We start from the raw sequence: 72,089 nt of genomic DNA, 5'->3' as shown, positions 1-72,089 counted from the left end.
ACAGCATGGCAACTTTTTATGTAAAAAAAACACATGTCTAGGGGAAATTAAGTTAAATCTAGAAAAAGTCCTTGCAGTGTTCTCAAGTTTTTATTTGCAAAATTTGGTTCAGTAGATAAGTGATTAAAGGAATAATATTTGTATTTGCCTTTCCTGGAATATGCTCCATTGAGGTAGAAAGAGTGAGCAGCTGCTTAGTACCAGAAATCTCTTAAGGTTCCCATTCTCATTTAAAAGAAATCAAGCATCCTCAGTTCTCTGAGGAAAGCAAATATTATCTCTGTGAAGGTAAACTAGTTATTATCTACTATTGAAATTTCAACATGAATTTGATCATTTTGCTTTGCAGCACTATGAGAGAAGGGCCTTGAACAAACATACACAAAAGTGGTTAGGTTTTAAGGATAACCAAGGGCAAACTCTAATCTTAAAAGATGATTTTCTTCTCTGAGATAAAGGTGGAGAAGCCATGAGTTGGGAGAAAGGGACAGGTAGGGAAAATGGAGCACAACCACACCTCAAACCTCTGCCAACTGCCCAAATGCACATGCAGCTTGGCCTCAGTGCCTTTGCTTCACCCTCTTATGCTGTTTTCTAGATTATTTTATGTTTAATAGATAATGAGGCAATAATTTGCTGGCAACCTTCATCAGCTTTAATAATGATAGGCTATTTATTTATTCAAGAAACTCTTAAACAGTTTTTATGTAGCAAAAACTAAGGGGATAGAAATGAGTCATTATTCTCAGGTTGCTTAGAGCTCCTGGAAAAGAAACACTGTATTTCTGCCTTTGGCAGTAGCAGTGGCTATGGAATCTTGGAGTATTTCAAAAAACAATCCAGGAAGTGAAACTGAATTATTTTGGAACAGCAGATAAATTCTAACAATTTTTGATATATATTCTTCAGGGTACTAAGCAGCTAGAATTCATGGGGGAAAACTAAAATGGTCAACAATTAAGTGCATGCCTCTTTCTGCATTTTCAAGAAAATGATGACTGCAAGTAGGTAACACCAAAGAAAGGCAAACATTTCAGGCAATTTGCTTCTGAAAACATTGTGAGCTGCTGCTGTGGTCAGCAGCCATGTTAAAAACTAGTTTCCAAATATGTATAACTGACAAAAGATGCAATTTTAATTTCACTTGAAAGTTGTGCTTATTTTGACACTGCCAGAATCCCTATTGCCATGGAGTTGAGCGATTGAAAAAAACAGCTCATAAATGACATTTTGCTGAAATTTTTCTAAAGGGATTTTAATCCCCAGTGAATTTTCCTGCCAGGTGTTATACACATTTATTTTGAACAGATGTTCTGTGGCCTGCTCTTCTCAAATGTCACAGTTACTCTGGGCATCCTTTCCTAAATGCATTTTCTCTCTGGCCTGGGCCTCCCAGCTGGGAAGTGTTAGAGAATGGGTTCAAATCTATGTTTAGAAAGATTCTGAAGTCTTTTCACTTCAGCCTAGTGGATTTTCCAGATGATATCAATCACCTCTTTCCTTGCTCTTCGTAAAGTTAATTCTAGGTTCTTTCTGTCCTCTCTATTGTAGTGTAATGCATCATTTTCAGGATCATTGTAAGCATCAGGTGATTGAAAATATATGTATACACGCACACACACGCACAAATACATACATGCACTAATTTAGAGCTAACATATAATAACACTCAGTACTTTCAGGATTTTCGGATATTTCCTGGAATACAATTTGGGTTGTCTGGCAGTATTTTTTGAAGTGAAAGTCCCCTCTTTTCCAGGGATATTGGAAGGGACGTGTGGAGCAAGTTAGCTTGTTGATTACTGCTTCTCATTATGGAGAGAGTAATGTCTCCCCAGGACACATAAAGAGTTCAATAGATAAGGAATATCTTGGTATAGCTCAGTAAAATTCTGTTTCCAAGGGCTTGCCCAGTGTTATCATATTTTTTATCTCTTGTACTTGGGTGAGGGAAGTTTCCATTTCTGTAATTGTATTAAGGGAAACATTTCTTAAAAAAAAAAAAATACCTAGGGGTGCCTGGGTGGCTCAGTGGGATAAGCCTCTGCCTTCAGCTCAGATCCTGGGGTCCTGGGATCGAGCCCCACATTGGGCTCTCTGCTCAGCAGGGAACCTGCTTCCCCCTCTCTCTCTGCCTGCTGCCTGCTACTTGTGATCTCTCTCTCTGTGTCAAATAAATAAATAAAATCTTAAAAAAAAAAAAAGGAATACCTCACCAATTTGTCTCACTCATATCACATCTTTTTACCCTAGTCAGAATTTGTAAAACCTTTCTGCATTGCCTATCCTTCTCCAAAAACTTCCATTACTAGCTTTGCACTTAGTTATTCTCAAATGATCCTTGAGAACCAGGCTGGTTTCTTTTTTTAAGTTTTTATTTAAATTTCAGTTAATATACAGTATAACATTAATTTCAGGTGCACAATATAGAGATTCAACATTTCCTTATAACACCCAGTGCTCATCACAAGTGCCCTTCTTAATCTTCTTCACCTGTTTAATCCATCTTCCCACACACTTCCCTTCTGGTAACCCTCAGTTCTCTGTATTTAAGAGTCCATTTCTTGGTTTGCCCCTCTCTCTCTCTCGCTCTCTCTCTCACTTTTTTGTTACTTTGCTCATTTGTTTTTATTCCTAAATTCCACACATGAAGGAAATCATATGATATTTATATTTCTCTGACTTATTTCACTTATCATAATACTTTCTAGGTCCATCCATGTTTTTGCAAATGGCAAGATTTCATTCATTTTTATGGCTGGAGTAGTATTCCATTTCATATGTGTACACACACACACACATATAAATATACATACACACCACATCTTCCTTATACCTTCACCAGTAGATGGACATTTAGGTTGTGTCCATAATTTGGTTATTGTAGATAATACTACTATAAACATATCAATGTATCCCTTTGAATTAGTATTTTTTGTAGAAATCATGTTTTCTTTTGTTTTTGTTTTTGTTTTGGAGATAGAATTGGGGGAGGGGGCAGAGGGAAAGAGAGAATCTTAAGGAGGCTCCACATCCACATGGAGCCTAAGGAAGGGCCCCATCTTACAACCCCAAGATCATGATCTAAGATGGAATCAAGAGCCAGACAGTCAGCTGCCTGAGCCATCCAGGCACCCCAAGAATCAAGTTTTAAAAAGAATGATCAAAGGCCATTAAGTGAGTCATTACACAGGTTTTGATAAGTAGGCTCCTGAAACTTTACCAAAACTGATAATGCAGAATGATATTGGTAAAATACCAGTTAAGAAAGAGAGATTTTCATTTGGGATGACTTATGCATGTCATTATTACTATATTGCAAAATTCTGTGCTTCTATTTAGATATGATTAAAATTTGACATCTATGGTAAATAAGTAAAATTGTCTTGTAACTTAATCAAAAGCCATAGTTCTACAATTCAGAGAATACCAAACTCAATTTTACCTTTCCAGTGTTAAAATATGGAACAAAAATTTCAGTATTAGTAAAACTTCTATCACATTTGATATATCAATTCAGTAGCATTTTTGTTCAGTCAGTGTGGAATGAAGATTGTTCTATTTCTAGGAAACTTACTGTTTTATACGCCAGCCTAAATTGTGACGGAGGCAATAGTGTCAGTTGACTTCTGTCTTATGTGGAGGTAATTTAACTTCTAATAAAATGTCAGCTTGACTTGCAAAAACCAGTTCACCCTCAAAGGAGAAAGATTAATTCTTGGTGCCAATGGTTCTTGTTTAGCAGTATGGATAGTGAAATCTCAATCAAAAATATTTTAATCAGATGATTAAAATATTCTTTGTATTCAGTATTTTCGTATGTTGAACAAAAGCCATCTACTAGTTAGCTATGGATTAACTCCAGAAGTACAGTTGGTCTCTACAGATGCTACTTGTTAGGAGCAAGAGTTTTTGGAGTCAAATACTAACTCCTTCTTAACCATCTGACCTTTAGACAGTTCAGAGATCTCAATACCTACTACAGAGAACTGTGAAGACTAAATGAGGTTAGGTTTGTAAGGCACTTAGAATAGTACATAAAAAGGGTTCCTGGGTGGCTCAGTGAGTTAAAGCCTCTGCCTTCAGCTCAAGTCATGATCCCTCTGCCTACTTGTGATCTCTGTCAAATAAATAAAATCTTAAAAAAAAAAAAAAAGAATAGTACATAAAAACTCAGTGGGTGTCAGATATAATATTACGATGGAATTAATTTTAGGGCTCATTCATGTTTCTAGTTCTTACAAGTATAGACTGCTGATAAATGTTACCTGAAAAGAAAAAGATATGTGTGTGGTGGTGATGGAGTGAGAGGGCCAATTCTGCGAGCCCAGTGAACGCATAGGGTCTTAGAATAGTCCAGTGTTTTATAATATTTCTTTAGGTTTTTTTCCTTTAATCTGATGGCCAGGTAGCTTACCATGTTAGGAAACCTAATTTATTTCTTAAACTTACTTCAACTGAGCTAGCACCAGCAAATACAATGTTTTTCCTGAAGACTCCTTTATCCAAATTCATAGCCCTGAATAGTACTGGAATCTCCAGCAGTTGCCTTAATTTTAAGACCCACATAGGTACAGTATTCGTGTCACTCTAGGTGTCTGGTCACCCTTCTATGACCTTGAACTGTAAAAGGTTTAGAGCTCAGATCTCCCCCTTTCCTAATATCGCCCTACCAGTAGCTAAGCAGTTTTTTGGAAAGTTTATTGAATTATAAAGGTTAAGTTGAAACACTACTGGAAGCAGAGGAAATGAAACTGAAGAGAAACAGCGAGAACACTTAATTTATCGTATCACAGTCGATAAATTCTGCAAGAGGTCGGGTGGTTAAATTAACGTTTTCTTCTCTCTCTTGCCTGTGCAATAAAATAGAATTACATACTATATCTTTGTATAGGTTTTAGCACTTAATATATTAAAAAGACTCACTAACCTGTCTCTGGGCAAACAAAATGCATCTCCTCCAGGTTTGGATATCTCTAAGTACTGGAGAGCACAGGTGATCTGTTCTTGGAATCAGTTAAATAGCTCACTGATATGGCTGGTCTTTAAATGAAACCATCCCTTTAAGTGAGACTGCCCCATCATTTTTTTATCTAAAAGTTTCTCTCTAGGAAAATAAAAAAGTTTTCATTTTTATATAGAGAGAAAAGCCAACTGGATTTTATCAGCAAACTGAATAATAAAGATGCTGGAAATAAATAATGACCAGACTTCTATGAATTTTTAAAATTCCTATTTACATCAAAAAGCATCTAGTAGTTTGTCACTAAGCTGTCAAACTTAAAAAGGAAACTCTGCTATTATAAACAGGAATCTTTATATTTTACTAATGGGTAAATGAAAGTCAAATAATATTTTGTATTGGAAAGACTTTTTTTTTTTTTGCCTTTTGGAGGCCCAAACCCACACACTCCGTAAAGAGTGTCATTTTGGCACTTACGGAAAGTTGAAGGAAGTAAAGGATATTTTCTTCCTTTATGCAGGCGGGCAATTGCTGCCCTCTGGTCTTCTTTCTGTTACCTTTGCAGTTCCAGAGCATCATCTGAACATTGTACTAGTTAGGCAGAGTGATTTTTATTGTCCTTGAATAGACAACTCTTTCTCTATTCTGGAGTAGTTTTGTTGTGCACATGCCCCCAGTTCTTCCTTAGAAACAGCTGTGTTAAGCACTGACATAAAGGTGAGAGAATTGCTTTGAGCACTATAAAAATGTTAGAAGTGAGCAAATTTGTTTAAAGTGAGACTTGCAGGGGGTGCCTGGGTGGCTCAGTTAGTTGGGTGTCTGCCTTAGGCTCAGGTCATGACCTCACGGTCCTGGGATTGAGGCCCACGTTGGGTCCCCCCTCTGCTCAATGGAAAGTCTGCTTCTCCCTCGCCTTCCTCCCCTTCTCCCTGCTCCTGTTGTCTCTATCTCCCTTTCTCTTTCTCTCAAGTAAATAAAGTCTTTAAAAAAAAAAAAAGTAAGACTGGAAAAAAACATAGGGAGGATAAGCTTCTTGATATGGGTCTTGGCAACTGTTTTGTTTTGTTTTGTTTTGTTATTTAATTTGACATGAATAGCAAGAAAAAAAAAAAAAAAGAAAGCAAAAGCAATAGGACCAAATCAAATTCTAGAGCATTTGTACAGTGAAGAAATCCATCAACAACATGAAAAGACAGGCTATGGAATGAGACAAAATATTTGCAATAATATGCAAAGACCAATACAACACAATAGCAAAAAACCCTCAGACAATTAAAAGGACCTGAGTGAGTAGACCTTTATTTTTTTCTTCTTTTTTTCCAAAGAAGGCATACAGATTAATAATAGATAGATGAAAAGGAGTTGGGTATCACTAGTCACTAGGGAAATGCACATCAAAACCACAATATCGCCTCATACCTGTTAGGCTGTTGATTATCAGATAATCAATAATGCTAGTAGATAAACAAATGCTGGTGGTGGTGATGGGGAGGAAAGGGGACCATTTTATACTGTGGGAATGTAAAGAGGCATAATCACTGCAGAAAAACAGTATGGAGGTTCCTCAAAGTTAAAAATACAGCTACCATATAATCCAGGAATCCTACTTGTGCGTATATGTTTGCAGGAAATGAAATCACTATCTTGAATAGGTATCTACAATCCCATGTCCTTTGTGGTATTATTCACAATAGCCAAGATATAGAAACAGTCTAAGTGTCCACTGATGGATGAATGGATAAGGACAATGTGATACACACATATGCGCACACACACAGTGGGATATTATTTGGCCTTAATAAGAAGAAAATGATGCCATTTGGGACAACATGGAAGCTAGAGGGCATCATGCTAAGTGAAATAAGGCAGAGAAAGAGAAATACTGTCTGATTTCATCTATATGTAAAATCTAAAACAGCTGAACTCAAAAAAAGCAGAGGCAAGAATGTTGGTTTCCGGGAGCTGTAAAGTGAGGGAAATGAACAGATGTTGGTCAAAGGGTAAAAACATCCGGTTGTAAGAGAAGTACGTTCTGTGGTTCTAATGTGCAACATGGTGACTGATGCTGATAATACTGTAGTGTATCACTGAGATTTGAGAAGAGTGTAGAACTTAAGTGTTCTCATTCCCCAGAAAGTTCAATATGTGAGGTAGCAGATGTATTAACTAGTTCAGTAGTGAGAATCTCTTCACAACCTCTATGTAAATCAAATCATCATGTTGTACAGGTTAGGTCCATGAGGTGGAAGGGAGGTAGAAATGACTGCTAACCGTGCTCTGACTGATGGTTCGTTCAGGGCAAGGCTGTTGATACTGAAAAGGCATATTTACACATCAGAGCACTTCACTATGGTCTAAGTATAAGGTACTTCGGAGCTGTTGATGGTGGCAGGACATGAGGTTGGAAAACAAGTACGGTGAAGGTAAAGGGCTTTGAATATCAGGGGAAGCGGCATATAAATTTTTGTTATAAACAATATGGAGCCAAACCATTTTCTAAGTAGGACAGTCACTGAGTCAAGTTTAATTTTAGGTCTCTGGCTCAAGTGCTAACAAGGAAAGGGGAGTGGAACCGTGAAAAAGCAGTTGTAAACATCCAGGAAATAGACTCTAAGAGTTTGTTTTTTTGTTTTTTGTTTTTTTAATCTAAGCTAATATATTATTTTTTCCTAAAGTACTCTGTACTAATGGAAAACTCTCTTTTCTTTCTGACATCTTATAAACCTTAAGAATAAGTAAGTAGTACCTAGCTTCATATGTTTGTGATGAATTACCAATAATAGTCATAATTTTTCACAAAGAAAATGAGGAAGAAAAACCGAAAAGAGAAAGTGAAAGGGAAAAATTAAGAGAGGTAGAGAGGCAGAAAAGGAGTGAGGGGGGCACCTGGGTGGCTCAGTGGGTTAAAGCCTCTGCCTTGGGCTCAGGTCATGATCCCAGGGTCCTGGGATCGAGCCCTGCCTTGGGCTCTCTGCTCCGCAGGGAGCAGGCTTCCTCCTCTCTCTGTGCCTGCCTCTCTGGCCTACTCTCTCTCTGTGTCAAATAAAGAAAATCTTAAAAATAAATAAATAAATCGATAAATAAAAGGAGTGAGAAAATGGTTTAAGTGGGGCCTCTCTGTATGTAGTGGATGAGAGCTCCACAGCTCTGTCTGAAGTGGGGATGAAAAGCCTGGAGGCCGTTCTTAGTGATTTCATTCCCATTTTGCACAGCAGCCCTTGAGGTAGCCCTGGAACCCTGGCTCTGAGAAGCATCAGTAACAAACCTCCTTCATGTGGATGAATCGATGGTCAAGTTTCGACCGCGACTTTAGGTGCAGATGAAGCAGGATGTGACCAACTGAGAGAAGTTCACTGGCAGAGTGGCTCAGAAAGGTTCCTAGATAACGAGGAGGGCTCTCTGCTTCGTGATGTTTGTTTTAGGACTTTGCAGTTTTGCAGAGCTTGACTCTGGGTTTGTGCTCAGGTGAGAAGCAGTTACTGAATGTCCCTGGAGGGCAGAACAGTGGTCTAGCCTCAGCTTTTATTCTTACCATCTGTAAACAAGACATCTTGCACTTTACTCTTGCCAAAAAACATCCCCCTTAAAATATCTGATGTAAATATCAGTAAGACTGGTGAAGACCAGAGGCGCCTGGGTGCCTCAGTGGGTTAAGCCTCTGCCTTTGGCTCAGGTCATGATCCCAGAGTCCTGGGATGGAGCCCCACGCTGGGCTCTCTGCTCAGAACCTGTTTCCCCCTCCCCCTCTGTCTACTTCTCCTGTACTTGTGATCTCTCTTTCTGCCAAATAAATAAATAAATAAATAAAGAGAAAAAGACTAGTGAAGACCGGAGCAAATGAAATGATTAAAGCGCTGAACAATCTTTTATGCCTCTCTTCAGTATGTAGGCACCTGTCTAGGTGCATATTTTTTATAATTTAGTTAGTTTTATAATTTTAGTTAGATTTTTTTTGTTTGTTCGTTTGTTTTTTTTTTTTTTTAATTTTGTATTTTTTATAAACATATATTTTTATCCCCAGGGGTACAGGTCTGTGAATCACCAGGTTTACACACTTCACAGCACTCACCAAATCACATACCCTCCCCAATGTCCATAATCCCACCCCCTTCTCCCAAACCCCCTCCCCCCATGCAGTGGATTTTCTCTTAAAGCAAACAAATACCTTTGATGGTGAGCCAGAACAACAAACTACTGAGACATCATGAGAGTTTTGATTTTTGTCTTTGTTGTTTTTGATCTTTTATTTAACAAAATCACATGCTGGCATTCGATGTCAATTTAATTTTTAACGTTTATTCTTCAGGAGTTTTCTTCTCTTTTCCCCCTCTCGCTCTCTAAAATTTTGTTTCCTGAAATGTAAAGTGTCGTGGTGTCATGGTTTATTTCAATTTCCATATTCCACCGTGTATTTCTAGGAGACTCAAATGCTCGTTGTAGAAAGTTGAATAACATATGTCTTTGATGTACTGATAAAAGTACGTTTTCTCTGGTGCCTTAAATAACTCTACGGAAGGCTAAAATATCTCTGAAGCCTAAGCCCCTTCCTGATACCAACTTAGACATCTAGAAAGAAGCCTTTTTATCCGCCTGGAGCGTTTAGTTGGAGGTGACAGAAATTTAAATAAAAAATGGCTAGAGAGCTAGGAAGAGAGACAGGAAATAACTGTGTTGACTGACCTGAGAAGCGAAAAGCCCACAAGCAGACGTTCCTTCACATCCGCGGGAGGCCCAAGTGGTAGTGTTGGAACACAGTTTGTCTCCATCTTTAGCTCTGTTTTTCTCTGTTAGATTTATTCTTAATCTGTCTCTCCCTTTGGTGAAAAGATATCCAGGAACAGCTTCATATCTGTATACTACCAGTTCAGCATGCTTAGTGGAATGACAGTGTGGTCTTTGTAAAAGATCTGCAGATGGTCTTAGCATTTCTCTTCAGACCATATGGTATCACCTGCCCCTTTCTGAATTACTACCATGAGTAGTCCTCTCTTAGAGCTGGATGTCAGCTGAGCTGTAGCATGAAACTCTTAGAGTACTATTCTGGCAATTTTTTTCCAAGAAATTTAGGGTTTTCTTGTCAGAGGAAGGGAAGAGTTGGACAGCTAAAACTAGCACATGCCTTTTGTAGCTACCTGAAGAGTGCAGTGCCTCCCTCTTTCAGTTAGTTTTCCTTCCTCCAGACAACTGTTGTTCATGCCATGTCATTACCTTGTCATTGTCCGTGGAAGTAAAATGAATGGATATTAAGTATCTGTGCATGACTGAGTAGTGAATTTTCTCTATTATGATTAGCCAGTAGAGAAACTGGCACAGGGCCACCATTTGGATAGAACAAAAGCCCTTATGTTTCCTTAAATTCTGACTTTCATCAAGCCACGTGTGCCACCAAAAGTGACAAGATACAAGGGCTATCTGAGAGTCATATGTGGACACAGACTGAATGAACAAGATCTTGGAAATCTGATTTCTAGGTCACCCTGAGACACCATTCTCACTCCGATGTCTGAATGATTGCCACAGCTTTTGAACTACAGCATTGGAAAGTCTATTGGGAGACATTTTTATATGCTGTGTTTTATATGCTGTGTTGCTAATGATCAGTCACCTGTATAATTTGTTTCCTATTTTCTTTTCTGTAAAAGGAGCAACTTGTAATATCTTCTCTCTCCAGTCTACTCCACAACTGTGATTCTGATAGTTTTACTTTTGGGGAATGACTTAAGGGGGAATAGAGAAATGAGCTCAATCTAATTACAAATATTACTTTAACAGTTAGATTTATATCTAAGTATGAAACTTACTTACCTCAGTGGAAGCACAGAACATAAGAAATCATGCAGTAAAATGGATCTTTATAACAGAGAACAAAGGGAGGATAGTAAAGTAGGAGGACATAAAAATATAGTTGAAATAAGATCTTTAAGACATTTTTGCTCCCCTTCTTTCTCTTCCCATAAGTATTTTATTAATCAGTTCCTCATGTATTTATTTATAATATTTGGTGCTCTTGGATTAGCTTGCCCTAGTGATACTTGCTTTACAAAATAAAAATAGCTATTTTAAAAATATTATCTGAAAATTCCTGAAGAGACTGAATGTGAGCCAAAATTATGGTTAAAAAAAATGCAATTGTGAGAAACCTAAATAATGACCAGTTAGTATTAAGTAAAAATCTTCAGAATTTTATTCTCAGTCTATGAAACAGCAAATAACCATGATTAAATATATAAAATGTATTGATGGTTACTTCAAATGGTAGAAATAATATTCTTCTTGTATTTTACCCAAATTTTGACTCACTATGGGAAAATATACCCATAGTAAGATTATATTACTAAATTCCTGGATAGCTTATATTTTTTCACTTCTTTCTTTGGCAAAAGAAGTAAAAGTTGTTAGTAAATTTTTCAGGTGATTTCATCAACCTTAGCAAAAGCAATTTTTAAAACAAATGGCAAAGTTCTGCAGTTCAGAGATTCAAGATCTGAGAACACCTTAGGAAAATACTGCAGATTTCAGATTATTTCAAAAAGCACTCATATCCACTGAAAATAAAGATTTCAAAGGCACCCCCAAAATTGTGTTATGTACAATCTCCATGTTAGCTAAATCTTTAAAGTTTCTAGAAGGTAGCTATTTGTCAAAGTCACTCTCTCATATTGAAGTAGTTTCCCTGATTAAAATCTCAGAAAGCACAATTTACCTTTCTTTTGAGTTATTTTCTATATGCTTTGTGTATGGTATAATGTTGTCAGTCCAATGGGCATTTAGCACATTTTTAATGGTGGAAAGAAAGAATAAAGATAAATGAAATATTTTCCTGGTTATTTTTGTATACTCTTGTCGTTCCCAGTTACTTATTGGGATACCATCTACTTAAAATATGCTTTAGAAGGGCCATTTTCTCATTACAGTACAACGGTGAATACTGTGAATATGTTCCTAGAGCTATTTGAATTTTGCTATAGAAGCTCTCTTCTTATATAGCTCATAAGCCATTTTCATCCACTGGTATCAAAGTTGGCAACTTTTTTATATCCTCGATTTACTACTATTTAGTCAGTCAACAAATGATTAACCTTTATATATGCAGGAGGACATGGTGGCTATGGTACAGTGTCTAGTGAATAACCGAAGTTGTAGACAAGTAATTACTACTCTGAGAAATGGTTTTATGAGGTAAATGCAGGGAAGTGTGACGAACACCAGGTTATATCTGTTTAGTTACTGCCATTTTAATTTGCCTTGTGACTTCTCATCTACTTTGTCCTGATCTCTCTTGGGTTCTAACTTATATGTACATGTTATCCTGGACAAGTTCCTTTTCCAGGACCTACTCCTTTGCTGCCTCTCGGCAAATTAACTCATTTTATGTTAACTGTGTTAACATGTCTATTTAACATTTCCTATACTCAGGGGCTGCTTTTGAGAACTCTCTCACATTGCCACTTCTTGAGAGTAGGGCTCACCACAACCTGATAGCCAAGAAATACTTGCTTATTAAAAAAGCCAAGAAATACTTGTTTATTAAAAATATTTTTTCAGCTAATTTGGTACTACTCTAAAACAGAAAATACGGGTATTAAGGAGGGCACATATTGCATGGAGCACTGTGTGTGGTGCATAAACAATGAATCTTGGAACACTGGAAAAAATAAAATAAAAAAAAATACAGAAAAAGAAAAACAGAATGTGTTCTATAAGAGTTACTCTTCTAGGAGCTGCAGTCACTGCTATGTCTTTTGATAAGAAACTTGTTCTAGAATTTGATGATTTGTATTTATATTAAGTTAAATGTTTATTTTGCTTTAATTTGGTAAATTTGCCTGTGTTTAGATGTTTGTAACATCTTTAAACTATTAAATAATTTGGTAGAGTACTGTTAGTTTTTAAGGAGCAAGGGCTACTAAGAATTTTAGTAGGATGATATTGTCCACTCTATTTAGAGCCCTGTTTGTATGCCCCCTCTGTGGTAGCAAGTCTCCCAGGAACTGATTAAACCAGTTTTATAAAATAAGCAATACTATTCCACCATAGTATTTTACACACCATTTAACAACTGTGGTGCTGATATTTCTGACATTGCTACACCTATAGGTTATACTTCAGCAGCATGGTCTCAGTGTAGATGATGTGTTATTAAATATATATGTTTTTTACTTGTCAAATTGTGAAATAATCCATGGTGAAGAAGGAGAGATTAACAATAGGAAGGTGGTTTTGCATGTGAAGTGGCATGCATAGTCTTGTTAGAGTGTGAAGGAAGGACAGTAAAGCCTCCAGAGTAGGAAGGCTCTTCGAGACCCAAAAATTAAGTAAGCCACTCCATACCACTTACCCAGAATTTTATTCAGGGTAACTTACTAATGGGGGGCTTGGGTAGGCAAATGATCCCAGTATTATGCAGCTATATTCCATTAGGTCTGGACCTTAATCTACAACTTTTATAGAGCTAGGGATAGAGGTGAAGAGCAGTTATCTGAAGTGGTGCCTTCTGTGTGTCAGTTCAGGGAAGATGAGCACAAGCTTTCCCACATCTGAGTCAGGGCATACATCAGTCTCCGAGGGGCCTGGAACACACACAGTCTCAAGGGAGGTCATTGTGCAGGTTTGACCAAGATGGAGGGACAAAGATGGAATCAGTGTTGTTGGCACTCTACACATCTCCAACCTTAATCCTGTCCATTGGAGGTGCTCTGTAAGCCATGTGATGACCTATTATAATACGTCCACAGGAAAGCAGATGTTTTAACAAATGAATCTTGCTGTAATTTAAAATCTTTATATGATGAAGATGGGTGGGTGCCAGAATGCTGTAATCCATCTATACCAACTGCAAGATTCTGAGCTATTTCCAAGCTCTTATTCCTGATTTTCTGAGAGCAGGTAATGGGTCTCCAACATTGTGTATTTGAGTACAGCATGTCTCAAATCCAGTCTTCAATAGAGGACAATTTCATTTACAAAAGCAACACATTCACATAAATCAGTGGGTAGATTATGTAAATATTTAATAGGGTCACTGCCTCCAATTTTAGAGAAAAAAATGCTTACTGTATATTTGGATGATGAATAGTGATAAATTTTATTAAGCATGAAAACTGTTCAGAAATCTCCTGTATGTTACTAATTTGCTGATTAGTGGATAGGCCTATCTATACATCCCACACTGACTGAATTTGCCTTTACATTCCTAAATCGTCTTTGTATAAACCATGGAATTCATTTTAGTTCGGTTTCTGTCAAACGACATGGCACATTGTCTGATGCCCAGGCACAGTGGGAATTATGTACTTTACAAATAGACCAGGAAATCATTTAAACTCCACCTTTCTGAGATGCTGAGCTGAAGGCAATCTTCTTTATGTTTTCACTTCATTTTGTATCAATATTACTGAAAGTATAATTTGTGAGCATCTACTTAGGAGGTCCTTATTTATGTTTAATTAATTTATTGAAAGATTAATTATTGAGAGCCTATTATATATAAATACCAAGTTAGAGATAGGAAGACAAAGATGAAATACAAAATGTCCTGCCCCGGGGATATAAGATGAAAACAGGCATAATTACAATATATGTGCTAATTTTTAAAATGTATGGGGAAAGGGTACCTGGGGCGCTCAGTCAGTTTAGCAGCTCCTTTCAGCTCAGGTCATGATCCTGTAGTCCTGGGACCCAGCCCTGCATCTGGCTCCCTGCTCAGCGGGGAGTCTGCTTCTCCCTCTGCCTCTCCCCCACCTTGTGTGTGCACTCTCTCCCTCTCAAATAAATAAATAAAATATTTTTAAAACTGTATAGGGAAATATAAGAAGGGCCTTAGGAGGGAAGAAAAAAAATGACTCTTTGAGTCCCTACTTCCATGCCAGTCACTCATCTAGTTATTTCTTGCTTGTTTAAGATTTATTTATTTACTTCAGAGAGAGCCTGAGCACAAGGGGAAGAAGGAGAGAGAATTTCAAGCAGACTGCATACTGAGTGCAGAACTTAACAGGCAGCTCAACTTCAAGATGCTGAGATCATGACCTGAGCCAAAACCAAGAGTCTGACACTTAATCCTTAACTGAGCCACCTAGGCACCCCTCTTGTTATTTCTCATATGCACATGTATTTAAGTTTCCCTTAAACACTCTCAGTTAAGCAGGTATCACTCTCATTTTGGCCTTATATAATCCACAAATAAGAACATTTTCATTTTTTTCAAAAAGTTCTAACATTCTGCATAGATAACATGCATAGATAACATTCTCACATACTAGCTTGAATGGAGTGTCAGACAAAAATAATGAGTCCTGCAAAGGACAGTATTCTTGTCTGGGGACAAGTGTATGGTTTCTTAAACATTCTAGGAAATGAACTGGGACCAGCTGTACACCTTTGATAATTCTACACAGCAAGGGAGGTACACGGCTTCAGTAGGGAGGTTGGCTGTTTTACTCAGTATCAAACGACATACAAAGAAGTTTTCATACTGTTGGGTTGTTTGATTTATCTTCTGTTTATCTCATTTTCAAATAAATTCCCAGCTGGATAATGAGAATGAAGTTAATTTGTCTCATCTTATTAAGTCATCGATCTGTGCGATAAAACAAAACAAAAATCAACAAAACGAAAGCAGGGTGAGGGAAAATGTCTTACTTTGTCTTCTCTTTTTTGAGAACTCCTCATTTCCAAGGAGTTCATAGGACTCGTGATTGAGGGAAGAGAAAATTGTGGGAGAACGGGTTGGTTTCAAAGGTATTTCTGGAGCCACGTCCCAGTGACCTAAGTTGTGGTACATTTTCAACAAATGGGTTTTGGAACAGCAAAGTTTTTACTCTAAGAAAAAATCTTCCCATGCATCAGTGAACAGAAGTCAAGACCACAGTATGGAAGGACTAGTGCTCACCTAGTAGTTAACTTCCTGAAAATACTAAATTTTCAATTCTTTTAACTCATTTGAACATCATTGAAGATGATAAGACCACATCTTTTGGAGTGCAATTGAACCTTTCCTAGAAGGTCCTCAAATTTTGTAATCGTTTTGTTAGATCTTCCACAAATTATATCTCAGCAACAATTTGGTGGCTGCAGAGAATTTTACTGTTTTAACAACTGAAAAACTGAATGCATTTTTTTTCCTAGACTGCTTTTTGTGAAAATGTATAATCTATTTTCTGAGAAGAGAAATTTGGTTTTGTATTCTACTCTGTTCATTTGAGGAGCGAGCATATAGTCTGAACTAGGTTGGGTCTCAGCACTGTTGCTTCCAGTCTCTGTGACTTTGGACAAACACTGTACAGTCTCTCAACCTCCATTCCATCATCTGTCAAATGAGGATAAACCTAAGTAACCCACGAGGCAGTTTTGAGAGTTAATTAAGCTAGGGTATGAATGTATCTAGCACAGTACTAGACATGCAAGAAAATGCTCAATGTAAGTTTTCTTCCTCCTCCTCTTGTTTGGAAGAGGAATGTTAAAGGCATAGAGATCATTCCATGGGTCATAGTACTAGGAAAAAGAAAGAATACGGGGGAAATTTTTCTTCCTAAACTGAACTTGGAAGTAATAATGAGCATGTGCATACTAAGTTAGTCTGGAAAGGTGGTTTTAGTGTTTCTGTTTTTAGGGAGAAATCTGGTGAAAGTAGTTCATACCATGTAGCAACCCCTAAGATCAAAGGCCTCTCTAAGGGGCTCATCTTCCCAGATCGACTTTCACCACTATTCTTATCTGCTCCTGAATTTTTTTTTCTCCCAAACAGGACTGAGTTTCCTACTGTCCTTCAATCTGTTTGGAAAATTTTCCTCTGACTTATACAATTACAATACCCTTACAATTGTGATTAAGTTTATGTGTTCAGGGTCACTAAGCTTGAGTAGTAAGCATGAAGATAAATAACAAGAGGAGCTTACTGCAAAAATGAGTAACAGCTATCTCAAATGCAGAAATAACGTTACTTTGTATACATTTCCGTTTGAGCATGACTTTGTATCTTACTTTATTCTCCAGTGATTAGTAATTACAGCACCAGTTTATGCCATTGTCAGCTGGAAGCCGTTCTCAGGCTTATTTAGTTTGAAAGGTAATACTCCAGCTGCATGTTTATATATGATCTCTTAGTAAATTATATTTAAAAAAAAAAAAAGATAAATACTGATCAAAAACATCTGGTGATGCTTAAAAGGTCCTATCTAGTCAGCATCATTGGATATTTGGTGTGAAAGTGCTAATCAAAATGAATTTATGTGTATTCATCATTGTTTGTATAGGTGCTGTGTTTTAGTTCAGTCTAATTTAAAAGACTTTTTAAGCTTTAAACAATAAATTTCCTCTGAGATGACTTGCACTCTTTTCTGTCCACTGATTTTCAGGGTTTCAGTTCACTTCCTTGTAAATATAGTGGTTGAAATGTCAACATCCATTTAATAAATGAAGATATTTTGTGTCTATATACTTGTGTGTATGTACATGTGTACAGACACATATACATTATGATTTATATAAAATTTTTTCAGATTCTAAATATCAAGGAGAGTTAAAATGTCACCTATTAAAACTTTTAAGGTTTGCTAGTCTACTTTTACAACCTGTATTAATATCCTTCAGACCTTAAAAGTAGCACTGTTGATGAAAAGTATAGGTCCTAACATTTATAGCCACGTAATAAACACCTGAAACAATACCTTTCATGTAGTTTCAACAACTATTGTTATTTTATTTTTTTCTTTACCTTTGGGGTTTCACATGATGACCATATTAAAGCTGTATCTTTGTTTTATAAACCTGCTGTTAAAAGTCTCATATATGTTCGATATTCCTTATATAGGAATCTCATGGAACAGATTCATCTAAAAAGTGAGTACTAGAAAAAGTTGTTTTTATGTGTATTTATTTTGTTTTGCCTAAGGAATAAGCATACTTCCTATAAATAAATGAAAAGTCTGAGAAGCATTGGTTTTCCATTTTGCATTGGCCACCAGAAGACCCCAAATTAAATGTATGGTTCCGTATAATTAGCCTAGGGTTTCTAGTACAAGTGTTCCCTCTCTTGATTTCTTATTATCTTCACAAATCTTCCCCCACCCCAGATATCACATACTGTACTCCTATTCTTCCTTTCTTGTTTAATACTGAATATGGGTCTTTATTATTAGTGGTCTCTAAAAAAGAAATGCCGTAAATAATAAATTAAGGGCTGCATACAGCTTTTGTTATAAAGAATACCTTATGTTCTTTATCCGAAGCTAGTTCCCAGCACAGCATGGCCATGCTCCATTGCTTAAAGCTGTATTTCATTGTGTCTCTATAATACTTATTCCATTCACATGTTCACTTTAATAATTTTACTGAAATCCAACTGTACTTGAGACTCTGTGGATATGGTCATGATTTAGTTGTGTCCAGACATTCTCTTTATCAGGATAAGATTTTTGAGGTAAGTCTTTTAAAGTACAAATGAGGAGGAAATGTAAGCCTCCCACTCACCTGCCTTTTCTAATTCATAATGACAGAAAGTTAACCTGTATGTAAAGAGGTTTTTATAAAGCAACATTTTTAACATCCATATTATCTGAGGTAGGTCTAGACTTTGGCCCTGGGAGAACATTCAGAATTTAAAGAGTAAAATAAAGCACATTTATGGGAGAGTAAAAATAAAAATAAAAAAACAAAATTCAAGCTAATTTACTTCAGTGAGAATGATCGAGCTGCTGACTAACCTAAGCTCTCCTGACTAAAAATGGAATAAGTATGGGCAAGCAATTTCAGCTCTTAGTGCACAGGCACCTTATAAATCAACTGGGAAAATAGCATGGGCTTATATTTTAGGCCCTCAAGTAAAATGACTTTTAGCTAGCAAAGATCTGATAATAGGCCCAAGAAAGGCCTTACAAGTAAAGTTCTAAAATATATGAAGGTTATATTGCTCTATTATTTTATTCCTTTTCTGAAAACATAACTGGAATCTTTGTAAGGGAACCAATGTTTAAATGAGGTCAAATGAACATTTTTGGTATGGATAAATTATCAAAACTATTATTGAGAACTAATGTCTTTGTATCTGAAATAACAAGAAGTGTATCATTCAGCCATGTATTATTTGTTATGCCCATATTTAAAGATTTATTTATTTTTAGAGCATGTGTGCACGGGAGCTGGGAGAGGGGCAGAGGCCGAGTGAGAGTCTGGACTCCATCCAGCACAGAACCCATCATGGGGCTTGATCTCAAGACCCTGAGATCATGACCTGAGCTGAAACCAAGAGTCAGATGCTCAGCTGACTGAGCCACCCAAATGCCCCACCCATGTTTAAATAGCTACTTGTATGATTTTTGCTGTTGGTCCTCAAGCCAATATTTTGGGACCCACTGTAAGATTGTCTTAAGAGCCAGTCCATGGGTTCGAGGTGTTGCTGAAGTGGAACTCTAGCGCAGTGTGAAACCAAATTTACTACTTCATTGTAGACTGAGTGACAAGACTTTATGTATATGCTGGGGTTGCATTATCAAAGAGATAGAGAATAAGGTTAATGGAAGATATGACCTACTTTACAGTGATAATTATTATTTATCTTACTGCAATCATAAATAACATCAGCCGTATTTCCATCTCACTTTTATGCACCAGTAATTTCCCATATTGTAGAATCAGGTGTAGTCTTTATCTTACATACTCCACTCTGGTTCAATCCCACCACTCCTGAGCAGAATTCAGTCTTTCACATAGCAGCCACTAATTGGTCATTTCAAGGAATTCTAGGCTAATGTTGTGTGCTGACAGTGCTGTGAGGGTGAAAGTGTCTCATTACTGCTGAGTTGCCGTAGTCCAAATGATACAGAACCTGTAGAAGGCACAATTAGGATCTTATAATTTGCTTAGCACCCTGAAAATTCATTTTCTAAACACTGATTATATGACTTGGCTTTCAAAGATTAATTTTTTGCATACTTTGACAAAAATTATGGAGAAAATAGTACATTGATATTGAAATGTTTTTAATTTTCACTTAGGATTAATTATAGAATAAAATGAAAAGCAAAAAGGTCAATATGAGAAGAGGTAGGATACGTATGAAGAACATAGTAGGAAGAAGTTCCTCATTCAGAGAAACAGATGAATCCACAGACTACGTGGGTTGAACATTAGAATTTATATCCTTATAATTCCATATTCTATATATATTCTATGTAATATATACTATACTATGTAATTCTATATTCTATATTATATTACATAATTCTATATTCTCAGAATTCCAAGATCAGGTGTAAGCAGGGTTGGTTTTCTCTAAGGCCACTCTCCTTGGCTTGCAGATGGTCATCTTCTTTCAGTGTCTTCATGTGGTCCTTCCTTTGTGTATCTATGTCCTAATCTCTTCTTACAAAGACATTAGTCCTACTGAATTAGGGTCCATCTATATTAACTCATTTTACCTTAATCTCTTCGAAGGTTCTATCTCCAAATACATCACATTCTGAGGTACTAGTGGCTAGGATTTGAACATATGAATTTGGGGGGGAAACAAGTCAGTTCATCATATTCTCCTCTGGTTTTTTTGGTTGGCTTTCTTTGGATTTCCTATTACATAAATGATGTAAATTTTGGACTGATGCTCTAATATCCATAAATTCCATTATCCACCAATTTCTTTTAATTATATTTACTAAGAGACTTTTTAAAGTTTATCTTTGCTCCCTCATCTTTGTTTTTTTTCCCTCTATCATGTTTTCAATTTGCACATTCACTCACTCTCTTATTTTAAGACATAGGACCTTTTATGTTGATTGACATTGGTAATGGATTTTTTAATGATTATCTTGCCCCCTCTATGCTTCTTCAAAATTGCTGATTCTGTCTCCTTTTTAAATCTAGAGTTTTCCCATCTGATGCCTCTTGATCCCGTGACTCACAACTTATGTTTAAGAGTGAATCATGGAGGGACTTGTTACTAATGATGTTCTCTATAGGATCATCTGGCATGAGGGTTCATTTGAGAGAATCTTTACTTTCAGTGTTTTTGAGGCTTGGTCTCCTCAGCCAGTCCGAGTCATCAGAGGAATTTTGTTGTTGTTGTTTCCTTCCTAGAGAGTTTAACACAGTGTGCCAGAATTTTGGGTCATAGAGTTCCCCAAATTCTGGCACACTGTGTTAAACTCTCTAGGAAGTAGGCTAAGGTTTTCCTATTTGATATGTAGAATATCCCTGAACCTTGGTGATGGTAATTTTCATGTGTCAACTTGACTGGGCCATGGGGTCCCTAGATATTTGCTTACACAGTATTTTGGGTATGCCCATATGGGTATTTCTGGATGTGATTGGCATGTGAATTGATAGACTGAAGAAAGCAGAATACCCTCCCTAATGTGGATGGAAGTCATCCAATCCATCTAAGGCCTAAACAGAACAAAAAGTTGGAAAATTTGTGTTTGTTCTCTGGTTCTCTATGTGCCTGAATCAGGCTGAAATTCTACCTGACTACAAACCTTGAGACTTCTCTGCCTTCATAATTGCATGAGATAATCCTTTATAATAAAGCTCATATGTGCATACATATACACACACACCTTCTTGGTTCTGTTTCTCTGGAGAACCCAGACCAACACAAACCCCATGTTTTCATAAGGGTAGTATATGTCTTCAGTTCTGCCACTTGTGCCCCCGTATAGATTCCTTCTGATTCACTCTTGCCAAAGAGAAAAGGCCAAATCAGGGAAACAGCTATCCATGGTATCTGAAATTCTAATTATGTCCTATATAGAGCTTTTTACTGTTTTTCTTGTTTATATTCTTATATCTCTATCTTAACCACTGCTTGGTACTAAATCCTGCTACCATTCCCAAGCTTTTCTTGGGTTTTTAAGAATAAAGTGAGGTTTAAATCCCAAGTTCACTGGGGTGCCTGGGTGGCTCAGTGGGTTAAGCTGCTGCCTTCAGCTCAGGTCATGATCTCAGAGTCCTGGAATCGAGTCCCACATCAGGCTCTCCACTCAGTGGGGAGCCTGCTTCCCTCTCTCTCTCTCTCTCTCTCTCTGACTAGTTGTGATCTTTCTCTGTCAAATAAATAAATAAAATCTTAAAAAAAAAATCTCAAGTTCACCAATTGCATGTCTCAGTTTCAGCTTTAAGTATCTCCTTTTTTTTTTATTTTATTTATTTTATTTTATTTTTTTATTTTTTATAAACATATATTTTTATCCCCAGGGGTACAGGTCTGTGAATCACCAGGTTTACACACTTCACAGCACTCACCAAATCACATACCCTCCCCAATGTCCATAATCCCACCCCCTTCTCCCAAACCCCCTCCCCCCGGCAACCCTCAGTTTGTCCTGCTAGATTTAGAGTCACTTATGGTTTGTCTCCCTCCCAATCCCATCTTGTTTCATTTATTCTTCTTCTACCCACTTAAGCCTCCATGTTGCATCACCACTTCCTCATATCAGGGAGATCCTTTTAATTAGTTAATTTTATCTGCTTTCTGGATTCCAGACTTCTGTTTTTTTCCTTACCTTTGCTTGTCAAAGATTTGTATTATTTTTATCCCTTCATTGCCATTTTGGAAGGATATCAGAAGGAATATGAGGATGCATATCAATCTAGATTTATTAACTGAACTGCAATTAGTTAGAATTTTATGAAAACGATCATCATCTCATACTATATAATGAAATAAATTTCAAGCAAATTGTAGAGTTGAAATTAGAAAATAAAATTATATTGAATAAAATAGTAATGTTTACTATATCTCTGGGTGTGGAAACAATTTTAATACCAAAAATCCATTACATAATTAAGAAATTTATTACATAAGTATAAGTCTCTTATGTGAAAATACTAAAAATCAAACTTCAGAAATTGGCAAAATGTTATGTTAATATGGGTTTATATAAGTTATGATATAAATATTAAAACATAAATGGATAAATGAGAAAAGCATAAGATCTGGCTGTTGACTGAAATAAGTTATAACTGATTATATCCTTATAAATGTAAATGATATATTTATAATTAAGATATAATTTTAAACCAAATTTAAATCAAGCTTTATAGATTAAAAGTAAATTTTGTCTATTAAATTATCAAAGGTTCTTTAAAATTTCAGTACTGAATGATGCTGAAGATAAAGTAAGACAGAACCTCATATATTATTGGTGGGAAGATAAATTTCTATTTCTTTCTCTGAAAGCAATCTGGAAATATGTATCAAAAGCATTAAGAACATTAATTTTTTATGGGTCACATTCCTGGAAATTTCCTTCAAAAGAAAATTCTAAAAGTAAGATAGATTATCTGAATTGTATTTTTAGCGATGAAAAAAAAAGTAAATAACTCATATATCCAGTCAAGTAGAAATAGTTAAAACTCAGAATATTATTAAGCATAATTAAAAATAATCTGTCCTAGAAATGCTTCTTGTTCTTATGATGGTTATGCCTGGCATGAGGGGAAGAGTTTATAAATAACCATAAAATTAAATGCAAAACAGTCACCAAAATGCATGTTGGGAAGGAGAAATGCCAAATATGATGTGGTGGGGGGCAGGGTGAGTGGAAATAAATCCTGATCAGAAATTATTTTATTAATAAATAAACTGGAAATCATGGAGCCCATAGTAGGTAGAGATGGCATCATAAACAGTAGTACATGGATAATCTGAAGGAATAGGGAAGTGACCGTGGCCTGGGGATAAACAGGTAAAGGAACAGATGGCATGAAAGAGTAGGAGGGAGGAAGAACTGAATGGAGAAAATTTCAGAGTTCAAATCAAGGAGATAGAACAATTAGGAATGCTAAGGCATTAAGTGGTATGTTTTTTTATTTAATGACTGTGACTCTGAAAGCTAACACAGTCATACTCCATAAGAGTGCAAAGCATTCACTGCCAGAGTGTGAGAATTAGCTTTAGAACAGAACCTCTTTCTAGGGAGGAGGATGGAATCAGTGTATAATTCTCAGTCCAGGTATCTTTCCTGCAGGGCACCCCAGATACCGAACAGAGTGATGACTGGGTTAGAGGTGAAAACAATTTTATTATCCAGATGACTTTTTCCTGAGTGTAAGGATTTTTATATCATGTTGAAGAATCAAAAATATATGTCAATTTAGGGGCGCCTGGTGGCTCAGTGAGTTAAAGCCTCTGCCTTCGGCTCAGGTCATGATCCCGGGGTCCTGGGATGGAGCCCTACATGGAGCCCCACATCAGGCTCTCTGCTCAGCAGGGAGCCTGCTTCCTCTCTGTCTGCCTCTCTGCCTACTTGTGATCTCTGTCTGTCAAATAAATAAATAAATCTCAAAAATATATGTCAATTTAGCCACTTATTTAAATAGTGATTAGAAATTCCAATGTAGGAATTTACCCAGGTTGTCTTCTGAATAGAAAAATTGGGTTTCCCTTTGTTAATCATTTTTCCTGCTATGTCTAGAACAGTTGAAATAATATATTCTGTGACACTGGAGTTAAAAAAACAAACAAAACTGGAGTTTTCTTTCAGGTTAGTTATCACAACCTAGATTGACAGTGAAAAAAACTAGATTCTAGGATTTTAACCTTTTATCTTCTAATCTTTAAGATCCTCATGTATTGGGTGCCTGGGTGGCTCAGTGGGTTAAGTCTCTGCCTTCAGATCAAGTCATGATCTCAGGGTCCTGGTATCGAGCCCCACATGGAGCCCCACATCGGGCTCTCTGCTCAGCAGGGAGCCTGCTTCCTCCTCTCTCTCTGCCTGCCTCTCTGCCTACTTGTGATCTCTGTCTGTCAAATAAATAAATAAAATCTTAAAAAAAAAAAAAGATCCTCATGTATTGTATGTATTGTGAGTTACACCATTATGTTTTTTACAATAAAATACTTTCGTGTGTTAAAATGCTAAAAAGTGCACCTTTGAATTGGTGAAAAATGGTAATTAGATATTGTTGAATGGAGTTGTAGGAAAGGGGCAGTTTGAAGTGAATCTCTGTGTATTGATAATCCATAGATCAGAGAAGAATGTACATTTCATTCTATTCCCTTTCTGGATGGTGTCTTGAATCCTTTAAAAAGTGACAGGAGTTTTCTTGATTTGCATACTTTAAACTAAAGTCAAATGTTTTAAAGTCAATTATAAGTTTATTATAATATCCTTTATTAACTTTGATGCATTAACTTTGGACAATATGAGTAAAAGTTCACAGCCATATCTTTAATTTCCTCTTTGGTATCTTGACTATTTGAAAGAAGATTATTTTACCATTCATGAAAGTTTATTTTAAAACTGGTATGCAAGCTCTTATTTAGATATTGTTTTGGGCCTGCCCTTAAACTAAAACTTTTCTTGTTCAATCCATATCAAATCAGATAACAATCATAATTTCCTTTGAAATGAAAAAGGTAGAGAAGAATTACACAAATATAAGCTTTCATCTATTTAAAAATATCATGTCTTTTTACCTCGACTGGTTTCTGTTCTTCAAGAAAATTCCAGTTCATTTACTGTCATAGCTTTCACTCTATTCTGAGGGCCTGTATCTTGATTTTTTTGTTTTATGTAAAAGTCTTGGAGATAGCATTGCTATTCTGTGATTACTCTCTTAATTATCATTATGAAGGACACATGTGTATCATAATCATTTATTACCTTTGTAAAGTATAAACAGATGTTTATTTTGTTTTTCTTTTGTCAGAATAATTGCCAAATTTACCTACATCTCTAAGGTAAAATTTACTGTAAAGGTGTTTATTCATTCACTTTCTAATTCTGCAAATGTTGGTTGCACACCAGTGATGGTGAGCATTGGGGATTCAAGTAAGATGACACACACGCACGTGTGTGCGCGCGCACACACACACACACACACACTCTATACTGAAGTACTCAGAGTCTAGAAGAGGAGTTAAACTTGAAAACTATCATAATTAATAAAATATCTATAGCAATAAGGTTGGGCTTAGGATATAGTGGCAGCGCAAAGGAGGGATATGATTGCTGTAGCCTGCAGCATTCAAGAAGTCATTGGTAGAGAGAATAATGATTAATCTGAGGCTTCAGAGATGACTAGAAATTCTCCAGAAAGGCAATTGGTTTCTGGTAGAAGGAAAAAGCAAGACAGTCCAAGTAGAGTCAAAATTTGTACAAAGACATGGATCTACAGTGTATGGAATGATTGAGTACTCCAAGTACTATGAAATTCTGGATTATGGTTTTGAGAAAGGGATGATGAAGGATAAACCGGTTAGAAAGAAGTCCTATAGTTAGGACCACGCGTATGCCTTTTTAAAATTTGGAGTTATTCTGTAGATGATAAACATTCATTGAAGGGCATTATGCATATTTGCAATTTAGGGTACAGGAAGAATTGAAAAGGAGAATTTTAAGGTAATACCAGTTAGAAAGTTATTTCAGGAAGACCAAGCAAGAGCAAATGAAGCTCTGAATGACAAAGACAGCACTGGGTGTGGAGGAAGTGATAGATTGGAAAAAAGTTAGGATGGAAAAATATTTTTTAATGTAGTTATTGAATTAAATATGCGAGGGGGAGAAGAAGAAAGAATCTGCTCATAAACTCTCTGAAAAAATGGATGGAGATGAGTTCTGAAAGCAAAGGGCCTGGAGAGATTTGTTGAGATGATCTTTCCCAAAGTTCTACCTCACTAGTTTAAATATTCAAAAATTCAGGGGGTTGGGCCTCTGCCTTCAGCTTGGGTCATGGTCTCAGGGTCCTGGGATCGGGCCCCGCATCGGGGTCTCTGCTCGGCGGGGGGCCAGCTTCCCCACTCTCTCTCTGCCTGCCTCTCTGCCTACTTGTGATCTCTCTCTCTCTCTGTCAAATAAATAAAATATTTTTAAAAAATTGATTGTATTTGGAAATCAGAAATTATCTATCTAGAAATCAAATGTTCTATGGGAATTACTGATACTGTTAGTAAAGAAATATTGTGAAAAAGGATGCACTTTATTTTTTTACCATTTAATTTTAATTTTAATTTTTTTATTTTAATTCCAATTAGTTAACATAGTGTTATATTAGCTTCAGGTGTGCATTATAGTGACTTTGAAGCACTTTTGTTGGAAACGGAAACCAGTCAGTTTGTTACTGAAGCTACAGTTTTGGGCAGAGAGCTTATAGAAGTGAAGATCATTGCTAGGCCATTGTATGAAGCGTGTCTGAATTCATCTGGTAGCAAATCTTATATTTCAGTTTTCCATCTGGACAAGAAAGAAATGTTCAAGGATTCTCATAATAACTCCTTTCCTCTCGACCATAATCTAAATTATTAAAAGTTGACAGGGCACATTTTCCAGGTAATTTATAGTTTTTAAATTTTGTTAGTGGGTTCTAAGACCATTGGCTAATAATAATGATAATAATAATGTCTTTAGCAAAGACAGGTAAGAACTAAAACTTGTCTTATTTGATTATTTCTCAGAAATAAGTTTAAAATTTAGGTAAAAACTTTTAATTATGGAAACCTGGGAAGTATTTAGTCTCACCATTAAAATATTTTAACCACACTGTTTTAATCAAGAATCTATACAATTACTAATATAACAGAATAAAACATAAAGGGTAAGAAAAATAAAGTCCTTATTTTTTTAAATTATTTTTTATAAACATATTTTTAACCCCCGGGATACAGGTATGTGAATCCCCAGGTTTAAACACTTCACAGCACTCACCGTAGCACATACCTTCCCCAATGTCCATAACCCCACCCCCCTTCTCCCAACCCCTCTCTCCCCAACAACCCTCAGTTTGTTTTGTGAGATTAAGAGTCACTTATGGTTTGTCTCCCTCCCAATCCCATCTTGATTCATTTACTCTTCTCCTACCCCCTTAACCCCCCATGTTGCATCTCCACTTCCTCATATCAGGAAGATCATATGATAGTTGTCTAGTTGACACCCTCTAGTTCTATCCACGTCGTCTCAAATGGCAAGATTTCATTTCTTTTGATGGCTGCATAGTATTTCATTGTGTATATATACCACTTCTTCTTTATCCATTCATCTGTTGATGGACATCTAGGTTCTTTCCATAGTTTGGCTATTGTGGACATTGCTGCTATAAACATTCAGGTGCACATGCCCCTTTGGATCACTACGTTTGTATCTTTAGTGTAAATACCCAGTAGTGCAATTGCTGGGTCATAGGGTACTTCTATTTTCAACATTTTGAGGAACCTCCATGCTGTTTTCCAGAGTGGTTGCACCAGCTTGCATTCCCACCAACAGTGTAGGAGAGTTCCCCTTTCTCCTCATCCTCACCAGCATCTGTCATTTCCTGACTTGTTAATTTTAGCCATTCTGACTGGTGTGAGGTGATATATTATTATTATTTTTTTTAATGGCCAGATTCTAGATTATTTTTGCAAGAGAAGACTTAACAGTTTAGAGCAACTTAGTTCTTCCTGATTCTCTAGCCAAAACCTTTATAGCCTTCCTTGACTTCTCTTTCTTTTATCCCACCCATTTGGTTTGGCCACCTTCAAAATATAGCCAGAATTCCATAATTCTTCAACTATCTTCTCTGTCAATACCAAGCCTAACCAACATCATCTTTTGTCTTAGATTACCAAGAAGTCTTACTGCTTCTGCCTTAAATATGTTCAACACAGCAGAAGGAGTGATATATGTGTATCTATATATTTCCTGCAGTGTTAATCTGTATGTGTGGGTGTATTTTGTAGTGTCAGTCAGATCATGACATCATCTATTTGTTTGAGCCCTCCTGTGGCTTTCCTTCATCAACTATGAGGCCAGGGGTTCTCAAACTGCTGTGAGCATCAGAATTCACTGGAAGGCTAATTTTAAGGCAGATGGCTGTACCCTGTACCCCAGAGGTTCTAATTCTGTAGATTTGGAGCAGGACTTGGAATTTTCTATTTCAAACAAATTCCTATATGATGCTTCTGCTACTATCCAGGGACCAACCTTTGAAATTCTTGATTCATACTGTAATCTTACTGCTTATTTGATTGTCCATAGCACATTTTGCTGTAACGACATCCCCAATCACAAGCCTGCTTCAGGCCTTTGGCCTTTGCTCTTCCCATGTCTGGGATACTCTCTCTCCTGGTATCCACATGGCTAATTTTCCAATACCCTTCAGGTCTTTACTCAAATATCTCTTCAAGAAACTCTTCCCTGACCAACCCCATACAAATACTCAAATCTCTTCCCATCCCACAATCATCCTGACATGTCCCATTTCTGCTTTATGTTTCTTCTTTGGCACTTTTTATTTTCTGATACTGTTATTTACCTACTTTTTCTATGTTCTACCTACCTGAGTATTTTTCATTGCTGTTTCTCAGGTGCCTAATAAATTGCTTGGCTTACAGTAAGTACTCCATCTTTATTTGTTGATTGAATAACAAATGAGAAAGTCAAGAGAACATATGGGACGAGGGGAATGGACACATCTGGTTGATAATGCTTTGTGGAAACATGGGAAATAATTTGCCTTGCTATTAGTAGTATAACTTGAGTTGTTTTCTAGAATGAGTGGCAGTGTTATACTGCAAAGCTAACATGAGCTGAACTGGTTAATCTTATAAATGCAGACACTCATTGGGTAGGTAATCAACTCAGAAAAAAAGAATTCATAATATGTATTTGCTAAGTTTTTAAAATACTTTAGATACAATGCTAAGTTCTTTATCTGTATAGTATCATCCATTCCCCATAACTGCCCCAAGAAATGCTTATTAATATTTTATAGATGAAGAAATAAGAAGTATATAATGCAAGCAACTTTCCCAAGGCAACACAATCAACAGTGACCATCAAGTATTCAGACCAAGGTCTGCCTCTCTACAAAGACCACAGTTTTGACACTGTAGTTCAGCCTGAAAATATAAGTGTATTTCTGCTATCACCAACATCACTAACATTATGCTCCAAAGTGGGTGGAGGTAGGGTAATGGGTTGGGTAGGGATCCAGAAATGCTGTTTCATGATTACTTTAAAAGGACTTGCTATGCATATCCTAGGGAGGGGAAGGCTCAATAACATTACATGTCTTTAAATAATTGGAGGGATTTCATGTGGAAAATGGAAAATAAATGTGATCAGCTGCAGGATGAAAAATTAATAATAAAACATAGCTATCATAGAATAGAAAATGGTTAATTTTGCAAAGACTATTTTGGTGATTTGCCTGTTTGGTAACAAAACAAGCGGCTATGTTATATACTGAGATTAAGCCACCCTTCCCTGGAAGTGTTGAAACAAAAGCCAGATGAGCTATCTACAAAGACATTTTAGATCCAGTTGATTTTTTGGAAGGAGGGTCAGTAATGATAGTCCTTAAACTCTTCTCCAACTTAGATGGTGTTTGAGTCAAGAGAAATCTTTGGATTCTATAAATAAAGTGACTCATCAATTCAACCAACCAACACTCAATTCAGCATAAATTTAATTCATCTGATTTTTATTGCATTACTACTGCTCAGTTAATCTCTTATTTCACAAAGAAACAAAGCAAAACAAGACAACAACAAAAAAACCAAAGCCATCAGACAAAAATCCCCTCAAGTTCCTTTTTCTCTTTGCTCACCATTTACCTACATCTATATTCTTACATATTCCATTTCCTATATTTCTTATCTCTATGTAAGGATTATCTCTCCTTGTATCTAAGGCAAATATGTTACTGTTGTTCTGGATCTGACCTTTTCGACCACCTCCAGTGGATCTTTTCTCTAGTCTGCATCTTCATCTTCTCCCTCTTGATATGGTTCTTTCCTTTAGCACATGTACATATTCCAGTCATTCTAAGTTCAAATCGTTTGAAACAACATGTCTTCTCTTACCTTTCTCTAAATATTTCCTTTTTCTTTTCTTTTTCTTTTTTTTTTTTTTTTTGAGACCAAGCTCTTGGAAGAAATCTAGACTCTGTCTATATCTCCTTCACTATAGTGTACTCATAAACCAACTGAAATATGGTTTCCACCACTATTACTATCGTAAGTAAGCTACCTATGACCTCCTGGAGTAATCTTATATGTTCCTATTTCAGAGCTCCTCCAAACCACCTACATATTCAGCAGCTCACTAGAAAGACTCACAAGGGTAAGCATATACCTGTGCTCACTGATAACATTTATGATAGTGATCGAGTAAGATTCTACAAACAGATCAGGGGAAAAGACAGGTACAGCTGGGAGGAATCCATGCTGAGATTTCTGATCTTTTCGCTTTCCAGGAGGAGTCAATGAGAGCACACTCCATCCAGTGGTGATGGTTCAGCCACATGTGTGCAGCTTTTATGCCCAGAGAAAGCCATGCGAGATGCAGAATTTAAGGGTTTTATTGAGGGCTGGTCGTGTAGGCATTCTCTGCCTAGCCAATACCAAAATTCCTGATTCCTTATAAGAAAGCAGATGTTCACCATCAGCACATCGTACAAGCCATCCCAACAGAGCAAAACCACCTCATCAGAGAATGATTCAGAAGCCAAGTTCCCAGATGCTAGCAAAGGGCCAACATTACAAGTAGGGTTTTCTCAGGCCTGCGATGTTATTTCTTTCCTGCGCACTTCTCCTACTACTCTCCATTACTTGATAAATCCCATGCCACTCTCTGTCTCAACTCTGCATTTCAGCTACATATCTATATGCCTACTAAGCATTTGTCTTTAAAATGTCCCACAAAAACCTCAAATTCGACTTACAGATATTTAAATTTTTTATCTTTGCACTTAGCTTTATAAAACATTCCCCCAGGACTCACTGCCTCAATGAAAGACCACACCATTCCCCAGTTTCTGGGGATATCAGCTGGAGGATATCATTATGGCTTGCTCTATCTCCCTCATCCAGCACAGTGAAGTTGATCTCTGAATCACATAGGTTCTACCTCCTCAATTTCCTTATACTCGGACCCTTTCCCTTTATCTTCATGCCACTGCCTTCATTTATGTTCTGTGTTCTCTTGTATCCTCATTTGTTACCTAATTACTCTAGTAGTCCTCTAAATGTTCTGCCTGACTCCAGACCAGACCCCTGAAAATTCATTCTCATTACTAGTCAGACCTTGAGTACATTACTTAGCCTTTCTGAACCTCATATGCCATATATGTAAAGTGGGAATACTAATGATCCTGTCCTCTAAAGATCACTGTGTAGAGTAATCTGGATAGTAAATATAATATGCTTAGCATATAGTAAATGTGAATAAACATGAGTATTAAATATTAATATTGTTACCATGACACTTTTAAAAGCATTTAAAGAGACCTTGTGGACTTGTTACATCACTGAATATTACCAATGACTCAGAAAGACCTTCAGGATACTGTCAGAACTCCTTACCCTGCACCTTTTCTCTCATAATTCCACACTTCCTCTCTTAGCTGCAGTCCCAGTGAGCCACTTGAGAAGCTCCAAGTAGGTCAAACTCTTCCTTTTCTCTCTCTTAGACCTTTCTAAGAGAGAAAGGTCAACTCCTTCTCATCCAAGAAGATTAAACCCACAACATTATGTCATCAAGAAGGTTTCTGATCTTCCCAGTCTGGGTTATGTGCCTTTTATATGAATTCCTCCCCAAAACTATGTTACTATAATATACTTATTATATACATTATTATAATTATCTTATTATAATTCCCTGCTTAATTATTTATCTTCACAATTAAACCTCAGGTTTTTGAAGATAGAAACTGTATTTGATTCATCATTGTGTCTTTCCCTCAATCCAGGGCCTGATATGAGAAAAATGCTTGATAAATATTTTCTGAACCAATAAAATAAAGTAAATGGGATATACCTGTAGATACTGCTTCAAAGTTTAGCAGGAGATGCACTGGCTGATGTTAGAAAAATCTGAAGTATAAAAGAAACGTGTTTTGTAGACAATGTAGCCTTATTTATCTAAATAACCTGGGTCTTGGGTTTAGTCCTTTAGAAAATTCAAACAGACAAGGTTAACTCAAATGAAGAAACTATTTTCTTGAGGACCATTTTGCCAAATAGCCTGGAATGGTGGACTTTTTCTATGTCCCTCCCAAAGCTCTAAGTATTGTTTTTGTACTCATGTCAGCATGGGAATAAATCCTCTTACCTGTGTGTGCCATAAGCAGTAAAGACAAAATTTGTATTGATACCTGTCCCAGAACTGGTCTGGTTCTACCCAGGCCTTTTTAGGAATGAGTAGTCACTCCACGAATGATTTTGCAGGGGAGGAAGAGCAATCTGGTGAAAGAGAGAGTAGTGAGACAGCCCTGGGAGACATGTGGATGGACACTTCTGAAAGCTTCACTAAGAATCTGGAATTTAAGAAATATCTGTCATTGTCTGATTTTGCATTCTGACATAAACAGGAAAGGAGTAGTGATGATCTTTAAATAAAGTTACTTATATGCAACCGATTCTGTTTTGTAATCCCTAAAGAAGATCAGGCCAGCTAAAAATGGACTCGAAATCTCACAACAGTCATAGTTCCAACCCGGTTTGGTATTCCCAGTGTCTGTGTTCGCTGTTGCATTGCACTCTAGTGACCCTAGTGGTCAAGTGTAGCAGTTGGTGTGATGCACTTCTCAGGACCTGGACCCCCCCATCCCCAACTGCAAGGAGCGTTGACTGCATTAGGCTCAGAGCTATATCTTTCTGTAAATTGTCTCCAGATGAAGGAAGCTGTGGTCACCCTTATAGTCCCTGGCTAAGACTAGTCTTCCTCCACTCACTGGTTACAGAGTTTATACACAAAAACCTGGCCCCTTGTTTCAATCTAGGACAAACTGAAATTGTTCATTTCTGAATGAACATCTCAGCTCAGAGTGCCCAGTGCAATTGACTGAAGCTTTTGTAGCATAATTTGTAGTAGAATTTCTTATGCATTGTAATGTTTTTCTCACTTACTTGTAGCTGTTGTTCCCCTGGGTGTACTTTCACTGCACTGACCAAAGATAGGTTACTTTCTTTATGTAATATAGCATCCCAGAGAACTAAATTCCATGGAGAACATTTAAGGAAATAATGGAAGTTTCTCAGTATTTATTGGTAGCTATTCCATCTTTTTCTAGCAGATCAGGTAATAAAGATGAATAAGTAATTGAACCTAAATGACTTGTACTTTGGAATATACAATGATGAGAAAACAACTCAATCTCTTGTGAATAAAATATAATATGTAACAATTCTAAGGGAAAAAACCGAATAAAGCTGATTTGTTTTAAGTTGCTAATATGTAATACATTGTATTTTTATTACATTTTTGCTTTATAGTTAAACCACTCTTTTGATGACAGTTATTAAAAATCACCATCACTATTGGGTTTTTATTATTTGTTTTCCCTGCCAAACACTCCATTAATCATCTTGTGTTTTCCTTGGTTTATCTTTTCTTTCTAATGTATTCATGAAATTTTATATTAATCATAGAAATCAGAGACTTAGAGTACTGGAAGAGTTCTTAAAATCCATTTTCCCCAAACATCTCACTTTGTGAATGAAAAAAGAGAGTTCTCGAGAGACTATGAAGACTGACATGACATGAAATTTGCCTTCTTTCCCCTTTCCCATTATGATCCAACTACACTGGCTACTGGAAGGTTCTAGTACCTTCTCTCCTTGTTGCAGTCTCTATCTGGAATGCTGAACTTACAGAAGCTGTTAGTGGTCACTCAACTAAAGATCCATTAGGTGTTTGCTATTTCATCAATTCTATTTTAATCTGAGATTCCTTTTATGTATGTATTGATTTGTTTTCTTACTGACTGTTCACTGATTCACCACTCCCTGCCCTACTAGAAAAGCTCTGTAAGAATCCTCATAACTTAACCATGGGTCTGACATAGAACAGGGGAACAAATATTTGTGGAACAAATGAATGAGTGGATGTAATTGACTAGCCCAAAGCCCGGTACCTTGGTACAGTCAGAGCTGAACATAGCAACCCAATCTCTTAATTCTCAGTTCATTGTTTTGACTGCTACAACATGTTACATAGAATTCACTCCAATTTATGCAACTGCCATGCATAAGACATTCTGCTCATCATTGTGGGGAATTTGGGTAGTAAGATTTTATCTCTGCCATGTCTGTTGACCTTACTCATTGAAGTTCTTTTTGCTTTTTAGCTCAGTTGAATCTGTCCTATATACTTCACTCTTTCCTGATATTTATCCATTTCTACTTTTGTTTCACTTCCTTTCACTTTATTAATGAAAATGACTATTTTCTCTTTATACAACATATATTTCTCTTGCCTTTATAAAAGTACCTTAAGGTCTTACATCCCAGGCACCTCACACTGAAGAGTCAAGTGTGGAGTACTGAGTTTATTTATAGATGGCCCAGTCTTTACTGCTCTTACTTTCTTATTCTTGTTTTAGCTAATGACTCATATGGAAAAGGCTATATTTAAACTGACCATCTACAAAAGAAATAGGTGAATATAACAAAATGTCCATATGTTACAAAACTCAAAAGCTACAAGGCAGAAATTTAATCAATTCTCAGTCCAGGTTCATAAACAACAAACATAAATGTTAAAATGGCAAAAATATAGAGCTTTGTATCTCCTAGTTCATTGTTCTCACTCAACAAATTAAACCTACCAATGTGAAAATGCCAAATGCCCATTGAACCATTTCCAAGTTAATAACATTCTGTATGAATCCATTTGGATTTTCCCCCCAATCTGGCACATTTAATATCATTTCAAACCCCATTGGTTTGATTATAAATGAAATGCAGTGGCATTTCCAGGGTGCAGACTCCACAAAATGGATCCAATTACCAAATTTGCAAAAAGTGTTTCAGCATAAAATAACTTGACTTTGCCTACCATAATATTGCAAATGGATTTAAAATGAGGGAGATGATTTTTGTGTATGTGAGTCTATTCATCTTTCCTTTAATTTTTAAGTTATTTGTTCTACGTTTTTGTAGCCAGGTTTGTCAAACGACCATGGATGGGAAGCATAGAAAGTGGTTCATCATATCTTATATATACAAAATTTTCAGACTGTAAATAGTTTACTTTGATAAGTATTTCCAAGTTATGTTCTATGTAACACTACTGCTATAAGGAATTTTTAGATACTTAATGCTATAAAGTATTTGTAGATACTCCAAAGTTTCTTTGGAGTAATAAGTTAGGGAGATGTTGCTCATGTTTCTCTCTTGAAAATCTACTCTGTACTTTAGCATACTAAGGACTTTGGGAATTGCTACAGATAAGAAACACTTGCTGAGATAGCTCTTCCTGGGATATTTTTTTACTATTATTTTTTAAATCACATTTCAGTCAAATTCCTAGAAACAGAGAATAGGAAAGTGGTTGTCAGGAGCTTGGATGTGGGAGAAATAGCAGAGACTGATAAAAGTGTATAAATTTTTACTTATAAGGTGAATAAGGTCTGAAGATCTAATGTATAATATGATGACTATAGCTGACAACACTGTATTGTATAACTGAAATTTGCCAAGAGAATAGAACTTAAATGTTCTTATCAAAAAAAGAAAAGGTAAGTATGTGAGCATTAACTCAATCGAGGGAATTCTTTTCACAATGTATACATATATAGAATCATTATGTAGTGTATTTTAGATATATTACCATTTTGTCAATTATACGTCATTAAATTAGAGGAGGGAATCAGCACCCTTTAGTTCTTATGACTCAAATAAGAAAATAGAAATCATTGTAAGTATTTCAAATGAAGGTAATTTCCTACAAAGAAATTCTTACACAGGTGATAGAGAAGCTAATAAGCCTAACATGTGACAGTAAAACAGTCCAGAAGTCAGCAATACCAGAGAGCTAGTATCACCTTTAGGTGGGTGTCATCATGGGTGTCAGGATCTGGGGTCACCAGATAAAATCCAGAAGTGAGGTTGACCTGCTTGGAGATCTGGGGTCATGAAGAGAATGTCTGTCCTGCAAAAGCCTGCACTACAGAAAAGTTTCATTTGTTCCTGGAATTGCTACTCTTCAGAGCTAGAAGGCTGGAAGTATTCTGGCCTCTCCCATTTTAGCACTTGGCAATCCTTACCAGATCTCCATTGGTACATCACAGGCAGAAACCTGTTGACAAGGGTGTCTGGGAAATGCAGTTCTTTGTGTTACAGAGTAGATTATGAGAAGGACAGGGGGTGAATCTGAAAGAAGAGAGACTAAGGGACTAGCATGTGGAGTTTGGGAATCCCAGATGGAAAATACTGACTAAAGTTCTAATTATTCATTGGTAATGTAAACAATTTCCCACTAAGATGTTTAAGAATTATAATCCTGTTGAATAAATTTCATGAGCAAGACACAACTAATTTTTTTTTTAATTTGGGGGATTATGTATTTGTATATATTAGGGTTCTCCAGAGAAAATAACTAATTGGATATAAGTATCTATCCATATCTTTAACTATCCCCCTTCTCTATTCCTCTTTCTCTGTCAAATCTGTTTCTTATCTCTATCTCTCTACCCATCTATTGAGAGAATGAGACATATTATCCTTGTAATATAGAATTAGCTTATACTGTTTAGAGGCTGAGAAATATCACAACCTGCTGTCTTGTCTGCAAGCTAGAGATCCAGGAAAGCCTGTCGTGTACTTCCAACACTGGAGAAATGACGGTGTAGATTCCAGTGTAAATCTAAAAGCCTGAAAACCAAGTTTTCAAGGCAGGAGATCAGTGTTCTAAATGCCAAGAGGCAGAGTGAGTTCAACCTTCCTCCACTTTGTTTTGTCTGTTCAGGTCCTGAATGAATTTGATAAAGCCCACCCACCCTGAAGAGGGCCATTTGCTTTACTCAATCACCAATTAAATGCTAATTTCTTTTGGGGTTCCTGGGTGGCCGAGTTGGTTTAGCATCCAAGGATTTGGGCTCAGGTGCTGATCTCAGAGTTGTGAGATCAAGCCCCCAGTGGCGCTCCATGCTCATCAGGGAGCCTGCTTCCCAGGATTCTGACTCTTTCTGCCACCTGTCCCCCCACTCCCCCCAGGCGCAGCTCCTTCTTGCTTGCATGTGAAAAAAAACTAATCTATTTTGGAGACACTTTCACAGACACACCCAGGAAGAATGTTAAACAGATATCTGGGCATCCTGTGGCTGATATATGAGATTAACCACTATGGTGTCCCAGTCATTTGAAAAGAACACTTAATGGGGACCCTTGAAGATGAAGCTTATCAGAATCAACTGAAAAATAATGTTTATTTTTGTGCCACTTTGGAAAACTTTCTGGCTAACCCAAATAGGAAGTTTATCCTTTGAGTTGCCGTTTCCTGAAGCTCAGTTACTTGATAATGGAGAGTAATGCTCCTTTGAGCAGTGGGTGTTTACATGTGTTCCTCTCTAAATGCTTGTCCAGCGCCTATAGTTCCTCCTTTGGATCCAAATTATAGCCAGATGGACAGTTATGTCTACCTGGTTCAAGTATGTCTGATTTATAATACCTGAAACTGCATGATAATTTAAACTAATGGTACCAACATGGAGAATTAGATGAGGGAAACTGAACAATATTATTGATGAATTACGTACAGATTTCCTTAACAAGCAACTTAGACACTTGGAGCCATTAGCAATATGGAAGCCATCTGTGTGATCTTGTTTACTTTCCAGTCTCTTCTCACCAGGGCTTTGTAATCACCTCCCCTCCTTCCTTAGTCTTAGGTATCTTCCTTCTGTGCCATGTAACCTCTGTCATTTACTGAATACTTACTATATGCCAGGCCCTATACATTCCAAAACTTTTATATTTTTAATTCTTTTGGAAACCCTTTGAGGTAACAATTATCATTCCTTGTTCACAAAGAAAATCAGGCTCAAATCAGTTGTGTTACAGCATAATAATAAAAGATCTTGTATTTGAACCCATCTCCTTTTATACTACATTAAGGTTAAATCACTATAGGAGTTCTTAAAAATCCTCTTCATATTACTGATATGTTATTAACTCTACATTTCTTTACTCACTGGAAAAGCAATTATTAAGTGCTCACTCTGTGTCAGTCTTGCTGAATGTACAATGACTTTCATTCTGCTGATGCTCAGGTTTTGGTTCTAATTTACTATCTGCTATGGACTTTTAGACTTTGTTTATTTAGGGAAAATATTTTTAGGTTCATAACAAAATTGGGAGGATGCAAAGATTTTGGAGATTTCCCACTGCCTCTACAGATGTGTGTGAGTGTATGTGTGTGTACATATACATGTACATATGTATGTGTGTATATATACACACACATACATAGCCTCCCCTATAATCAACATTACCCTACAGTGGTATATATGTTAGACTAGATGAACCTAATTGACATATCATAGTCAGTGGTTTACATGAAGGTTCACTCTGTTATACATTCTGTGGGTTTGGACAAATATTTGATGACATGTATCCATCCTAATAGTGCATACAAAGTAGTTTCACTGCCCCCAAAGTTTTCTGCGTGCCATCTATTTATCTCTCCCCACCCCATCTCTATGCTTTGAACTTATGAACATACTTATGTTACAATATCCAATGCTGTGTTTGTTTTCCTTCATAGTCCATTTCTTTTGCTGCATTTGCATGTTATCCTTAAATATATTTTTTCTATGACTACCTGCTCCCCTCCCAAAATTCAGGCAACCAACTTAACATCCAATCTCTCAATAACAGAGCTCAGATTTCCCAATCCTCTAGAGAATTTTAAATCCTAAGGCTTCAGAATAAGTACTGTTAGAGTCACATGTCTCTTATTTAGATAGTTTTGACCAACATGGCTGGATTAGCTATATAGTTGAAGTGATATGTAGTGATCACTCTAGCCTCATATTCAATAAGTGCTTAAGCTGGTGATTTAAGCTTTCAGATCTCATCCTCTTCCACTGTCTGCATTGTGTCCTTCTAGGATACTTTTATGTTCTAGGCAATTTCTATATATTACCTGATTTTATACTTCAGGCAATAATCTGATGTTGATATTATCCTTTCTATCTCATAATGAGAAAGGGAAGTATTCTTGTTGCTAGTATGTAATGAAGTATCTATCATTTGCTCAGTTTAAAAACCTTGCAATCAACCTTAATTCCTCTCTTTCATACACCCAATCCAATGGCAGATCCTACTGTTGCTTTCCCAATAAATCCAAATAGTTCTCATCATCTTCACCCTACCACTGTGTTCCAAACTGCTCTTACCTCTTTCCTGGATTTTGAAGTAGTCTCCTAACCAGTATTTTGCCTTCTGCCCACTTCCGTCACATCTCTCCTCAAACTATACCATTAATTCCAGCTCTTCACTCTAAGTTTACAAAGTTATCTTTCATAAGTGTAAGTCAGACCATATCATTTCTCTATTCAGACTTTGCAGTTCTTCAGTGACTCTTTCATTCAAAGTAAAAGCCAAAGTCCTAAGAGTGGCTTACACTGTAGCATATGATTTGTATTCATGTAACTGTATGGTTTCCATTCCTTCCATTCATTCTTACCACCATCCCCTTTGCTCACTCCTTGGTAAACACACTGGCCTCCTGACAGTTCTCTGAATTCACCAAACTAATCAGAGCCTTTAAACTTGTTCCTTCTGCCTCTTATGACCTTTTCTGCAGTGCTATGTAATAATATGATTCTGTGTTTTACATGAGAGCATGATTAATTTTGGTGGTAGGAGGTAGTAGAAACATTTTAATCTTAATTTATATCATTACATATTTAAAGGCAGTTTATTTAGTGGTGATTCAAATTATTTTTGCACATTTTATATATTTACAACATAAGAAAGCTACAAAATAATTTATGCATGACATTAGCAGTCACATAAGCACATGAAAGTTTGTACAGATGCAAATGAGCCGTTCCCCTCCTAAATTGAAACTATATGAACATCACAAAAGTGGTATGTGTCTTATTAAATTGTTTAATGAACTGTGCATGTAATTTACAGTTGAAATGCACATGACAGTTGTTAACTTTGACTCATAGCATCACCTGGGGAGAGATATGCATCTCTGGGAGTGAGGCTGAACCACCCGTTTTTATGTAGGATTGAGTCCTATATTCAGCCAAGGTTCAGAACTACTGATATAAGAAAAAAACTAAAAATGTAGTGAGTGGAAAGGAGGAACTTAACTAGAGCATAAATGATGACTTGGAGTTAGTATTGAAAAGATCAAGAAAACAGCAGAGAAAGAAATTATAATGCAAAAAAATAATAATTTTGTTTTGGGCCTCATGGCTGACCCACTTGACTACAGCACATAGCTTGTATAAAGGAGACCTAGAGAACTTGTGACTATAAAATACACCAAATAGCAAAAGAAGGAGCCCCCAAATCAACCTATGGATAATCAAAGAATAATTTGATTGCACTGACTTCTGATGGGTAGTGTAGAATAATGTAAGAGTGAGGAAATGTATCTGAGAGATAAAGTAGGAATTGGCTGCAGTTGTCCTGATATGGGTAGTAAAGATCTGAATAAGAATAGAGAAAATAAAAATGAATGATTGTACAGTAACTAAGATGAAAATGTCAAATCTCCACTTTGCTCCCAGGTAAACCCAGTTTAAGAACAACTTGCAGATAAATACCTCATTTGCAATGTGAGCTCTCAGCATCTCAGTCTTAAAAGCTATATGGGCCCACTTAGAGTCGACATCATAGTACATCACCTAGGGAAATGAAGATCTGGCAATTAAACAGTGGGTAATCCAAACAGTTAATTCAGGACAGGAACTCCACAGAGGTAGTACCATGGAGAAAGTACACTTGCTTGCTAAGTATTTGTAATTTGTTCTTGGAAGACTTTATCAACACAGCCCTCAACTTCTGAAGAATTTTCGCCCCTTGAAATTAGAATGGATGAATTTCTATTATCAGTGACACAATGGTTGTGAAAGAGAAGAGGAAGTAACATATAAAGTACAGGGAATCTTAGTGGTACATGAAAATGCTCGTGAAAATTTATTTGAAAAAAAAATCTTTATTAGATGTCAGGCCTGGCATTTCTGGTGTCCTGTTATAATATACTTATTTAAATTTTGGAAAATGCTGGTGGTTTGTTGTTGAAGAGACGAGACTCTCCTTGGTTAGATAATAAAGTGAATATATGCGAAGTCTGTAGTATATTGCAGAGCATGGAATGAGAAAGTAAATTACATTGAGTAGCACTGTAGTTTCTTTACATACATTTCCTTAGTGCTCCAAAAAATGAAGCTGTAAAAGAGCTGTGGTTATTCCAGCTTTACAGATGAAATAAGAAAGGTGATATTACATGATCAAGTACACAAAAAGTGCCCAAACTGGATCTAACTCAAGGGTATCAAACGCTAGATCTCTGTTGGACTGATTTCTTACAACTAATAGTTAAATAGTACTAATAGTGAATATTAAATATTAATACTTACTATTAATAGTGAATATTAAAGATTGATATTCATAATAATTAATTATTAATAATTGATTATATAATGATTTAGTAATAATCAATAATAATTAATATTAATTATTAATATTCACTATTAATAGTAAAATATTAAAAACATCCTTCTTTGGGGTGCCTGGGTGGCTCAGTGGGTTAAAGCCTCTGCCTTCGGCTCAGGTCATGATCCCAGGGTCCTGGGATCAAGCCCCACATCAGGCTCTCTGCTCAGCAGGGAGCCTGCTTTCTCCTCTCTCTCTCTGCCTGCCTCTCTGCCTACTTGTGATCTCTGTCTGTCAAATAAATAAATAAAATCTTTAAAACAAAACAAAACAAAACAAAAACAATTCACATTGAATTGTGAAGAACAAATGGAAGAAATTGCAATTATCTTACCTATCAATTAGATCTTAATATGACTCAACATGGAATTTTTGTGTTGTTATCCCAAATAGGTCTTTTAGCATTTAAGCAGTATATAATACATAAAAAGAAATAAGGATTATCAGAAATTTGGAAGTAATGACCCATAATAACTACGTAGTATGGTTTATTAGATTATATCTCCATAACATATCATGGAAGAAAAGATATGGTAATATCTTGGTAATTTATGGAGATGGTAGTAGAATAAGATGTTTTGTCCTTAATGGAAAAATTGTGACCATGCATCCTTGTTCTAAAAAGAATCTTGGAAATAATATTCAGATTATTTGAATAAGTTTCATGTTTTAGTGGAAACCAAAATGAACATAAAAACATGATTAAATCCGTTATTAAAATATTGCTATACAAAGTACACCAGATTTAGGAAATACATGTGTATAGATGCATATGAATATATTTACATATATATGCAAATAAACTGGTATTTGAAAGTGAAATTATTAAACAAAATGGTGCTCCTCTCCACCTTTGTTTGTGTGATAGAAAACACATGGGAACGGATGTGTGAAAACTAGGGCTTCAGGTGCTGCTGTGACATATACTGCTATCTGACCTTGAGCAATAGCTGACTTCTGCATGCCTCAGTTTACTAATCTGAAAAACGAGGGATTTAGGCTTTACAATCCTTACATTTCTACCCAGGTCTATAAATCTATGCCATTTTCCCTGGTAGTATAAATTTTGTCCCTTTTTCTAAGCCTTTACCAACATTTGGAATAAGCTGGCATTCCAGCTGGCTGCCATAGAAGCTTGGGCAGTAAATGGAAAGAATTACAAAATAGAATTAATTTTCAAGTCTGGACTTTCATTATGGCATTCACTCTAGACATGCGTATATGAATAGAATGAAACTACAGAGTTCTAATATGGCTTAAGATGTTTGGATCACAGCCACTATGTTTAAAAGTATAGCTACTTAGGCATTTAAAAATGTCTCCTTAATTATAAAAAATTAAACCCAAAGTAGATTTTATAGTTAATTTAATTAGGCTTAAACAGGAAAACATTTGACAAAATTGCTAAAGGATGGTATAGAAAGGAGTAAACTTATCTTTTCACATATGTATTCCCCCTTAGTATAAAACCATGGAGATTTCTTGACTAAATTCCATGCACAATTACTTACAATGGGCAGTCCCCCATTCTTTGCTATTTCCTGCTTACCAGACCAATCATTGGACTGTTGTTAATGAAGACCTCCATTACTACCACTTTTTTATTCATTTATTCATGGCATCGACTCATACCTGAACAGATAAATTGAGCAGGTTACACAGTTATGATTTTCCTATCAATATGGTGCCATGGAAAGCTATTCCCCCAAAATGTTTGCCCTTGATATTGTAATCCAATGGTAATTAGCTCATGTAATTAATATATTTTAGGCACATATTGGAAAAACATAGGAAAAATACAAGACTTTGTAGTCACATCTGGATGTTTAAGTCTGAGGCAAATTTTTAAAATAAAAGATTTTTTTTTTTGTAAAGTGTATTAGACTGGCAAAATCTCGAAAACTTGAACATACAATCTGTTGATATGGCTGTAGGGAAATCGTCATTCTCAAACATTGCTGTGTGAGTTCCAGAAGTTACATTAATGGAGGAAAATTTAGAAATATCTGACAAATGTGCCTATGCACTTGCTTGTTGACTCAGCAATCACACTTCTAGGTCTCTACCCTGAAAATACTCCTCCATAAAAACAAAAGTCTATATGTATAAAATTTTCATCACAACATTTGTTATAGCAAAATGTTGGAAACCATCTAAATATCCACCAATAGGAGACTGAATAATCTATGGAATATCAACACAAATGATTTCTATGTGACTGAAAGAATATCAAGAATGGGCTACAAGGGACGCCTGGGTGGCTCAGTTGGTTAAGCGGCTGCCTTCGGATCAGGTCATGATCCCGGCGTCTTGGGATTGAGTCCCGCATCAGGCTCCTTGCTCAGCAGGGAGCCTGCTTCTCCCTCTGCCTCTGCCTGCCATTCTGTCTGCCTGTGCTAACTCTCTCTCCCTCTCTCTCTCTCTGACAAATAAATAAAATCTTTAAAAAAAAAAAAAAAGAATGGGCTACAAATGTCTCATAGCTAGTATGTGAAAAAAGATGTTACAGTACTGTCTATGTAGTATGTTCCCCTTAATGTAAGAAATGAGCTTTCAATCTCTCTTACATTCCCTCCATAGTCTTTGCTTATTTTTGCAAAGTGAAATAATGAATGGGTTCCCCAAGAAAGAAAGGGTCAATCAGAAATGAATGAAGAAATCACCTCCAGGGATACTCCAAATTGAAAGGGGGGGATTGGTGATGGAAACAATAATTTGCTATACAATTTATTGTTTAAAATAAAGTCATAACATAGGATTGTAGAAAGAAAACCCGCCCAAATTGAAAACAAATCTGAAACAGATAAACTTACTTACACAACAAATTGATATTACATGCACATAATGAAAAAATATTCAGGTAACTCTTAGGTAATATTCTGACTATATATGCATAGTAGAATACATTTTAAGATTAAAAAAGAAACGCAAAAATATTTTGAACTTCTTTTTTTTTTTTTTTTAAAGATTTTATTTATTTCACAGAGAGAGAGAGATCACAAGTAGGCAGAGAGACAGGCAGAGAGAGAGGAGGAAGCAGTCTCCCCGCTGAGCAGAGAGCCCGATGCGGGGCTCGATCCCAGGACCCTGGGATCATGACCTGAGCGGAAGGTAGAGGCTTTAACCCACTGAGCCACCCAGGCGCCCCGAAATTTTGAACTTCTAATTAGTTCTCTTTTTCATAGGATTTGGTGTTGTAACTTAAAAACCACTTTGTATTTATTGTAAGATGAATAAAAAAATGCATTAGTATTATGAGAACTGAAGTTTTTCAGTTTAAGAGATAACAGTTATTGGAGTAACATGAAAGAAGCATGTTAAAATATAAACTTCCTTTCAAATTGTTACCAAAAATGTACATGAGAAAATCTTGGTTTGTTAATTCAAGTGAAAGGTACATAGATTTCCCTTGTAATATTCTTTTCACTTTTCTGTGTATTTGAAAATATATTTTTTAAAGATTTTATTTATTTATTTGACAGAGATCACAAGTAGGCAGAGAGACAGACAGAGAGAGAGGAGGAAGCAGGCTCCCCGTGGAGCAGAGAGCCCAATTCGGGGCTTGATCCCAGGACCCTGGGATCATGACCTGAGCCGAAGGCAGAGGCTTCAACCCACTGAGCCTCCCAGGTGCCCCTTGAAAATATTTTTTAACAGTAATAAGCAGGAAGTGTCTAAAGATAACTCTCTTGATTTGGATATAGCCTGGCAAGGCCTCGGATTGGCATTAAACCTAGTTCTTAGGTAAATAACTGCTTTAATATGTTTTTTTTTTTTTTAAGATTTTATTTATTTATTTGACAGAGAGAGAGATCACAAGTAGGCAGACAGGCAGGCAGGCGGGGGGGTGGGGGACAGGCTCCCTGCTGAGCAGAGAGCCCGATGTGGACCTTGATCCCAGGACCCTGGGACCATGACCTGAGTTGAAGGCAGAGGCTTAACTCACTGAGCCACCCCGGTACCCCAATATGTTTTTTAAATAATGAAATATTCTATAAAGGGTAAAGTGTCTTTTGTGAAAGGAAGATAGTATTTGTATTTCATGAACGTACACAGCAAGGTGCTCAGAAATTGTAGACAATTATACCAAGATAGAATGTTAAAATAAGCCAAACATTTCTAAAATATATCCCGGTTAATCCACATAATTTGAACAACATGTTTTTCCTCCCTCCTTCAAATGGTTTGAAATATATAAATGTTCCTAAAAAAAGATGTCAGTGCCTATTTCATTTGATATTTTTTTTTTAATTTTCAGGAATCATATTTAGCTCATGCAAATGCATATTTGCATAGATATCTAGTTGAAAATTTCTGTTTTTATTTTCATAAATTGACATTATAGAACGCTCCTATATTAAATATAGCAACAGTAAATATTTTTTAGAGTAAATCTAAATAAATAATATCCACTAGAAATCAGAAAATTAGAATATTGTTTTCTTACTTGCATTATTGGTCTGAATCAAAGCATTTAACTGGTGACTGGGGCCATCACTGAGGATTTAATGTTACATCACTGGGACAACATTGGTGAATCTGGCAATGTGATACTCTGCTTTTGCTTTGTTTTGCCTGTTGGGAGACAATTCTCTATGGGCCTCTCACATTTCTGCATGTCTTGCAAGCAAGTAATTAATTGCCCTTTATTATAAACTATCTTTTCAAGGATTTTGGTGTAGCTAACAGCCTTTGATATAGAGAGAAATAGTTTCTCTCTCTGGAGCAAAAACTAGCAAGCTTACTATGCAATAGAATAAAAAGACTGTCTTTCTCTGGAGCAAAGGGCAGCAGGCTTACTGCCCGCTCAAGAACTCGCGAGTTCATTCCTAAACTGAGTTCCTCTCCTGCACTAAAGCCCCAACACGGGCAGGCTTTCACAGGGCCTCATTCACACTGCCTTTGTGGGACTTGGCAAAAGGAGGTGACCCAAACCACAGCATGCTGGTCATGCTGTGTGCTTCACAGTGGGTCTTCAAGTCCTTTTCTGACCCACGTATCTAGTGTCTATTTTCAATATCCTTGAAACTGGCAGCATCATTGAAACTTGCTAACTTGCCAGTAGGGCAAAATCTCAGATCCTTCCTGGTTCCTGAAAGTCCTGAAGGCTAAAGGAGAAGAAAAATATCAGTATAATACAATGCATATAAACACCGGTAATTTGTTGAAATAAATAAATATTTTTTTAAAAACTTAAAAAAAAATCTTCAAAACTTTTGAACATTTTGATTTAAACTTAAGAATTAGGCAAGGTATTTATTCTAAAATGATTCCAAACTAGACAGTGGAGGGCAACTATCACTTTGTTATCCACCCACTTCTTTTATCTTGTACAGTAAAAATTTTAAGTAGATATTAACTATGACTGAGAGGTGTTTTCTTAGGTATTTAATACAAATTAATTACTTTTTTTTGGATTTGTAGTAAAATACCTGCACTCATATATGTCTATATCCATACCCTCATCCTATTTATGTATCCTCCTAAATGGCATTGGGTGAGTTTCTAAAATCCAGCCCCATTCCCTGTCACTGCCTTAGTTTAGGCCTTCTTTGCATGGCTTTCCATCATCAACCTCTGTAATTTTTATAATCTTCTATACTTTTTTCATAATTATTGTCTAAAGAATCATAGCACTAATAATACTTTCCTTTTTTAAATATAAGAGTTATTTCAAATATTTTAGCTTTAATGAGGTAGTCTTTCTTTCTGGTTTCCCTTTCACTTCTAGATACTTTCTTAATGTGTCCTCCTAAATACTACATATTCTGTGAGTTTCCTGTTCCTGTGTACAGAAGCAGTTTCTCCATCTGTGATATTGCCCCTGCATTGTAGTCGTAGTCTCTTACATGCTTAAGAGTGAATTTCCATGAGCATTTTCAAGCTGGTCTTGGGATGGACCATCAGAGAGTGGTACCTGGAAACCAGCACTTTGGTAATGATGGGTTCATCTAGAAATGCAATAGGTTATTAGTGGGGTCAAGGGCATTTGCTTTTATATTACTCAAGAGAATGTAAAAGCATATTTGACCAGTTCCAGTGAAAATAATTTTTTTTTTAATATCTGAAACAACACATGTAAATCTTCTAGAGTGGGGTCTTAACCCAATTCACACAAGTCTCCTGATAACTAATTAGAGGACAGCATTGAACATGGAGGACCCTAGAAGGATACATGTGCCAAGAGCAGATCAGATGAAACTATTCTAAGATCACATCCTGGAAAGTACCTGCTGCTCAACCATCCTCCAGAAATGTTTCCAAGTTCTTCTCTGGGAAATTTAGAGAGGTCTCTCTAAAAAACTTTCATTTCCAAATAACTTAAAAATTTAGAAACTAACCAGCACTTAGAATGTTTGTGCTAATGTTCCAAGCACTATTCTAAGTCTTGAGTTACATTAACTTATTTCATTATTTTTTTAAAGATTTTATTTATTTATTTGACAGACAGAGATCACAAGTAGGCAGAGAAGCAGGCAGAGAGAGAGGAGGAAGCAGGCTCCCTGCTGAGCAGAGAGCCCCTTTCGGGGCTTGATCCCAGGACCCTGGGACCATGACCTCAGCTGAAGGCATGATCCTGAGCCACCCAGGTGCCCAAACTCATTTCATTTTTACAACATATCCCTGAGACGATATTAGTTACTACTTAACTGATGAAGAAGCTGAGCCACAGAGAAAGCTGTCTAAGGTCACAAAAGAAGTGGCAGAGAAGAGATGTGAACCCAGACAGTGGGCTCTAGGGTCAACATCTTAATCTCCATACCGTCCTCCTAATGGGTAGAATAAGCATTGCACAAAATACCGTCAGGTTCAGGAATGAGAGTCATGAAAATTGAGCAAAGTGAAGTGGAAGATAAAGCAAAGAAAACATTACTTCCACGGCAACTTCACCTGTGAGCACATTCAGATATACCCTACTCTTCACAAAAGCCATAGAATATTCTGCTTACATATGTCAACTGTAATTAATATAATCAGTTCTCTATTGATGGATGCACAGTTTGGGCACTTGCACAGATAACCTACCAGATAAATTGCTGGGTGAATGGGAATGGACTTTTAAAACTTCACTACACATTGATAAATTATCTTCCCTTAAAAAATGAACCAATTTACACATTACAAATAGTAAGCAAGAGTTCCTTTTCCCACACATTGTCAAGAGTGGGCATCATTAACCTTCGATCTTTGTCAATATGATATGGGAATAATTATTTCTGATTGTTTTAATTTCTGTTTTAAGAATTATGAGGTTTATTACTTATCTATTGCCGGATAACAAAGTATCCCGAAACTTTGCAGTTTAGGACAACAAGTGCTTATTATCCTGTAGTTTCTGTGGAAACAGATAAAGGAAAACAGGTGTAGCTTAGCTGGGAGGCTCTAGTTCAGGGTGTCAGGCAGGCTGTCACTGTCGTTTCACGGCTCAGTTGGGGGGCAGTCCCTTTCCAAGCTCATGGCTGCTGGCAGGTCTTGTTTCTTTGTCTTATGAGCCTCTTCACAGGCTGCCCAAGTGTCCACATAATAGGATAGCATGTGATTAGAAGGCATGGAAGCCAGAGAGAAAGAGAAAGCCACAGTCTTTTTGTAACCTAATTACAGATTTAATACACATAGTCTTTGCCAATTTCCATATGTTAGAGACTAGTCACTAGGTCCAGCCCACATATAAGGGGAGGAAAATACAAAGGATAAGGATGTTTAGGAGTTATATCAGGACTATATATTCTATGAGGGTGTAGAGCAACTTTTTCTTTATATTTGACTCATTGTGTATGTATGTATCCCATAAGGAGCTTTTAAGAAATATATATCTTCAAGTTTGTCTTTTATGTTCACATATATTCCCCTGCAATACATTTAGAAAACTTTCAAAAAATAAAAACCTAGCAAGGTTTCTTACATTATTTTTGTGGATTATTTTCATATTTAAATATTTTATACATTCAAACAATTTGGATGGTATAAAGAATAAGGTAGGGATATTATTTATTTTATCAAATAGTGAGCCAGCTGTCTCAAAAAAAAATGGATTAAATAATTCAGCTTCCCTTTCCCTGCTTTTAAGTGCACAGTGGCAGTATTTTATCCCATTCTGCTAAAAATAAATAAGTTGCTTCTCAAATTCCTGTGTTTGCTTGCTATTATGAAATACTTATAAGAGATAAGAACAAAGCTTGTTTTGTATGGACTGTCTGACTCTAAATGTCACAGAATCATTATTTTAAGTCTTGAAGAAAAATACATATTGTTTATGCCATCCCGTGTTATATGGCTTTAACTCTTAAGGAATTAGTTACCCGATGCCTGCGGATATAATCTTTATACTTACTAAATGAAGCAGTGTTTTTAAACCATTAGCAATCACTCGATTTTGGCACTGTGAATAAATACTCCATAGTCAAAATGAGAAATTAAGGTTTTCTTAAGAAAAATAAAATATGTATGTCTAGATTCTTACCCCTACTTAGCTAAGACCTAGGGTGATTGAAGAGGTGATCTATCAGAGTTTCTTGACAGCTATCAATTGCATTACACGCTTACTAATTGCAAAAGTAATCTTTCAGTTTCTCAAAATCTTCCTCTATACACAACCTCTCTTTTAGCTGAAACCATTCAATAAAGTGGATTCCCTTTTGTCTGTAGTAACATGATAGGGGTAATGATGGCTAGTAAGAATAGGTTTTCATAATTTCTTTGTGAGTCCTGGGTGTATTGGACCTCTCCGAGATGGGAGGGTTCTCAGTGTTTTCAGTTTCTCCTAAAAATCTAAGACTTAAGCAGTTCTGTTTGCTACCCAGTCAAATTAGTTTATCTGTATGATTCTTATTATTATACTTGTATTTCCCTTGCTCTGGTTGTCAATACTTATGTCATTTCAACTCTTCGTTACCTCCTTGAGATCAAAGTACATTTTGTAGTTTCTGATGCTCTACAGGACTTAGCACAGTGCCTTGCACAAGATAGACAATAAAAAATATTTCTTGAATGAAGTATACTGTAATGTATTAGTTGGTGTGTATTTTCAGTGACTGGAAAAATATTTTTTTCCTTCCTTAGCATACATAATTTTAATGCTATAAATTTTTTGCTTAATTTGTTTTAATTCTGTTTTAGCTAAAGATACTTTCTGTTAGAATACAAGAGAGTTCAAACATTCATTTGGAAAGAGATGCTAATCTTTTTGTAACTGAAAACTTCAGTGCTTTGCTGGTTGTAGGAATTCCTTAACTAATATAATAATGTTAAGTAGTAAAAGCTATGCTCTAATAAGCCACCACACATAAGTTCTTTGACTGTGAAACTGTCCTCTCCACACATTTCCTCTCCAACAAAGTAGGGTTATGATACACATCAAATTAATGTTTGAAGGATGACTTCATTTGTGGTGATATTGGTCAATCACTTGAAATTTAAAGGGATCCAAATAAACTCAAGGTCATTAAATCCCAGTTAAATTTAATGTTGAATTCCAGAATTGTGCTCTTTTCTCAAATTTCATGACTATATCCATAGCATAGCAGCATAGTCTTTTATCAAGTGGACACTTACAAAAATTATGTGTACAATGCTCACTGTAAAAATCTGAAAATAAAGCTAAATAAAAGGATAATTTAAGTAAACTATATTTTGGTCATTTAGAGATAACAGTTTTATGTTTCCTTCTAGATGTGTTTATTTGCATATAATATGAATATATCATATACATATGCACTTTTCCCTTAATACGTCTTGAACATTATTTTGTCAATCATGTTTCATGAACATTAATTTATATAACTAAATATACTTTAAAATCAAATTCAATGACTTCATAAAACTGTATCATAGCATCCTTATCCCTGGTTTCTGACAATTTAAGTTCTTTCCAAATATTTGTTATTATAAAAAAAATCTTGCAATGGAGATTCATGTGCCAAGGTCTATCCACACACATGCACGCACACGTGCACACACACACACACACACACACACAAATATTCCTGATGCATGATACTGTTGAATTTCTTTTAATTCCTATTTGTATGAAGACTATCCCCTTTTCCTGAATCCATGATTTCAGTTTCACTTCACATTACAATGCCATTTTCATAGTGCTGCCTCAGTTTAATAATTTTCAATGGTTCCCCATTGTCAGCTTACATGTTTAAAAGATCAAAGCACCATTCTAGCCTTTGCACCCTGCCTATTCTCATTTAGGGTCTCTTGATTTTTACCTGCAGGTTTAGCTGTTCTCCAAATTCCCAGAGCAAATCCTGGTGACTTTATGCTTGAAAGCATGCATTCCTCAAAAAATGCTATTAAAATTCAGAACTGTCATCCAGTGACAAAAGCAAAAAGATGTAGATAACTTTATGATGAAATAGAAGTTTGAGTCTCGCTTAGCCATAAATTTAAACTGCTTCTTTTCAAATAGACATGATTTGGCTGATATGAACATTCACAAAACAAGTGGTAGGCAACAGTTTTGATAAACGTAGTACCCAGAGGAAGCATTTCATATTATCTTTTAGATCTAAAGGCAGAAACCAAGGTGTAGAAGAATAAACTCACTTTTCATACTGCTTAGCTATGCAGTCTCTTTCTATGGAAAGCAGTAAATATTGATTATAGGTTAAAGGCAATTAAAATAATGGACCTGTAGCTGGCAGCCATGCCAGATAGTTCTTGGCACTGACAACATTTACCACATAAGCAATGACTATCAAATTTAATGAGCAAACACATTTCCAGGAAAAAAGCATTTAATATTCATTTGCCAAGCACAGGCTGTATTCAATTTGTGGGTTAACACTTAAAAACAAAGACAAGAGGCAGAAAATGTTGATTTTAAAAGAAGAAAAAAAGGGGAGGGCACTTAAAATCCATTTAGAATTAAAACTTTTTCACGTACTCTCTAAAGCTGATAAAATCCTGTCTCAATAGCAGAAATGGGTCATATATGCTGTCTAAGACTGTCATGTAGACCCTCCTTTTAGGTCATGGCATCTTTGCCAGTTTGGCCAAGACTGAAGGAGAAAGAACTATTGTTTTTAGGACTTAAGTTTATAGAATCTGGATTGCTATCCAGTTAGGATAAAATCTCTCATCACCACCTGGGAAATAAGCGGAATGCAGAGAAAGAGAAAGAGAGAGAGAAAGGATATACTCTTGAGCTACACAATTCAAAAGAGAAGCCATTGCCAGACCAATAATACCTGGACAAAAATAATTGACATTATCATAGGAATTCAGCAAACTGCACATATCATGAAAATTCTCTTGAAAATATGTGCTGGAAACAACTTCAGACTAAGGAAGTCAATTTTGTATAACTACAAGAAATTCTATCCCTGTAATGGACAGAATAACATGGCATAAATAGAATTAAAATCATAACTAATATTTTTGAGTGCTAGCTTGAGAGAAACAGTATATATATTATGCTTTTTAATCCTCAGAGAGTAAATTTTATTTTTACTCACTCCTCACATCCAGTTAAGCACAAAATTTTGTTGATTTTACTCCTACAATATACCTAAATCTTCCCTCTTCTTCCCTTTATCATGTTTCTAAGTCAGGCCTCCATAATCTCTCCCTCAAAATATTAAAATACCTTCTTAGCTGAATTCCTTATCTCTAGTCTTGAGCACTTCTTAAATTTTTTTTTAATTTTTTATTTTTTATAAACAAATATTTTTATTTCCAGGGATACAGGTCTGTGAATCACCATTGGGAGGGAGACAAACCATAAGTGACTCTTAAAAAAAATTTTTTTAAATATTTTATTTATTTATCTGACACAGACACAGTGAGAGAGGAAACACAAGCAGGGGGAGTGGGAAAAGCAGGCTTCTCTTGATTCTCTTTTTCAGAATCCATAGTCTTTCATGGTTCACCTCCTCTTCCAATTTTTCCCAACTCCCTTCTGCTCTCTAACTCCCCATGTCCTCCATGCTATTTGTTATGCTACACAAATAAGTGAAACCATATGATAATTGACTTTCTCTGCTTGATTTATTTCACTCAGCATAATCTCTTCCAGTCCCATCCATGTTGCTACAAAAATTGGGTATTCGTCCTTTCTGATGGAGGCATAATACTCCATAGTGAAGGCAGACACTTAACAACTGAGCCACCTAGGCACCCCATAGTCTTGAGCACTGTTAACCCATTCTCTGCATTGCAGCTAGAAAAATCTTCCTAAATTTTTTTTATCTTTTGTATAATGCTCCTGCTTAAAATTCACTATTGTCATCTTTTCACCTTCTGGTTGAAGGACTGCACCTATGTGGTGGCATGCAGGACCCCTCATGTCCCTGGTCACTGTGCCAGTCTTGTTGCCCTCCCCCACCCAGACTGACTTCTTGACCACATGGGGTATCTGCCAAGTTTACCTACCATGCCCTCAAAGTCCCACCTCTTTCTCCTCTTCTTATTTCATGCCTTATGACAGCATTTATTTACCTCTACATTTTGCCCAGATAGCTCCAGATTATCCTTCAGTCTAACCTCAGGTTTCTTTTCCACTAGGAAGCCTTCCTTAATTATTTCCAGCCTGAATTTGTTTTTTTCTTTTAGGAAGTCCTATAATGTTATCCTGTCCAATCTTTCATAACACTTAGTACAAGTATCATAATGGCATAATGGTATCACTTAAGGTCATGGACATGACTGAATGATCAGGAAAGAAGAAGGCCCTGAACATTTAAATATATTTCACAAAAGAAATTTGCCAGATGAAGGCGATCTCTGCCTACGTTATACAACCGGCTCTAAGCACTGCCTTGGTGACTAACATAATGGGATAGGTGGCAGATTTTGAGGCTTGCAGACAAGTTAATGGATTAAGAGTCAAGACAAGAAGATCTTGAACAATATAAAACAAGGAGAATAACATAAATAATTCACCCAAATGCGAATTTTAAAAAGTGGGGTAAACTGGAGGAAACCTCCAACACATCCAGCTCTGGTGAAAAAGAGATTTGTCTGCAAACGTACATAATCTCCACAATTGTCTTTCATGTATCAATGTTGGAAAAATAGACTATATTTTTCACTAAGCATTTTAATGAAGTGGATCGCTTGTTATTCTATACCTCTCCTACTGATTTTCCAAAAGTACTAGGGTCTTCATCAGATAGTTTTAGCTCTAAATTTCTGACATAATAAATGTGTGTGGGAATTGTGAAATGGTTAGTAAGAACCTTGCTTTTACTAGCTAATGAGAGCACTATCGGGACTGAAGTTTTGCCAAACAATGAATCCCACCTAACTGTTAATGGGAAGGTTTTAGTGCATGATCATAAAAATGGTTTGGGAATATGGTTTAGGGCTATCACAACCTCATGCTACTTGTACATTCCCAGAGCTCTCCATAATTAATACAAACTACCACCCTATCTGTGTTTCTCCTACACATTTTTTTCCAGCCACATCTATTTACATATTCAGAAAGAGCGCTTGTGTGGCCCTTTATGGATGACTTTGTTACACAGTTGTTTCCGTATAGGATGCCATCTCCATCTCTCTGGACATCTATAAGCACTGCTTGTATTCAAGATCCAGTTTAGATCTTCTTTCATAGATCATATCTTGGTCAATCTCAATTTCATGCTTTCTCTCAGCTCCAAACTATAGCCCGACTTCCTTTTTCATTTAGTATCCTGTATTAACTGTAATCAAGCAAAATGAGATTAAGTCTTTAGTAGGCTGGTAAATTGTGTCTAAAGGCAAGCTCAAATGGAGAGCTTAAGAATATTTTAGCGATCATAGTATCATAATACCACTTCCTGAGGTGCTTCTATGAAGGAAATCAGTCAGGGAGGTACACAGTTTTGTTAACATATTTATAATTAGGAAATTATTTAAAGGTAGTCCTTAAAGATGCTGAGCAGGTTGCTGTGTGTGGAACAGATGCCCTGCCATCCCTTGGCCGATCTCTGCTGGAAAGATTTCTTCCTACTCTAAACTATGGTAGGATTACCATCTTTTCATTTCGTGGTCTGTATTAACAGTACCTACGCAAACATGAGATTGGGTTTTTCATGACTTATAAATTGGGTCTAAAGGTGTCTCCAGACGAATGGTTCAAGAAAAATTTTAACACTATGATCAGAGGAAGCATCATTTCTTGAAGTGATTCTATGAGGGAAATCACTTATGGGTGTATGCATTCTATGAACATTCATGAAATTAGCTGCTTATTTTAAGGGACTTCCCTTAAAGCACTGAGTAGGGTGTTAGGCATAGAGCAGATGTCCTTCCTCTAAATATTAGCCAACTGACTGATAAACTGAATTAGGATAAGTACTGAATTGAAAGAGAAAAGACCACTTATGACTTATTCATAAAAGGGATTTGGGTATAAATAGTATTATGACAAAAGTGTTCTTGGGACCCCTAACACTTCAGTGAATGCCAGATTTCAAAATGGAGATTATTCTCCATTATATGTCATGGGTCTCAGTTGGCTTTACTTACAGGAAGCTGAGAAATCACAGAATCAAGATCTTTCTCTTAGGAAAGTCAAGAAGTGGATTAAGTTTCTCTTTGGAGAACTTCCAGTTTTTCTCACAGTCAGAAATTTAAAGTAGCCTACGCTATTCACAGGGGTTATGAAAGTATAAGAAGCAGAATGCCACATGACTCCATCAGGATACTTGGGAGATGTGATGAGTGTTTAAGACTTAAGCTAAATAAAGGTTATTCCTAATTTCTGTGAGCAAAGGGCACAGAACATTCATTCTGGAAAGTGATGGGGAATGGAAAAAAAAAAATGGTTTCTGTCCAAAGAAAGATGAGTCATTTACAGTCAGGAAAAGGACAGAAGAGATCATTCTTACTGGTAAAATATGTTTTATCTTTGTTTGCTTTGTTGTATCTTCTTTTCAGCTGATCCCTGCATATTTTTGATATTATTATTTAAAAAGGCAAAATTTGAGTAGCTGGAACTCAGGCCTCACCCATATGAGATCATTAATGATCACACTATAAGTGCACCCAAGTTTCTTGATACCTTATAGAATGACAAAGAGGATCTTTTATGGTGACATAGACACATGGCCTCATTTCTATGGTAATAACTTAATAACTCAGTGCATAGTCATAATTTTACTCAGTTCATCTTGTATTTTTACAGCTTGGCATTCAAAAGCATAGACTCCATGGAAAGTAATGACAAGCTGAAAATTGTAACTCCATATTGTTCTACCTGTCCACCAACATGTTTCTCAATGCCTGTATGTTTTCAGTGTTGTATTTTACAATTCTAAAGTCCATGAAGAAAAAAACAGTATCACCTAAACACTACTAAATTTGAACAATTGTAGCTAACATGTTGGAGCCTCAAAACCCTACACATGTTTGCTCCTGCCTACCTCTCCAGTCTCATCTAATGCCGTTATCCCAATTTCTAGCTCTACTGAAGTGCTTATGAGACTCTTTCTAACATTCGAGCCATGAGACCTCTTCTAGTTTGAGACCTCTGGATATCTTCTTATTTCTGTTTGGAACACTCTTTTAATTTATCCTCCCAAAAGTCCTTGAAATGAACTCCTACAGTTTATTAGCTTACATTTGTCCATAATATGCTTCCTTACATCACATTCTTCAAAATCTCTTGCTGTTCTGGGTGTAAGACCTGAGAAAGTGGAAATTATGCCTGATGCTTTTGCTTTGTCACTAACTGAAACAAGGACTAAAATGCTCAATGAATACCTGTTAATTGATAAATCAATTCTCATTCTTCAGTCACTGTGCTAACTAAAATTATGTTTATTCTTTGTAAGTTGATTTTATAAGAATGCATAGGTCTTTTCCTTTTTTCAGTTGCTCCAGTGTTAGTGGCAGCTGAAGACTACTTTCTGTGTCAATTTCTTGAGGTAGGAGTTTCCTAGAAGAGAAATAGTGTGAAAATGCAAATCTAGGGGCACCTGGGGGTGGCTCAGTCATTTAAGCATCTACCTTCAGCTCAGGTCATGGTCCCAGGGTTCTGGGATCAAGTCCAGCTCACAGGGAGTCTACTTCCCCTTTTCCACTCTGCCTGCTTGTGTTGTCTCTCTCTCTGTCAAATAAATACATAAAATCTTTTTTAAAAAATGCACATCTAAATCTTTATTTAACTGACAACAGAATGGCCCAGGGTTGCATATTTTTAGGGGAAACATTTACTTACAGATTTCAAGCCAAGGATAGTGAATTATCTCTGTTATGAAACCAAGCTCTTCAAGAATACCAAGTTGTTCTGATTTCCATCTTCATTTCTCATCTATAATGGCCATGAAATTCCAAGGCTATTGTCATTTGTTTGAAGTATTGGTACCCACTGTTATGGGTTTAAGGCAATAAATGTGAAAGTTCAGACGCAATGGCAGAATTTCCAGAAAAATCAAATGTATCAAAATTTATGGAGACAGAAAATTTTTAATTTTTCAATTTCAAATGAATTTAATCTATTACCAAAAACATTATTATTAAAATTTCCAGACAGAAAAGTCCAGGAAGAAAACAAATCACTTCCCTTCCTTCTGTCACAAATTCCAATTAAAACAGATTTAATAATACAATGAGATACAGCTTCTTCTTATCCAAATATTTGTGAAACCTCAGAACGGTATCTGACTGATGTCAGATGTGTATTATCACATAACTACTACTTGCTTTACCTCTTCAGGAAAACTTATTTCTGTAATTTATGAAAAACGGAGCAAGGTGGCAGGAATAAAGAAGATTTTATCAGTCTTAAATCCCATATCACAGCTAATTTTAAACCTATCACTTAGTAAGGCAAGGAAATAGTTTTATAATCCTAAATTCCCCAACTAATCATTCCTTCCCAGATTCAAACTTTAAAAACAGTATTTTATAAAGTCTTACTTCTCGTTTTAAAGAAGTTCTGCTTTTTTATAACTTATATTTCTAAACACCAAATGTGAATGACCTTAAAAAGTTTGCTTGTTATACACACTAAACTGAAATAAATTGACTATTTAAAGTATTTTCTCTAGACAGGAGCTATCTTTTAGCTACCATAGGTGTCTGTATTAGAGATAAGTAGAAAGACAAATACCTAGTGGTACTGAGAAACATCTATGGCATATAAGTTTTTTCTCTTTCTACTGTGTCATTGCAATAATTTGGCAATCGACATGGGTCCCTGGTTCACTCACTAACTGGATAGTCAGCATTTTGGGCATGGTCCCATCTACTTACCAGCATTTTCCAGGGTCTTGGACAATTCTGCATAATACTTAATAGGAAAGCATTGAGCATTTTGCTCATTTTAAAAATATTAACAGTATAATTTTTATCCTTTTTCTATGTAAGGTAGAAATTACAATGTAGAGTACAATTTTCCACTGAACCAAAGGAATTTCTCTTTGGCTGACCATATTAGAATAGACAAATGAGCATATAGCAAATCTATCATTTCCTTTTATCAACTTTAATCTCTTTTTAACCATCTCAGCATATATTTTCTTTAGGAGCAAGGAGCTTCTAAATGTATCTATATAATTATTGGCATAAACATATTAATTTTAATAGGATAATACTCAGAAATCCTAAATAATGGGTTCCAAGTGGTATGCTGAAATTACCATTTCTGTCTCTGTACTTTCTTTACAATCAGAGCTTAGCTGGTCACAACTCATGTCAGAACTAATCCTAACTACTCCAAAGTCAATTAGCTTTTTGCTAAATCTGATTTTAACTTTTATTTTCAGTCACAGAACTACTGTTTCAGTCAAATTACTGTTTCACCCAGCTCCTAAATCAATCTCATATGATAGTCATGCTAGTGATAATAACAATTAACATTTGGATAGCTTTTACTGATGTTCAACTGATGTGCTACCTCCTTTGAGCCTGACCTCAATGGCATGAGGCAGAAAAGGCAGGTACGTTAGGTATTGTCATTTGAAAGATTGAGACGGTATAGTTCAGAACATTTAACGACATGTTCAAGGTCACACAGCTAACCCCACCCCATGTACTTTGCATTATACTACATTATATTCTCCTGGGTTCCTAATTTCTCCTGGATCCCAGTGTTTAAGATGACATTAGCAGAACTACTGTCGGGGAGTAATTTCAGAAGCAAAAATGAGTGACACTTGCAACCCTATTTGTTTTCAGATTTTACAGTAGAATCTCAAAACTTCAAGAAGTGATATTGAAGTTTTCTCAGTATATCGGAGGTCACTAATTGAGCGTGGAGAGACTGCTGAAAGTGAACTTTTGACTGCTGAGTGGTGCCATTATTCCATCATTCCTGTTTTCTCCATCCCCAACTCCACACCACACATGCTGTTTGGGATAGAGAAAATCAGGCCACAAGCACAAACCAACAATGTTAATAGTAAAAAATCAGTTTGGAGATCTATGTAAACTGAACTGACTGTCTTTGACTTATAACTAATGCTACATTATCTTTGTAAATGACAAAGACTCAATGCTAGAAATTTTTTCTGGAAAATAATGAATATTTTTGGAAAAATTTAGCCAGCTAATCTGTCAAGCCATATCCTAAATATTTACCTAAAATTGTTTTGTAGAAATCAGTTCTGATTAGATGGTTGTTTTAGGCAAGCCTAATTATAAATGTGTTATAATAGGGAAGTCACACAAATGTTGTGTTAATAGGTAGTGTGTGCCGCCTTTTATTTAGATCTTCATTTCAACAAAATGCATCCTTTCTCACTAACTGCTCTAAAATCTATAATTATTAATCCACAGGGCTGAATTAGAGAGACGTAAATTATCTAGCTATCGGGCACAGAAATTCAAGCAAAGGTAAATACAAACTGTTATTGAGCAAACTTACTTTACTGGTTTTATAAAGATGAAAAGCCTGGGGAAAAATTCAGGTTACTTGTGGAAGGATTTTCAAAGGATGGTGAATTTTGGAGAACAGTTTAGACTAAATAGAAACATAATAAAGCAGTCCCTTGCCCTCCTTCCTTCAGATACTCATGTTGATTCCATTCTCCTCCCTGCTTGTATCTGCCCTGCACCTTTTAATCTCATTGGGTCAAGAGGCTGAAATTAGGAAATTATCCCTGTTGGGGCACTAGTACCATCCTGACAGTCTGCAAGAGCCCAGAGTCATTCGAAAAACAGTGTTTATCATTCAAATAGATAACACAAGCACAAATTATAAAATTCAAAATGTACAAATATAAGAATTTAAGTTTTTTCCCTCTTCCAACTCCAGGTTACCACATTTGCCTTTATGGTAATAATCATGACAAGCCAGTGTTTGAAGAGCCTTCCTAAATTACCTTTTGCTGTTTGAAGCCTATGTATTCAAAATGCATTAGAATATAGAACATTTGTTACTTGTAATTCTGCACTGATTAAAACTTCTCCTTACAAAAATTCTAATGTTCTCATATTGTGCACATTTTTTTTTTTTACTATAATTTAAAGTGCGGTAAACTTCCACTTCAAGTTCCTCCTTTTAGCAATTATTTGGAACAGAAGCCTTTAAATGGAATTAGAAAAGATAAGGAAAGAAATAGAGGAGAAGGAGTAGAGAGTTTGGAATGGAGATTTATGTTTATTATTATTATTTTTAAGATTTTATTTATTTATTTATTAGCAAGCAAGAGAGCGAGCAGGAGCAAAGGACAGGGCAGAAGGAGAGGGAGAAGCAGACTCCCCACTGAGCAGGGAGCCCAAAATGGGACTGGATCCCAGGGCTCTGGGATCAAGTCCTGAACCCAAGGCAGATATTTAACCAACCGAGCCACCCAGGCAATGCAGATTAAGGAGAAATAAAACTACAAGAGGAATAAATAAACCTAGATCCTAAAACCACTGATGCATCTAGAAGGAAAGGAGCTGAAATATACTGGGGTTTCCTGCCCAATACATGAGTATCACAGATAATGAGCAGAGACTAAGAAACCTATACTGAGCTATGTCATTTATATAAAGGCTACCTATGAGCTTTTCTATATTATTTCTAATTCTGAAAATTAGGAATCTTCAATTCTGTATCATAAAGCCAGATAGTATTTTTTTTTAAAGATTTTATTTATTTATTTGTCAGAGAGAGAGAGAGCATGAGCACAGGCAGACAGAGTGGCAGGCAGAAGCAGAGGGAGAAGCAGGCTCCCTGCCGAGCAAGGAGCCCGATGTGGGATTCAATCCCAGGACGCTGGGATCATGACCTGAGCCGAAGGCAGCCTCTTAACCAACTGAGCCACCCAGGCATTTCAAGCCAGATAGTATTAAACATAAACATATTCATAAACAAAATGCTTATCTGAAATAATACAAACATATGCTTGTCATTGAACCGATGAGAGGTGAGTATAACAGCATAAGAGTCTGTGACAGCAAATTTTCTGTCATCATAACTGGATTGAGGGATATCCAGATAGCTGGTAAAATGATTTCTGAGTATGTCTGTGAGGGTATCTCTGAAAGAGATTAGCATTTAAATCTGTTCACTGAATTAAGATACCCCTTCACCAATGTGGTGGGAATCATCCAATCCCTGAAGGGCTACAACAGAACAAAAGGGTAGGGGAAGGGAAAATTTTCCCTCCCTCCCTCTCTCTCTCTCTCTGCTTCCCCTCTCCATCTTACCCTCTCCTTGAGCAGAAATGTTCTTCTTCTGCTTTTGAACAGCAGAGCTCTGAGACACCAGGCCTGGTTCTCATGACTTCAGGCTCTGCATTATAATACTGACTGGCTTTCTAGAGTTTCCAGCTTGCAGATACTTGTTATGGTACTTTTGGGGCCTCCATAACAGTGTGAGCCAATCCCTGTTATTTACCTATCATCTGTCTATCATCTATCTATATCCATTGATTCCTTTTTTTTTCCCCCCTAGGGAACCTTGACAAATACAGAGCCCGTAAATTTCCTAACAGGGAAAGAATGGTTCTTACTGGAAATTTCCCTTTTATTGGCTTATAGACCCACAAAATACATTGTAAAGATATTCCTTCTTCAACAATCTTCTGAATTTGTTGACTTCTGTAGGCAATAAAGTGAAATGATGGTTGTAGTTTCCTGGATTATAACTTTTTGGAAGTGGGCATTGTAGCTATGTTTACCTGGGAAGTGTGAATTGGGTGGTTAGTTAGGTGATTACTTGGACTGGAGTGGCTTAGTTGGTGGCAGTCTCTGAAGTGATTAATACTTCTCAAATCATATCCTATCACCCATCTTCTCCCCTAATGCATTCGATTAGTCACTACCTTGAACTTGGCCACTTCCATTAAGATTCATACCCACTTTGTCCCCAAAACAGGTGTCAGGTATGGGTGTTTCTCTCAGGAACCACCCGTGGCCACAAGAAGTACTCTCCCCTCACACTACTAGCATAGGCCTAAAGGAAAGTTCTAGCTCTCTTCCAGACCACTGTGACTTGCTCAGCAATGTAACGACCTGTTGTCCTCTAAGCTATACCCTTTTTCCTTCTTTTCCTGCATTTAGCCATCTACCAACAGGGGCTGGAACTTACTTACCGCTCTTTGCCTTGAGCTTCCCTTTATTTGTTCTCCTCTGTGATTTGGTAGGAAAGGAGATGGTATGAAACCTGCCTTTGTTTTTGTCATACTTTGTGAGCTTTATCTCCATAAAAGTGCACTGAACTTTTTTAAAGTCTTCAAACCAAAATATTGGCATTTAATACAACCAGTACAGATACCAAATATAGAGTATTACTATTACATATTTACAGAATTGTAATTGTAAGGTTTTTGAAAACATATAAAACACTTTTCCAGAACTTCATATGTTTACTGGAAATCTGCCTTTCACCATAATTTCTTACAAGGTTGCCTTTTCTTATAGCAATAAGAGTTTTCAGAAACATCACTCTCCTGATTGGGGTGGGATTTCTGCTTTTGTTTTCTTTTTTAATATTTTATTTATTTATTTCAGAGAGACAGAAGAGAGAGCATACAAGCATGAGCAGCAGGGAAAGAAAGGGCTGAGAGAGAAGGTGGCTCCCCTCTGAGTAGGGAGACTGATGCAGGGCATAATCCCAGGACTCTGGGATCATGACCTGAGCCAAAGCAGATACTTAACTGACTGAGCCCCCTAGGCAGTCCTCATTTTTTACATTTAGTGTCAGGCCTGTGTAAAAATGCTTTACACAGAGCTTACTCTGGCAATCAATACAGTTGTGTATTAAAGGAGCTTCAGCTAATAGGTTAATACACTTGCACTAGGTCCTTAATGTGTACCAAGCATTGGAGTATCATTTAGAAGTAAAATAATAACTATGGCGTACTCTTATTTTAAAAAGACTTAGAGTCCTTTGGGGGATATAAAAAGAAAAAGACTGCCAGCATTATGGATACAGAACAGGTAAAATTTGGAGGAAACAGATGTCAGACAGCCTTTCAGGAAGGTACTATGTACACTCAACCTTCACCTCCAAGTAACTGTAGTCAGCGAGAGGAAGGAGGTGCGCATGGAGGACATATATACATAGGAAGAAGCATGACTGAGGTACGTATTTATATGTATTTAGCATTTCAATAAGAATTTGCTGCTGCTTGATCAAACAAATGAGGTGGGATCTGCTGTTGGACGAGCTTGAGAGATGAACCAGGATCAGCTCATGGAGAACTGCATGCCAAACCAAGGTATTTGGCTTTATTATTTAAGTAGCCCCATGGAAGAAATGAAATAATACTCTTTAGACCAGTTTCAGAGAACTGATCTGTTTGTGGGCTGGCTGCAGAATTGAAGGGACAAGTGTTAATACAAACCTGTGAGTTGTGTTTATGAAACTCAGGGAGAGAGATCTTCAACTACAAGTAGATGTGAACCGTACTAAAACCATATTTTCAACATTAAAAGAATCCTCTCCATTTTTAGAAAATATAGTAACAGTGAATTACACAAATGTCAACAAGAAGATTAACCAAAGTGATGTTTTTGAAAACTATTTAAACAGCCCTCAGGGTACCGTTTTCGAATGTAAAATATTAGTTTGAGTGTCAATATGTAATTTCAGTGAAACGCCTTTTAAATGAAAGAAAAATAAGCCATTGTTTGTTAAGGAGAATACCAACTGCTACCCTAAGCTCAATTTATAGGAAAGTTTGGAAAATAAAATAACAGAGTATATTACCTATGAAGGCCATACAGTTTCTAACATGAGATAAGCCTGAATATAAGACAGGCATTTGTTTGAACTGATTGATGTATATAGCTGCCTAACACAGTGAACTGGAGAAACATCGCCATTTCTGCTTTCTTCCTTTCCTAGCCAACCCCCATGCCTTTTTTTTTTTTTTTTTTTAACAGTAAGCTCATTTATTATACTGGAGCCCTTTGAATATGAACTTCAAAGAAGAACTAATATGCTTGGAAGGCAGCCTTATAACTAACACTGAAACTTTTCTACGCATAATTCTTTTTTTCTTAACGTCACTATATGTAGGACAAATCTTAATGATGTGTGTCTGTGGAAAAGAAATATTTATATAAAAACACATATACAAGAGATTGCAGTTTTTCTTCACTATTCAAATTTTTCAGTACACAGTAATTTCATGTGAAAATAAAGTACATATTACTTAATCCTAAAATGCTTTTGGGGCATTCTGATAATGGGTTTTTGGCTTTGAATAGGAGCTGAAGAAAGAAATAGAAATATGGAATAATTCGAATTTAAATACTACCAGGCAGTTTGCATCTGTAATCCAAAGCGCAGTAGGAGTAATGCTGTTAACCCAGCGCAGTGCAGGAGGGACCATTCAGAAGCCTGGGACAGCAGTGGGTCCGAGATACACAGCTTATGCCTGACAGGTGAAGAAGTGCTGGGTTCTGAGAGAGGTATACTCATGTAGCAGGAGCATATCCAGGACACTCCAAATCTATAATAAAATCATAAGAGCAGTATCAGATTGTGGGGAGGATAATTAAATATTGCAAACCTGGGGGTATACCCATTTATAAACAGAACAATTCTGCCCAAGTTCTCTTTAACTGAGTGTTTTATCTATTGGGTTTTTGCCATTTTAAGATGGCATTGGGTATCTTAAAGGTGTTATTTGTTTTCCGATAATTATTTTCTGAAACATAAATATTCTGTTTCCACATTTAAATTCTAAGTTTTGGCATGATTTAATCATCTTCATGCAAATGCCTTTCTTACACTACTACAAGAACAAGGTAATATATAGCACCATGGATTACATACTTACTATCTACCAGGGACTATACAAAGGGTTTCCAAGCATTACCTAATTTGTTCTTCATGATAACTCTTGCTGGTAAGTACTATTGAGGAAAAAGAAATTATTTCTCCATGGTCACAAACCTCATGAGTGATGGAATCAAAATTAAAATCACGTCTGGCAGAACTTGAGCAGAAGAATGTAGCTACCAAGATTTAAATACTCTGCTAAACGCCATCCTTTACAAAATAATATCCTGAAGTGATTTCAAGTTTTTCCTTTAGTTGGAGGATTGAGAATACTAAATAGGAATAGCAAAAAATAGCTGCAAGGAAACAAGCAACCCAATTTTAATAAAATAAATTGACCTCTTTTTCATTAGTAGTCACTTTGCCTACGATATTATAAAGATAAATGAATATTCAAAACTTCTTGCTCTACTTGTATGGCAATGGGCAGACTTCTAGTCCAAGATGGTAACCTGATGGTTTCGTTTGCTACCTTTGGTTCTTTAAATCACATTGAAAGCAACAGATACAGAAAAAAAACTATAGGTTGCTGCAAAATAGAGAAGAGGGAGATCCATAGAAAATAATGCATTTTATGATTTGTGCATGTGTGGTTTGTAGTAGTTCTTATGGGAATGACCTGAAAACTGAGGCAGAGAACAAGCATCAGAGCCCTGTGTAGGAGCAGGTTGCCACAGAGGTGAGTATCAGAGGTCAACCCAAATGCAAATTGGAAAAAAAAATGTCTAGCCTTAGAGTCAGCAAGAACTGGAAGTAAGAGCAGGCCTTAGGGCAAGTAACTGGATAATGAATTGAAAGATAGCTAGATCTGGGCCAGAACAGCCCCAGTGTATACAACAAAACTGCTGAGATATTGGCTTCCAGAAAAGCTTAGTAAACACAACTGTATAATTAATGATTGGAAACATTCTCCTTTTCAGGGATCTTAGGACATGCATTAGCTGGAAAGTGGAAGAGGAGTAGAGAACGAGGCACTCAAGATGCACCCATAGGTGCACCTAAATGCAAAGTTTGAGTTTTCTTGGTTTATTCCACTCCATTTATCCTGAAAGAAATCCAGTCTATTGGTACAACCGGTCTGTATTTTCACAGAGCTGTATTTTCAGAATACCCCTTCAAAAAGGATAGATGAACCTTTTAAATTACACTAGGGGATGCAACCAGCAAGATGTGGGATAATTTACATAGAATGGTGATCTAGTTTCTTCAATACAGACGGAAAAAAAATTGCAGTCAATCCATGGTACTGTTTTTCAAACTTTGTTTTTTTTAAACTTTGCTTTAAATTGTTTTAAACTTTGCCCACAATAGAAAAAATTGTCACTTTATACACACAAATCCCATGTACATTCACATAAGTGTGCACAATAATACTGTATAACCAAAACAGACATTTCACATAATAGCATTTATACTTGCCATATGGTAATGTACTTTATTTTCCTGTCCTTTTTATTCTACTTTATTTCCTTATAAAAATGATTTCCGTGATGCTCTAAGTTATTTTCCATTTGCCCTAATGAATTATAACCCAAGTTTGCAAAATGCTAGCTATAATAGTTTTCCCGGTTCTTAACATTTATAAATATTCAGCTATAGTGTTAATAATTTATGTATTTTTCAGTCAAATGAATTTAGAAATATTTAGAAGTAGCAGAATAGGTATTTTTCAAAAGAAGAAAGATATAGGTAAATAAAATACATCAAATCTACTGCTGGCGATTTTAACATATCACAGAAATATAGAAAGGAATTACAAATAAAGGGGAAAATACCTGTATGGCAAAATGAGGGAAAAAATAGAACTGATAAACAAAATCTAATTGCTTATTTGGAAAACATTAGAGTAATTAATTACCATTGATATAATAAACCTGTGAAGATTATACCAAATAAAACTGAGAAATAAAAAAGTAAACATAGCAATCGATACAAATCTATTTTGCAATCATTTTGAAAAACAATGCAGCTTTACGACAACTAAAACGGATAATTCTTAGAGAAATAAAAACCATCAAACTGAAACAAGACATCAAGAAGTTGAACAACCAATTCAGGAAAAGACAAATAGAAAACGATCAACTACTAAAAATCACAGTGCAAGAAATTATACCCAAGTGAATAATTGACTTAAACTACTAAGAATAACTATTACACAAATCTGGTCTCAAGTAGAGGGAAGGATGAAATGTCTCTCAAATATGGCACTGATCCTAAAACCTGACAATGGCAGCAAGAAAGGCAAAAGAGTGGTCTACTGGTAAATGCAACAGTCAAATAAGTTCAGAGTAAACAGCAGCTGGGAACACTTTAATGAAGACTTTACTTCATGAACATGCAAATGGCTTAATATAATGGAATTCTTAAAACATAATACATAACATGATTGAATAGTCAAGATAAGCATAGGATTTTTTGCAATGCCATTTAACAACTCATTTAATTAATTTGTTTATTATAAAATAAACAATAAAAAATGATTATATAACTATAATCCAGAGAAAAATACCATAGTTTGAGTGTGTACTATATCCTTTCAAACATTTTCATATAGAGTACATAATAAAATAGAGTATGATTATGCCCTATACCTTCAGTTGCCCCCACCAGATTCCTTCTATTATTCTGCATTCTGCTTTCTACTGCTAGATCAGCTGAGGGGAATAGAGTAAAGGAAAGATACTGGTTCTTCTGATTTCCTCCCTGTGTGGGCTTAATTGCATCCCTCAGTAGTGGGTCACTACTCCTCTCGAGGTTGTCTGCTCTGCGTGACTGTCTTTATAGGTTCACATGATCTGTTATCTATTTTTGTGTAATGAATTACCCCTCTTAGAATATAAAAGAAATAAACTCTTAATGTAACTCACACACTTTGTGGTCAAGAATCCAGGATTGGTTTACTTCGGTGCCTCTGCCTTGGGGTCTCATGTAAGGTTATAGTCAATCTCTTGGCTGGAGCTTCAGGCACTGAGATTTATTGGGGCCGAAAAATATTCTGACAAATTCACTTCTGTGACTGTGGGCAGACTTCAGTTCCTTATAGGCTATTGGGCTGAGGACATCAGTTCCTCTCCACATCCTGTGGGTCCCTCCATAGGTCTCCTCATAGCATGGCAGTTTGCTTGCCCTGGTTCAATGAGAGAGACCATGGCAGACACCTGGTTCATGATGAGAGACCATGGCAGTGAACAAGAGGGAGCCAAAATGAAAGCCACAGTCTTTTAAAATCTAACTTTGATGTGACATCCCATCACTTCTGCTGTGTTCATTCATTAGAAGTGAGTCACAAAGTACAGTCCACACTCAATGGGAAAGGGAAGCAGGTGAGAATTATTGGGGCTTATCACAGAACTGCCTACCATTCTCTCATTTCATGTCCTGGAATTGAGTCCCATGTTGGGCTCCTTGCTCAGCGGGAAGCCTGCTTCTCCCTCTCCCACTTCCCTTGCTTGTGTTCCCTCTCTCGTTAAGTCTCTCTTTGGCAAGTAAATAAATTCTTTAAAATAAAATAAATTAAATCGAATTTATTTGAGTTATATAAATATATATATATACATATATATATGTATATATATATGCCTGACTGACAAAGATAAATACTATATTTACACATGGGGATTTCATGTTGGATCTGGTATATTATTAAATATACACATATAGTTTTATAAAAATCAGCTTATAAAATAAATCTATTAAAAATTATAACTTTGGGGCGCCTGGGTGGCTCAGTGGGTTAAAGCCTCTGCCTTCAGCTCAGGTCATGATCCCACAGTCCTGGGATAGAGCCCCACATTGGGTTAAAGCCTCTGCCTTCAGCTCAGGTCATGATCCCAGAGTCCTGGGATCGAGCCCCACATCGGACTCTCTGCTCAGCAGGGAGCCTGCTTTCCTTCCTCTCTCTCTGCCTGCCTCTCTGCCTACTTGTGATCTCTCTCTCTGTCAAATAAATAGAGGAAAAAAATTATAACTTCATTTTACTTTACATATTATAAGCTTCTTACATGTCAATATTCATTTCATACTCTTCAATAGTACGATGATAATCCATTTCATAGATGTTTGGGTATTAATTTAACAAATTCCTTATCAGACACTTAATATGGTTCCAGATCTTTGGTTTTATATTAAATCAAAGTATAGAAGTGAAATTTCTCAGTCTGAGGGCATATGCATATTTAAGGCTTAAGGTATGTAGAATCAAATTGCTTTCAAGAAAGATTTTGCTAGTATATATTTCCACAAGAAGAGTGTATGAATGAATGTTTTTATATATCTTTCATGATATTGCATATTACCCTTCTTTGATATTTATCAATTTGATATTTTAGACATGCTCTTTTTATTTTAATTTACATTTTTAAAATTTTTATGAAGTTGAAGAGTTTTCATATAGGCTATTAGTATGCTTAGGTGTTAGAAAATTACAGTTTATTTTTCTGACTGATTTTTAAGTTTTCATTTACTGAAGATAATATCTCTTTGCCACATTTTTTATAATACTTTGTTCTAGGTTTCATTTTATCTTCTTGATTTTATAAGTGTCTGTCAAAATATCTTCAAAATTTTTGTTCAAAAAACTGTCCTTTAGAGTTGCTACTTTTCATACTATTTCAAGTTTAATAACTTGTTTTCCTTCACAGATATTTACCTCTATTTTCTTTTAGTGTGTTTACAATTTACTTTAAGGTACTTAACGCTTCAACCTTTCTCTTTATTTACATAAAATCATCACCAGCTACCCCGTTGCTATTGTTAGAGATTTGCGAGTTTTTCTAAACTCTTAATTCTCCCTCATCTCTCTTTTCCATCTGACGAAGCTTAAATTGTACTCAGATCTCTAGTCTTTTTTTTTTATTGGAGATATATATATATATATTTTTTTAATTTTTTATTTTTTATAAACATATATTTTTATCCCCAGGGGTACAGGTCTGTGAATCACCAGGTTTACACACTTCACAGCACTCACCAAATCACATACCTCCAGTCTTAATTTTACTTTATCTTTATTTTTAAGTAATCTCCACAATAAACATGTGGCCTATACTCACAACCCAGATAGCCAGAGTCCCATCCTTACTTACTGAGTCAGCCAGCTGCCCCTTCTTTTGAGTGGAGATCATGTAATGTAAGATGATGTGTAATGATTTTTTGACTTGTGTAGACATTTAGCACAAACGATAAACTTTTATTGTGCTAAGCTATTGAAATGTTTGTGTTGACTGTTACTGTCACACATCCTATTATATTCTGACTAATTGTAGGTAACAAGTTAATCAAAGGGTGACTTAAGCAAAGTCTCTTTAAATGTGCGCCTAAGAAGATGAGGATTGGTTTCCAAATTTTTTTTTTTTTTTTTTTTTTTTTTTTTTTGGTTTCCAAATTTTTTAAGGAGGGTAAAACATATGGCTGACTAATCAAAACTCTGCAGGCAACTAATAAATCAAAATGATGTCACATCTTCCACTGAAGCAAATTGCTGAATGACAACCCTAAGGAACATTAAGATTAATTTTAAAAGTTTGTCAATCAACTCTATAAATATTCATACAGCAAAACAGCATGATCAGTTATTTTCAGCACTCTACCGGGTC

This window comes from Mustela nigripes, chromosome 3 (assembly GCF_022355385.1).
Source record: "Mustela nigripes isolate SB6536 chromosome 3, MUSNIG.SB6536, whole genome shotgun sequence".
NCBI lineage: Eukaryota > Metazoa > Chordata > Mammalia > Carnivora > Mustelidae > Mustela > Mustela nigripes.
The sequence above is the reverse complement of the archived record's forward strand: the minus strand, read 5'-3'. Positions refer to the sequence as shown.